Source organism: Mytilus californianus, unplaced genomic scaffold (genome assembly GCF_021869535.1).
Source record: "Mytilus californianus isolate M0D057914Y unplaced genomic scaffold, xbMytCali1.0.p SCAF_31, whole genome shotgun sequence".
In the NCBI taxonomy this organism is placed as follows: domain Eukaryota; kingdom Metazoa; phylum Mollusca; class Bivalvia; order Mytilida; family Mytilidae; genus Mytilus; species Mytilus californianus.
Genome location: NW_026262681.1, coordinates 112,576 through 173,523, shown reverse-complemented (window position 1 = coordinate 173,523; position 60,948 = coordinate 112,576). Strand labels below are relative to the sequence as shown.

At 32.3% G+C, this 60,948-nt stretch overlaps 2 long non-coding RNA genes across 2 annotated transcripts; both read left to right on the top strand.

Annotated features, from left to right (window-relative positions):
* Nucleotides 1-3,249: 3,249 nt before the first annotated feature.
* LOC127736451 (uncharacterized) lies at nucleotides 3,250-43,160 on the top strand. The gene is made up of 3 exons (XR_007998969.1): nucleotides 3,250-3,355; nucleotides 38,950-39,141; nucleotides 42,595-43,160. It is a non-coding gene; the product is annotated as an uncharacterized LOC127736451 (long non-coding RNA).
* LOC127736449 (uncharacterized) lies at nucleotides 12,117-21,158 on the top strand. Its single transcript, XR_007998967.1, has 3 exons — nucleotides 12,117-13,177; nucleotides 15,664-15,744; nucleotides 20,820-21,158. It is a non-coding gene; the product is annotated as an uncharacterized LOC127736449 (long non-coding RNA).
* Nucleotides 43,161-60,948: the final 17,788 nt, after the last annotated feature.

Below are 60,948 nucleotides of genomic sequence, written 5' to 3'. Positions count from 1 at the left end.
GTATAGTGTTTTTTTTTTTAATTTTCATACATGTTTGCTATTCATGTTCTCCATAAAATAAAAAAAAAAACGGAATTTCCGTTAGGAAATAGCTAGGGAAACCCTCCGAAACTAAATAAATAAATAAAGATGAAAAAAAAATATCAATGAGTGAGGGGTGGACAGCTTTTGAGGGAGGTTGGAGTTGGGGGGGGGGGGGGGCGGGGCGGGAGGTGGGAGACAAAAAATAGGTGGGAGAGAAAAAAGATTCTTAAAGTGGGAGGGGGGAGAAGGGTATCCCCCTGTCCACCCCCTCATGAGTGTTTGAAAATCTTAAGAAATAGGGGATAGTTTCATAGTCAAATAATAACTGATCTAGCTCATTATTCACTTTTCAACTTGAATACTGAAATACAAGCTATTTCACTATTCATTATTCATTACGTGTGTCATTTTCAAAAATGTCAAATTTTGAAATTGCAAAATTGAATAAAAGTTACTAATTTAAACCACCCTCTTCCTAAACAAATCAAAACAAACAATATGGAAAAACATATAGAAAGATGCAATCTTGATAATGTCATACAAAAATATATTGAAACATTTTTTGATAGGTGATGCAATATTTTGTCTTTCCTGTTACCATTTTCAAAAGAAATTTTGTGTTATTTAGATAAGATTTCAACGATAAAATTCTATGCTTGTTTTTCATGACCAATAAGAAGGTTTTCAACAGTAAACAATCTATATATTTTCATTTAGTGTAATGATAGATTATTTGTCAATGTTTCATGCTGTACTGAAAAATACCTCTACAAATTGGTTTTCAAAGGTTGTAATAAAGTCACCAGCAACGTAAGTGTAAGACAGCAATTCATAATGTTCAGCATCCTCCCCCCTTCTGATAAACCCAACATCAAGTACTTCCCTCACATGTTGGTTTCCTTTTGTCTTTTTGTTTTTGGTAACCGATATATCACCATATTAAGTTCTATCCTGTTACCCTTTTTGTCTAACATATGACGTTGTAACCTTTAAATGAATTCAAGCAACCAAACATTCTATTATGTGTAAAATTATATGTAATTATATAATATACTTTTTAGAGACGTTTCAGTCAAATATTGTCTTTTCTGTTACTGTAACCATAGTTATATCATAGTAACAGGATACTAAGACATAACAGGATAACAGGATAGACAAATTTCTTCATTGATGAATGCTGTTGTGAAATAGCTACTCCCTTTGATGTTGTGATAATGTTTTTCTGCGGGTGATTTTTAACAACAACATCATTGAACATGTTGAACACGTAATTGCACTTTTTACAAGTATAATATTGTTGTAAGTAATACATTTGTTGGTAACAGCATAGACATGATAAAAGGGTACTCACTAATTTTTTTCACTGAATTTGTTGAATTTTCTTTTTTCAATACGCTGTTATGCAAGAAACGTGCTGTGTTAAATATTATAATGCTTTGTGCTTATGAAATCATCACTGAATAGTTCCATATTCATAGGGAGAAACAATTTAACGGTTGATCTAGTATCGGTAACAGAATAGACATGTATTTCATGTACGCCGATTGAATTTAGTTTGTAGAAAAAATGATGCATAGAATAATAAAGAAGCTGTGGTTTTTCGTTAGAGTTATCATTTACATACTAAAATAGTTCTTTTTGCAGATATCAAGGCAATCAGAAAATATGAAAAAAAATTATTTGAAATGTGTTACCCTGACACTGTACGCACATAGATTATGCAAAAATCGGACTTAAATATATTTTAATCGTATAAAAGTATATCTAAACCGTGTTAATTATTGATGTTCCGAGTCATAAATCCAATGAAGGATAATCTACAACATATTAAAACGTTTCCGTTATATCTTATCTGTGGGAGCAAAAGCAATTTAGAGATAACTGAAGTTTTGCGGATGTCCATCTGTTGTTTTACTGTCGCAAATTGAGCTTACCTGGTGACGCGTAGCGGAGAAAGGTAAACGGATATTTGCGACAGTAAAACTACCGATTGACGTCGCAAAGCTTCAAATATAATACAGTTATCTCTATTCTAATGCAAAATAAATAAGTTATTCAATCTAACGTCACAGTACCCAAATTGCACCGAGTACCCAAATTGCACCTTTTCAACAAAAATAGCTGCGGAAATTTAAAAAGTTTTCTTTGAGACTAAACCATTTTTAATTTTAGGATTTGACACTAACGTTCTAAATATTTGGAGAAATAAAACAAAATATCTGTTATTCGATTTTTAAGGATGTGAATTTAAGCATGGATGCAATTTGGGTACTCCTCATTACAGAATCAAGGGTCGTTTGGAGGTCAGTTCAAACCCATTTTTCTATGATTCAATATGGATTCAAAATTAAATTGGTGTAACTAAATAGTAAATAAGGATACGTCTACAAAATAAACACAGAATGGAAACTTTTGTTTGGATCAAAAATAAACGTAGGTGAAAAAACTGTCAAAATAGGTGCAATTTGGGTACCCTCACGTTATACACGTCCTTCAACATATAGGCAAACATGTTTAGATATATATCAACTGATGAACCATTCACTGAACAAGTAAAATCTGCGGAAATGTCGTCATGCGACGTTCACAAAAAGTCATCTTTTAAAAATGAGCAAATAAAATAAGTTACAAGCATCCATTTCTAAAAAAAAATGAATATTAAGCATGGAATAATGTCAAATTTTTCTAAATATTTGAAGAAATAGAACAAAACATCTATTATTCAATTTTTAAGGATGTGAATTTAAGCTTAGATGCAATGTTGGGTACTCCTCATTACAGAATCAAGGGTCGTTTGGAGGTCAGTTCAAGTCCATTTTTCTATGATTGAATACGGATTCAAAATTATATTGGTGTAACTATATAGTAAATTAGGATAGGTCTACAAAATGAACACACAATGGAAACTTTTGTCTGGATCATAAAAAAACGTAGGTGGAAAAACTGTCAAAATAGGTGCAAGTTAGTCATTATTTCGGTGTATTTTTCATTAAATTTTCATTCCCCGAAATGATGTTATAAATCTTTTTTGGCACCTAAACTAGGTGAAGTCATAGTTCTAATTGCTTCTGGTGTCAAACGTAAATACCGGGCGTTTTCTGGCTTCTTGTTCGCATCAGAAACTGAATGAAATAAAATTGATAAAAAAAAAGATGAAAAATAACCCTGTGGCGGAAATGCACCCCTTTTGGCGTTACGTTACGTTGTGACGTTCTACACAATAAACAAGTTTTGTAAAGGGCCTTTGGCAGCAAGAGTGTAAACAGATAAAAACTGAACAAAATAAAAAGAATACTGCAACAAAAGGTGAATAAAAGAAAAAGTACAGTTGGTAAGAATTTATAAGCTGATAGTTAATATTCAAAGTAGTTTTCAATTTAACAAGCAAATGTAAAACTAAGTGAAGAGAAAATGATATGTAGAGTGGGGTGCTCATTTTTGCCATCATTTTCCATGTTTTCTGCAGTTAATGTTCAGACCTTTAAGTTTTTGAAGTATACTGATATTTCTATATGAAGATAACATCAAAAGCAAAATATTCTTAGCTTGAAAACATGTTTCTCTGAAAAAAATCATCTGAAAAGTTAGATTAACCCTTTCGCTGCCAAACAAATTGTAAACAAAACCCCTTCAATGTGCCAAGGCTTTTTTTTATTGTCTTTACGATTACGCAAATAACGTCGACGTCATAGTACAGGTTTGATAGCGCCAAAAGATTTTAACTGAAAATTGGCGGAAATTCAACCTTTTGATAGTTTATTTTCATATTACCGACTGTTGACTCCGGTATGTTTAGTATGACGTCCATTATCACTTAACTAGTATACTTATTTGTTAAGGGGCCAGCTGAAGGACGCCTCCGGGTGCGGGAGTTTCTCGCTGCATTGAAGACCCATTGGTGGCCTTCGGCTGTTGTCTGCTCTATGGTCGGGTTGTTGTCTCTTTGACACATTCCCCATTTCCATTCTCAATTTAATTAATAATATATAGACAGGTTACATACTCTGTTGTAAGATATTCTGGTCCCCGTTCGAGTAAGAGCAACTAGATAAAGTAAAAACTTTTTTTTTGGAGGGGGGGGGGGGGAATAAACTGATTTATGTTTTCTATACATGACAAACTAATTTCACTGATTGTAAGCTTGACCCTACTTCTTTCAGCAGTTGCTCTTACTTGAATAGAGACCAGAAATGTCCTACCACAGAGAAGGTAACCTGTCTAAAAATCATATACTTCAGAGTCAAAAGTCGGTAATATGAAAAAGAACTATTGCAAATTAAGTTATCTTAAGGGTGTACTTGGATACTTCAGGGTGTTCGCCTCAGGGTGTACTTGGATACTTCAGGGTGTTAAAATATCCATATCTACGGATATGAACGTAGATAACTTATAATCTCTTTCTTTTCGACCCGGCAATTTTCTCAAATGTTGGTTATTTCTTTCATCATTCAAGACCCCAAGAGAGGCACGATTTCTCGTCATGTGATCTTCGGAAAATGTCATCAATTAATAATTGTATAAAATGGAGGCGAGATCTAACATTGTGAGAGTTCTCTTAAGGGCATACGATACAGTTTCAGGGGGGGGGGGGGTAATGACGTTGCTAACGTAAAATGTTATTTTCGCGACGTTTACAGTTGGAAAGCAAGTCCTTGGAATCGTCCGTTGTCGTCAAGCTCTATCAGCAACAATAGCAGGGGGGATTAATTAGGTGGCGCTACAGTCGTCCGCGACGTCAAAAAGTCCGCCAAATCAATCGGCTAAAAGATTGACGTTTAAAGTATTTATTTCAACTTGTCATGCTTTTATTATAATTGAATTTTAAAATTTGTAGGTTTTGCGACCAATATAGTTTCAATACGTCATACAAAAATTATCAAAAATAGCTTGTTATTGCTATTTCTTTATCCTGTCCGTTCTAAAAAAAATTCAGCCATCTTTGTTGTTCGCCAAAAACATCGATTTTTCATAACTTGACGTTTGCGTATCCAAATACGGAAAAGAACGGTAATAATCTTAAATGAAACCGGGTAAACTATTTCATATTTCTACACAATTTTGAAGCCATCATTTCTTACTATTATACATCAATTTTGGTGACCACCAGTCATGTCAACTTGTACCTGGTTTTGGCTGCGTTTCTACTTCAAAACAGTAAAGTTCAACTTTTTTTCATTGTACCTGTTTCCAAAGTATTCTAAAATACTGATTTTATTATATATATGAATGAAATTGTGATTAAAAGTTGTTGTTTTTCACAGTTCCATACGATACCTCCATTTTAAAGTAATTAAAACCCTTTTTGATCCCCTACACAAATTGACGGTGACATTGTTTTCTTTTTCAACATACGTCATATAACGTTTACAAAATATGTGTCAGGGTCATGTGCATGGTGAAAATTTACACATTGGACAAGTGAAACAATAAACAAAGTTCTTCTTTATGGCGTTTGAAACTATAGAATAGCCACTATAGGTCTAAGAAAATTTCATTTATACTCGAAGCAAATATGACAAATTAATGATGGCCTATGGATAAACAAAAGCACAAAAATAGTAATAGAAAATGCATTGCAAAGAAAACTTCTGGAGGAAAAAACATATGAAAAAAGGAAATGAAGGTCAGTTAATTATATTTATATTTTATAAGTTAAAAACCTTACTTATTAATTATCTCTTTACTAAGTAAGCTACATTAATAAGAGCAAACACTAGCTTTTCAAGTCAAACAAGAAATTAATTCATAGAGATGTGTTCTCACAAAATGGAATTTATTCAAATGGCAAATTCTTGTCAAATTTAATCATCATTGTCATTATTAAAGTAAAATGCACAAGATTTGTCATACCAACTTTCATTTCTGAGATTAATATCCAATTATTCAGGTAAAATATACAATACTTTATTTATAAATACGTAAAGCAGCAGATACAGCAACCTGAAGAGAAGAAGCCCCATTTTTTTTCAAAAAGTTTACTTTCATAATCTATAAAATACCCTGAGAAATTGGACAAGGGCTACTGTGCTAGCTAATCTAATAGTTGAATTTTACAATAATAATGATTTTAAAATTCAAAATTATGTCACTTTCACTTATAATTTTAAGCATTATTTTTTTACAGAATTTTTGTCATTTTTTTGGTAAACTTTTCCTTTTTCTGTATGATATTTTCTAGGCATTACTGTACTGTTCAACTAAGAAACATAGGCTTGAGTTAAAAGGCTTTTTTACTTTGAAGAAATTGAATTGTGACTCTTGGTCCCACTTTATTAAAATATGAAATATAAATGGTCAGTACTATTTTTTTTTCAGAAAGATTATTTAAATTGTATACAGTATGTTTTATTGCATTAAACATTGTTAGAAGTAGTTAAAAGAAAATCCATTAGGAGTGATCCCATATCCCATTATAAAAACTACAAACTGAAAGTAAATTTCATCAGCCAGAGGCTAATTCATATCAATTCAGCTAGGTTTCTAGATCTTATTTTTACCAATTTTTTGTGTTTAAATTTTTACCTGTAATCCTTCTCTGAAAAGTAGGGAAGTATCTCTTCTTAATATTATAATAACATAGTTGTTAATCGACTTTCCTTTATTTTCTTCTTGATTTTTGTAAAATAAACTCCTTTTTATTCATTTTGGTGGGTTTTTATTTTTGACTGGTGATATCAAGGGGAGATAACCACTTGCACAAATCGGCAAAAAAACCACCGCTTCGTGTTGAACATAACTTTATACGTTATGACGTTTGCGTATCCAAAACTGTATTGCCTAGATATTCATATCGAGTGTTTGTCTTAATGAGATGCTTTATTAAATTTAAATTCAGCCCATCATTTTTAGTTTCCTCGAAAATATTTTGATTTTTCGATCAGGAGCCTTGACAATTTTCACACAAACTTCAAGTTTGAAGATAAAATAAAGAATAAAGGACTTTGAGTTGATGTGTAAGTTTTGACGAGTTAAAACTATGTATATTCAAGATTATTTTGATCAATTAGTTTTTACCACGACAGTAGTATTTTAGCGAGTAAAAGTGAGGTTTGTCTCATCCGTAGTTTTACTGAATTTTCACGGTCACGTGACTCTATTGTAGCTGATAGACTTGGGGTCAAACCGTGACCTGCTTTCCAACTGTTAACTGTGACATATCAGGAAAAGATGTATTTTTCGACTGATTTTTATCATTCAAACTGATTTAACTTTTAAACGAGTTCATGGACCCCTCTTTTTAAAAATGACATTCGGTTTGATTACGTATAAAGATTATTGGTACCCATTTTCATGAAAAAGTCAATAATGCATTTTTTTTTTAATTTGATAAATATACAGCAAAAAATGACGTTTTTTTCTACATTCATGAACATTTGATAAATTTTAGTAATTGCTAAACAAAAAATTTCATAAATTTATAGGATACTTATATAAAAGAGAAATTATAAATAATTTAACAAAAAACAGCTTGTGTTTATCTTCTAAAACAAAAAAGTTATGCATTTCCGTCGGAAGGAAAAATATGTCCACAAATCCGAATTTTGAGCAAATATCTGAAATTTCGACCTCATTTTACTCAAAAAGTAGCACATGAAGGTATATTTTTTTATTACATATTTGATTTAAGAAGGTAAAAAATAGCCTATTTGCAAATTTTCATCAAAATTTCATTATGGGATCAAAACTGTATCGTATGCCCTTAATATAAAACTTCTATCGTACCTTAATATGAAAAATAATGTGTTCTTAAGCAGTGGCGGATCCAGAGGGGGGCGTAGAGGGCGTACGCCCCCCCCCTTTGCTTGCACTTTTTTTTTTTTTTTTTTGTAAAATGATTAATCAGACTAGACTTCGTGAACTTTGCCATTTCCCGTGTATTTAATTTTTATGCGACAATTCTTTACTTATAAAGATATTTTTCGCTCGTATTAGAGGTTTCTCAACATCTTACGAACGGACGAAACTCGACGAACGTATCGTAAGGGAGCTGTAATTTTATGCAGTAAAAATTTCTACCGATATTGCAGCGTGTTCAAAGACAACAGTAAAGAATTTAATATTCATTTTGCAACCTTGTAATTTATTGTTTTGGTTAAACATTAGTGTTCCAATTGGTTTTGTGTTGTTGAATGTTGCGTAACCTTACGTTGAGTTTCGTTTATTTACGTGTCGAAATGCGTTCGATTTATCTGCCTTATCCATTTAAAAAGAACATCGTTGTTAAAAAAACAAATCTGCGCATTTGGTTTGCATTTGCCTGAGTGATTGTTGGATGTTTTTTTTTAATAAACGTTCAGTGGCAATTATTCCATGCATTTCACGACGATATTAACATTTGATAAAGGATTGAAAAGTGATTGAGAGGACACATTGTGTCCTCAACTTTAATATTTAAATCTCCAACTCTGAACAAAACATCTCTAGCGCTCGACTTTATATCTACAGCGCTAGACGTTACACACCAGCGCGCTGGACTTTAAAAACCACAACACTATATCTGCGTGAGACCAGCAGATCACTGTATTATAGAGATGTTTTGCGTGTATTTATAGGCTACACAGACGAATATATCAGCAGTGCATATGGCCTTAGCTAGTTCTTATAGTTCAAACAAAGAAGACTAATCTGTTCCTATACTTATTTGTAGACAAATAATAAAGATTGAATTTTGAAAGTCACAGAGAAATGAAATTTGGTCACTTCATAAACAAAAGTGGCAAAAAAGGTCTAACACAAAAACTCGTTAACCATAATTTTCATATATTCTGATTAATGTTAATACATGTATAAGTGTAAAGCAACTTCGATATATATATATTGAATAAAATTCGTAAGAACCCAGTGTCTCGCCTACTTTTGCTGTTAATCGCAGGCTTAATAAAAATGAGATGAGGAAAAAATTTAATAAAAATATTCCTCTCGATAAATTCTTTTATTGTAAAAAGCTTCTGTCCAAGTTTAGTAAAAATCCAGGATAGTTTATGAATCTGATAAATGTTTTAAAAAATTTAACTGCAGACTGTATGTAATGTTAACTCGAAGAAAAAGTAAGTCCATTTATAAGTTAAATATGGACAAACAAGTACAAAATTTTAATAAAAATTTCCTTCTAGATACTAGTTTTTGATCCTAAACAAACTTCTGTCCATATTTGGTAAAAATCCAGGATAGTTTAAGAAAGTTATTAAAATTTAAAAAATGTTAACCACAGAGTGATTGTAATGTTTCCTTGCAGAAAAACTAAGTCCATTTATAAGTAAAATACGGAAAAACAGGATTTTTTTTTTAATTTACTTCTGGATACTATCTTATGATCATAAACAAGCTTCTGTCCAAGTTTGGTAGAAATCCAGGATAGTTTGAGAAAGTTATTAAAATTTTTAAAAACTTTAACCACAGAGTGAATGTAATGTTTCCTGGCAGAAAAACTAAGTCCATTTATAAGTAAAATACGGAAAAACAGGATTTTTTTTTTAAATTTACCTCTGGATACTATCTTATGATCATAAACAAGCTTCTGTCCAAGTTTGGTAGAAATCCAGGATAGTTTGAGAAAGTTATTAAAATTTTTAAAAACTTTAACCACAGAGTGAATGTAATGTTTCCTGGCAGAAAAACTAAGTCCATTTATAAGTAAAATACGGGAAAACAGGAATTTGTTTTTTACAAAATTTACTTCTGGGTACTATCTTATGATCATAAACAAGCTTCTATCCAAGTTTGGTAGAAATCCAGGACAGTTTAAGAAAGTTATTAAAATTTCAAAAGCTTTAACCACAGAGTGAATATTTGTGGACGCCGCCGCCGACGACGACGACGACGCCGACGCCGACGGAATGTAGGATCGCTATGTCTCGCTTTTTAGACAAACGTCGAAGGCTCGACCAAAAACGGATTAAGAGAAAAAAATGTCGTTTAAGACAGTTTGATTTCTTCATTTATCTCCTCATTTATTCGATAGTATTCAATAATAAATATTAGGAACCACTCCTAACAGCAAGAAAAGGCTGCATTTTTTATGCATCTTCGATATATATGTCGTTAAAACCGCTATTTATTTATGTTTTTAAATGTTGGTTTTTTTGGGGGGGATCAGTTATGTCGTAAGTAAGAGTAGTGTGTATTCTAATGGAAAGTATGAGTGCTACAGCACCAACAAAACTGATTGTAATATAGTTATAAAAATGTACATTAAATATTTTTAAATTATACTAATATACTAATATGTGTACGATAATAAAAACACAGACAAAAAGGATAAGAAAGGCCTTGAAAATAAAACAAAAATCAACAATACATTACAGAATATCTTTTCAAGTGAACTTTTTTTTCTCAAATATCTATTTCAGTTTTTCACTTTATTCATTTTCTTGCCAATTTAGGTTGAAAATAGTTCAATAATTATGTAATTTGAAGAACTGATCTTTTGGATTTTAGAGCTTTGAGGCTTCAAAGTTATCTCGGACCCAAGGATTTTTTTTTTCAAATTAAAAACCAATTTTTTCTAGAGTCGTTCACTCCTAGATTCAATTTACCTCTTTTTTGGCGCAGGACTTTTTACCTTTGATCTGAGCCTAGATTAATTTCAAAAATATTCATTGCCCCTCCAATCTCAACAAAAAAGGACACTAAGTCACTAAGTACACATCAGAAAGAACTCGCATTCACTATAATCATATGTCCACAACTCAAAATGGTTTAAAAGAACCCTGCATGCATATCTTAATGAAAAGAAGTGCACATCCGATAGTACAAAATCATTCAATAAATGAGTGCTCCCTCTTTTCTCGTTACGGCAAGTTACGTCAAGTCAAGGCGATTTTCGTCCGTTCGTAAGATGTTGAGAAACCTCTATTTAGTGTAATATATTATTGATTATGTCAAAGTCATGTGATTCTCTACGGTGGAGCTGACCAGTTCGTCGAAAAAAACGTCACTCAGTAATTTTGAAATTCAAATCACAGTAACACATTGCTTAGGCTGAGGATGACAAGCACGACGCCTTCAAAGCGACAAAGTATTGAGCAAGAACGTATTGAATTCTATTTCACAATTCCACCCAACAGAAAGTAATACTCTATTACACTCTCATGAAAAAAAAAGTTCCACAGCAATATTATTTACCTACGAAAACATGTTTAACCCCACACGCCCCAGCCCATTAATAACATTGCTGAATAGTGATCCCCAGTCAGTAAGCTATAGATATAGATTTAAAGTCTAAGGTACGGACCATTTGATCTGAGGGACAGTCTGAGATTTTTAAGAGAAAAAATTCTGACCCTGATTTTTGCCTTAAACAAAGATTCTGGCCGTATCTGGATTGAAAACAATAATCTTGTCCACTTTTTTGCTATTAGAAAAATATATTTTCAACAGAATCATTTAGCATTAAATGAACATGATGAATAAAAAACGGGCGTAATTTTTTTTTGGGGGGGCGGGGGGGGGGGGGGGGGGTTGCATGTGAATCCCATATCTGACCGGAATGTCTGTTTCGCCGAACTGATATACTGAATACTTTGTCAAGGCCCGACTGCAACCTGCCTGCTGGGTGTGGCCTATATGTCTCCATGTGTCGACCGTCATTCACAACTTCATTGTCATTTCCGACTAATTCGTAGCCTTTGGTTGATTTGGAACCCCTCACTTCCCTTGTTGGGTAAAACATTTCAACCAAACATTTGGATGAAAATTGCTTGTTTGTCTTTCTTCGTGTCGGTCGTATTGTAAATTTCATTGAATAGCCGTATATCTTGTTTACAACAAGAAATCTGTGAGGTTATGCTAACTAACCATACAACAAACGATAATTTTCCATGTCCATTTTTTACTGACAAATCCCACATCAAATATATTAATTAGTACATAGCTTTGGATCCATCCAATCATTTCATAATAGACAATTGGTGGAGAGAATACGGCACCAAAAATGTCCAACCCCTACACTTTAACTATAAAATGCATTTTACACTTATTTTATGTTTTTTAGCCAAAAAAAGGTCCAAAAAATTGTTTCGCATCGCTCCGCTCGGCGAACTTTATTACTACGCCCCCCCTTTCCAAAATCCTGGATCCGCCCCTGCTTAAGTATAGCTCCACCTAAGAATCATGCAATATGAAGAAAAAGTGATTTACCGTATGTTACCAATGTGCTTAATATTTGGTTATGTGACACATTTTGAGTAAAAATTGAAATATATTCAACCATAATTGTTGATGCCTACTATTAATGTCATTTATACCCTAATAAAAATTCAGATGGGCATGTTTTCCTCACTATATAAGCATTGGAAATATGATGGATGTTATAACATATATCTGCTGTGAACAGGCTATTTTTAGTAAACCATTTAGCATTACAGAAAATATGGAATCTTCCAAACAATATATCAAATTTTTTTATTTGTAGCCTTGCACCTATCTCAAGTTATTTTCATTTTAAATTAACCGCTTTTTCTTACTATTCCAAGAAAGACAACTCATGTTGAACTTCAAAACAAGTAAAAAAAAAAATTTCATATTGTATGCTGCATCTTTTGAAAAAAAAAACTAACAGTTTGAGAAATTGTTAATTTAGTAAAGATTCATTTGTTTATGGTGTTAGATTGGATAGATTAATAATTTTTACTAATCATTTTTGTCAAGTGCATCTTGTATATTGTTTACAATTCATCACTTCCGGTTCTGCTTCACAACATGTGGAGGCAAATTTACGATGTTGTTTATGCAGCTTTCTGCAAAGTAATTCTAGTTGTGGTCTTTACTAACGTTACTCAAAAGACACAACTCTTATTAAGCTAAGTTTGTGTCACACAGAGATGTAAAATATCACTTGAATTAGCTGTTGGACTGAAATTCTGAATGTAGAAGTATCGCTGCGTACAACTACAAATTACTACAATCATGAACGAACAACTGAAGAAAGCAGACCTGTTTAAAGTGTTATCCCACAGAGAATGGATTTTTGCTACTAATATTTCACTCAGAGTTTATCCATCACTCTGTATCAAACTTGGTATAAAGTATTGACAGGGTGAAGGTTACTTAAACTTGTTCACATCCTGACCATGAAGGCAAAAGACAGACATTCAGAGGCCTTTCAAGTTTCCATAGAGAAAGGATCCTGGAGGAATACAAATATTTGGAAGTGGTAGGTTTAACATGATTACTTTTTTATTAAATGTGAAGTACAAGTACATTAATAATAGGATTATTATTTTAATTCTTTTTTTTTTCTTTTTTTTTTTTTGGGGGGGGGGGGGGGGTCTCTATCTATACATGTAGTATTTGTTCAAATGTTCACTGTGTTTCATGTATGTGACCAATAGCTTTCATGTTGGTCTGGGCCCAGCGGGATCTGTCCCTATGGCCAATTAAAAAAATATGTATGTTTCCTATTTTCTTACCTACAAATGTACCCTATAATTTTAAGCTTAGGCATACAAAGTAACATGTACATGTGCATGATATACGGTACAGGTACATGTACAGTACCTTAAAGTTTTTTTGGTCAATTTTCAAAAAGCACTGTTCAAGTCAGAATTTCTCTCACATAGACTCAATATAAAAAAAAAATTGTAAAATAATAAAAAAATTCCTACCTTAGTAACCTACATGTACTTGTACATACCCCATTTTTTCAAAGATGTAATCATGGTACATGTAAAAGGAAACACACATACATACATATTATTTTATTTAGCCTAACCCATCCATCCCTAAAACTTAAATCTACCAGTCCCCATACATATTATAATTATAATGTTGCAATTGAAATGGAATGCTACCCATGTAGTCATGACAGTTGACTTGTTTAGTTAAATTATTTATTATTACTAAAATAAACCCTTAATATTTGAAATATCAAAATAGGAAGATGTGGAATGATTGCCAATGAAAAATGTTTTACTAGACATGCTAGAGATCAATTAACAGTCACATATAAACAACTTTCTAGGTTACTATCATTAACACTGTACAACCTTCAACAATGAGTAAACCCATTTATATTGTATAGTAAGCTATAACTAGCCCAGAAATGACAAATGTAAAGCATTTCTAACAGAAAACTATCAGTCTGATTTATATACAATTTAATTTTTTAATAAAAAATAAATATGATATATACAAAGTACATGTACAGAAACAACATGAACAAAGGACATCTGAATTACATGCATTACAGGCTTTTAAGGCTTCTTTTTATGGATTTACCATTGTGTGCTTCCTTGTTATCTTTTATGTTATATTTTTTTAGCCATTTACTTGAATATTGGGGATTTATGGATGCAATATATCTCCAATATGCAACTCCATATGTACAAAGACCAGTCCTTGGATTGCATGAAACTTCAGAAATCTTCATTATCATGATTACATGATGCCTATGTGAAACTATTATTCTTAATATGAGTGAGGAACTGAAATACATACATGTACATGTACATTGTATTTACTGTATTTTTTTTTGGTTATATATCATGGTGGACATCACTGACTTCATATCACTCTTTACTGTTGCCAGACTCACTTTAAGGAACCTTGGAATTGCATTTGTATTTCACTTTTCTTCCTATTCCTAATAAAGCCTTATACAAACAAAAATATTTTTTGAGAAAAGGTATGAATATAAAAAAGAAGATGTAGTATGCAGTCAGGGATATAACTCTATAGGGTTATTACAGAAAAATAACATGCATTTGTTATTGTGGACTAAAACATCAAAGAACTGTGATAACTTATGTATGTATGTTATATGTTTCAAAGAGACAATATACATCATTAGTTTAGTTAAAATGTATAAAAGTTCTATTGATACTACTTTTGTCTATTTGTATACTTAACTATTGAAAGATATAACAGTTCATAGTTTGCCAATTTTGCATAATACACCTATATGTTATTACAGAAAAAATATGCCTGTAATAACTAAAGGGTGTTATCACAGCTTCTCTATATCACTTAAAAGCATTTGCTCAGACATACATCATGCTTAATTACAATGTATTTTAATATATTGTAAGAAATAATGACCAGAGCATGTAATGAGGTTCTGCGCAAGTTTCTCAGTAATTCCCAAGTGTCTTATATAATAAGTTAAATTCCTTTAATAACTAAGCCTTGTTATCACAGCTAAGTTTATCCCTTAATAGCCTTGTCTCATTGATTTACCATGGTTAATCAAAAATGTATTAATTTAATTAAAAAATTAGTTATCAAGGCTATGCATTTAGTTTCTGCGCAAAGTCTCAAGAGATCCCTAGAGGCCACTATAAATGAAATAATTTTACAAATAACAAACATATGTTATTACAGATTTAGAAAATATAAGGAATAAAGAGTAGACAACTCATGAACGTATCTGTAATAACACACACAAGTTATTTTCTGTAATAACCCTATAGAGTTATATCTCTGACTGGTATGATTGCCAATGAGACAACTATCCACAAGAGACCAAATGACACAGAAATTAACAACTATAGGTCAACATACGGCCTTCAACAATGAGCAAAGCCCATACCACATAGTCAGATATTACAGGCTTACAATGAATGAAGATTATTCCCTTACCGGTATGCAATTTTTTTGTTTTGCTTTATTCAAAAATCTTATGAATATTAACTTGTTTTTAAGGTATCTAAAATGTAGCTGCTACCAGTGCCATTTAAAGTTACCAGAGCAGAAATTTAAGTTAAGGAGAAAGTGATACACAAGGTAATTTACCAATAGAAAAATATTTTTTTTAAAGGTATTCATAATTCTTATATCAGAGAATTTACTTGTCAAAACAAATAAGAGAAATGTTAGTAGATTGCACCACTTTTGTTCTCCTGTGTACACTTTTTCAATGCCTTTATTTTACTGCACTGATACTTTTGATTTCTATACACACATTATGTAAAGTACATTAGATTACAACTGGGCTTAAAAAGTTCAATTTCATTGATATGAAACTTTGACCAATTTCATTTGTAACTCTATATCATATATGGTGAATCAATGTGCTTGTAACTTTCAGTTAGAGTCTGATTATATGGTTACAATGTACCTTGGTACGCAGGGTTGTCAATACATTCAAACGGTTACACGCCATTATTCCGACAGCCCATTAGTCCGACGGCCCATTGTTCCGATAACCCATTACTCTGACAACCTAATAATCCGACAGCCCAATAATCCAACAACCCATTGCTCCAACAGCCCAATAATCCGACAACCCATTAGTCCGACACTTAGAAATAATTATATTCCCCGGTATCGGGGTTAAAAAAAATATGTCTGTCTTTACTGTAATGTATATGTTATTACATATATAGTTCTAATACTTTTTATATAGTTACTTAGTTCATAATATGTATAATTATACATAATTACAATTTGTGTATAGAGGTACAATGTATATCATTCAATTATGTATTTTCGTGCCTTTTTGTATATACAGAAATCGCTTATTATTTACAGAATCAAAAAAACAGATATACAGAACTATGTCCGTATGGATAGACTTGTATATACAGAATTATGATGTAAAATTCTTAGCTAACGCAAATACAGACTATACAGAATTTTAATTACGTACTATATATATGCAGAATTCAAATTACAAAACAAAATGTACGTTATACAGGGAATTATTTATTCAGATTCTGATCAAACAATTTTCAACAAATTAGGTGGGGTCAGAATATGATTTGCTGATATTGTGTGGCTCCAATATCACCAAATCCGACCCGCCACCTTAGGGATTAGGTGGGCATCTCATTCAAAACAACCTACGACTTTTAAAAAAAATCTAAAATATGTGTGTCTTTTTATGTTGTAATGTTATACCACCGTTTCAGGCTAGGGTGAAGGTTGGTGCCTGTTAAAACGTTTAATCCTGATGCATTTTTAGGCACCTGTCCTACCAGTAAGTCAGGAGCCTGTTGTTCAGTGGTTGTCGTTTGTTGGTGTGGTTCATAAAGTGTTTCTCGTCTTTTATATAGATTAGACCGTTTGTTTTCCTGTTTGAATTGTTTTACACTTGTCTTTTTTGGGCCCTTTATAGCTTGCTGTTTGGTGTGAGCCAAGGCTCCGTGTTGAAGGACGTACTTTGACCTATAATTGTTTACTTTTTACACATTGTGACTTGGATGGATAGTTGTCTCATTGGCAAGCATTTTGCATCTCCTTATTTTTATATTACACAAGAACAAACAATAGACACTTAAAACTAGTTAATCTAAAACCAACGTATATATATTGACCTCCATTGGATTTTGTTTTGTTGTGATTGTTTTTCACCAAAATTTATGTAAAAATGAAAAAGAACCCCATTGTGATACATACAGCCAAGCGTTAAGAATAATGACCCGTGATTTTTCTGACCTAAGTGGTTGTGGTGGCTCCGTTTTCGTGTTTTCAATAAAAGAATATACGCTGAGTCTAGGAAAAATCACCCTGTTTCTCACATTTTCTTGCCTTTCATGAAAAATATAACATTTTTGCTACGGATCCCAGTACAATTTCTGCATAAAACTATATATATTGATGGGAGTAGGGGTGGGGGGTGGGGGGCATAGTTTTTTCAAGAATCTATTTTTTCCAATGAAAATACAAAGCAAAACAAAATTTAAAATAGTTTGCAGAAGCAAACTTTTTTCAAACTATTTCAAGAAAATAAAATATTTTAGAAACCGTGTTTAGTCAACGGGTACACAGCGTTCAAATAAAACACTTTTTGGGGGGTTTATTTATGAATCAAATATTTTTTATACAAATCAAACAATTAAGACAAACAACCCCCCCTCACAAACAGATATGGTCGTACCTTAAAGTATGTACATTTTCGGTTTAATTGAAATATACAACTCAAAAAGGCAAAATACCAAATGCTCACAATCAAAGTTAAATTATTTCCCATTTTCAGAATGCACAACATAGATTTCTCTCTTACATATATTCGGGAGTTAAACTGAGTAACAACACATATTGTTAAAAATACTAATTTCATTAATTTAAACAGCACAGAATGATAATGGACACACAAACGCCGAAATGTAAAGACAAATGAAATACCCGGACCCGTAAAAAAAGGGGGACGAAAATTAGGACTCAGCAGTTGCAATAAGCATGTATATATATCAGCTCCAAGGCACTGAGACAAATATCCCGCATGAAGAATAATCGGAATGTAAAATGACAACTACAAATATTATCGAGAACAGAGTTGGTCTTTTGGAGAAAATTTACCCATGCACTTATGACAGATGCATTGTCAGAATAATGAGCTGTCTGAATAAGGAGCTGTCGGAATAATGGGATGTTGGAATAATGGGCTGTCGGAATAATGGGATGTCGGAATAATGGTTGTCGGACTAACGGGATGTCACCATTCAAACTATTGTATTACAGAACTTAAAATACTAATGCATATGACAACAACACTTCATAGAGCCCACAATTTTTATACGACCACAAAAATTAAAAATTTTTTGGTCGTATATTGGTATGACGTTGGTGTCGTCGTCGTCTGAAGACTCATTGGTTTTCGCACTCTAACTTTAGTTTAAGTGAATGGATCTCCATGAAATTTTACCATAAGGTTCAATAACACAAAAGGAAGGTTGGGATTGATTTTGGGGGTTATGGTACCAACAGTTAAGGAATTAGGGACCAAAAAGGGGCCAAAAATAAGCATTTTTGTAACTTCCAGACATAACTTGTGTGTTAGTGTATGGATCTCTCTGACATTGTACCACAAGGTTCCATATCACAAAAGGAATGCTGGGATTGATTTTGGGGGTAATTGCCTCAAAATTTTAGGAATTAGGGGCCAAAAAAGGGGCAAAAAACAAGCATTTTTCTAGTTTCATGATAATAACATGTGTGTTAGTGTATGGATCTCTCTGAAATTGAACTACAAGGTTCCATATCACAAAGGGAAAGCTGGAATTGAGTTTGGGGGTTATTGCCCTAAACGTTTAGGAATAAGGGGCCAAAAAGGGACCAAAATAGCATTTTTCTAGTTTCCAGACAATAACTTGTGTTCAAGTGTATGGATCTCTCTGAAATTGTACTGCAAGGTACCATACCACAAAGGGAAGGCTGGGATTAATTTTGGGGGTAATTGCCTCAAAATTTTAGGAGAAGGGGCCAAAAAGGGGCAAAAAACAAGCATTTTTCTAGTTTCAGGACAATAACTTGTGTGTAAGTGTATGGATCTTTATGAAATTGTACTACAAGGTTCCATATCTCAAAAGGAAAGCTGGGTTTGAGTTTGGGGGTAATTGCCCTAAACGTTTAGGAATTTGGGGCCAAAAAGGGGCCTAAAAACAAGCATTTTTCTAGTTTCCAGACAATAACTTGTGTTCAAGTGTATGGATCTCTCTGAAATTGTACTGCAAGGTACCATACCACAAAGGGAAGGCTGGGATTGTTTTTGGGGGTAATTGCCTCAAAAGTTTAGGAATTAGGGGCCAAAAAGGGAAAAAAACAAGCATTTTTCTAGTTTCAGGACAATAACTTGTGTGTAAGTGTATGGATCTTTATGAAATTGTACTACAAGGTTCCATATCTCAAAAGGAAAGCTGGGTTTGAGTTTGGGGGTAATTGCCCTAAACGTTTAGGAATTTGGGGCCAAAAAGGGGCCTAAAAACAAGCATTTTTCTAGTTTCCAGACAATAACTTGTGTTCAAGTGTATGGATCTCTCTGAAATTGTAATGCAAGGTACCATACAACAAAGGGAAGGCTGGGATTGAGTTTGGGGGTGATGAATCATAAGTGGGTTCAAAAAATTTAGGGGAGGTATTTTTTTTTTCTTTAAAATTTTCCATTTTAAATTTGTTATTTCTGATTTATATATAAAAGCAAACGAAATGATATGGCTTGAATAGGTAAATCAAAAATTTTTAAGTTCTTAGACCACATTCATTCTGTGTCAGAAACCTATGCTGTGTCAAATATTTAATCACAATCCAAATTCAGTGCTGTATCAAGCTTGAATGTTGTGTCCATACTTGCCCCAACTGTTCAGGGTTTGACCACTGCGGTCGTATCAGGCTGTGCCCAGCGGAGCATTTTATTTAAAACTTGGATCAGATATATAATATAGAAAAATAAATTTACTCTTTATTTTTCTATATTTATCAAATCTATTTATAACTTTCTACTTTCACTTTTCAATTATTTCCTCTGCCAGAGCGATATTCATTTTGATACAAAAAAATAATGTAGGAAGATATGTACTACAATTTTGAAAAAACAAAATTTAACAGTTGTTTCGAGTTTTTGACATCACATGCTTGTTGAATTAAACAGGCGATTTTATTTGAATTGAATTTTGTTGTACACACTTCATCAGATTTTGTTTTCTATCATGAAGAAATAAACTACTCACTGTTCCAAGTTACTCAATGTGCACTACAAGTATAACAGTGAGTAGTTTATTTCTCCACGATAGAAAACAAAATCTGATCATTCCATAATCATCTTTTAAAATCAGTTGGCAGTCTGGCCAAAATGAATTCTTGAAAATACAATTTTCATGAACATGATAAATGTAGTAGAGATAATAAAATTGAGAATGGAAATGGGGAATGTGTCAAAGAGACAACAACCCGACCATAGAACAGACAACAGCAGAAGGTCACCAACAGGTCTATAAACTACACTTTGTATGAATTAACTTCAGTTGGACTTGATTTTATCTTTTATGATATATGATTTTCATGCTTACAATTTTTTTTTAAACATGATCATACATGTACAATTAATTGGCACTAATACATTTGTATTTCAATATTTGCAGATTTTCCAGAAGAACTACATAATCATTAATGAGCTACATAACAGACATAAAGCTATCAGAGTCACATATAAAGTCTTGGCGGCAGCATGTTATAAGATGTTTGAACCAAGACCGTTGACATACTACCCTTTTGGATGAATCAAAGCCTGAAGAAGTTTTGATCATTATGGACTGGGCCATGAATTTTTTGCCCTAATCCGTCAAGGAAAAGGAATCAAAGTGGTTTGGTTAGAAGGGACTGGATTGGCTTGTGTGTGTCTGCACCTTCAAAGATAATGACTTGATTGATTATTTGTGAAAATTTTTTTCATAGAATTATAAAGAAAATAATGCTTTTAACTGGTTTTTGTCTTGCCTGTAAAAAAAAAGGAGCACTATGCGAGACTTAGGGATTACTTTCTGACTGCATCAGTGTGAACTATTTGTATAAATCTTTATATTTTAGAAGGGAGAAGACCTGGATGCTTCACACCTTGTATGCAGATACATGTACCTTATGCTAAGAAGTTTCCTTCTGTCATGTGTCCCTTTTCCTTGACCTCATTTTCATGGTTCAGCAAAACCATAAAATATATATCTACCAGGTGGTTAGTGTTGAAAAACTTTAAAAACAAATCAGTTTTTTGGTCATGTGAATTTCTCACTTATTATGAATAATAAGATTTTTTATGCCCTCCTTAGGGCATTATGTTTTTTGGTCTGTACGCGTTAGTTTGTTCGTCTGTCTATTCATTCGTCCATAGCCCACTTCAGGTTAAATTTATTGGTCAAGTTAGTTTATGATGAAGTTGAAGTCCAATCAACTTGAAACTTATTACACATTTTCCCTATGATATGATCTTTCTAATTTTAATGCCAAATTAGAGTTTTGACCTCTAATTTCACAGTCCACAGAACACAGTATTAGAAAATGGTAGTGTGAGTGGGACATCTGTGTACTTTGGATACATTCTTGTTGTATATATGGGTTCCTTGTAATGCCTACATATCTGTCAGAGAGGGTTCACATGACCTTGACCTCATTTCATGGATCAGTGATCAAGGTTTAAGTTAGGTGATTAGGTCCTTTTCTCAGATACTATAAACAGTAGGTCAACTGTATGTGTGTATGGTATGATTGTAAAGGGACAAAATAACTACTAAATTGAAAGGGGTTCATACCCCCTCCCTTTTTTCCAAAGTTCACATGGAATTCCTCTAAAATTTTAAAGAATAAGTACATTTTTCAATAATTTAAAGGGTATTATTCCTGCATTATAAACATATCTTAACAGCTCTCATGTATTTATTATAGAGCTGATACTGTCAGAGTTAACGTCCAGAAAAGGGGTGACAAATACATTTATTACATTGGTAGCATTGAATTACATTGATTTCCCAGTCAAATAAAAACCGATAATTTCACATGTGAAATAAACGTGGTTATTTCACTCTCTGACGTCATACAACAATAGGCGTTGTCAAGACGTCGATAACGTCGGATCAAAACAAATTGTGAATGCGTAGAAAAAAGATATAGTTCCTTACATTTTCTACATTAATTTCATAAAAAAAGGCCATTTGCCAATGTAATAAAAAGAATAACTAATCAAAGAATTCAAATATCGAAAAATATTCAACTTGTGACCGAACAACACTGATAATTAACTCATGCGCTACGCGCATTCGTGAATTAATGTGTTGTTCAGTCACTCGTTGAATATTTTTCTCTATTTGAATTCTTCGATTAGTTATTCTTTAAGTATTTTTAAAGGGTTGTTTAAAAGTATAGAGTCAATATTTAATATTTATGCTCCTAACAATGATTATGTTCAGAAAATTATAGTTTGAACAAATATTGTTTAGGTGATTTGAAATACAAATTTGTCAATCTAGTCATTAGTCTCCATGGCAACCAAATTTACTTTTGAAACTAATTTCCTTATTTTGAATAATTTGATGATACTTGATGGAAAAAAATACAGAAATAAAATGTGTGATTAAATATTTTATCATTATAAAGCATACATTTATTAAAAATGTGTATTTCTCAAAATCGTTGTGTTCTGTTTCCATGGAAACTGGTAGTTTGATTTGAGGATAATTATAAATAAATAACTGTCTTCTTTACTTTGTTATAATGTTTAGGTATAATAGAAGTTAAAAAGACATAATCATATGAATTGTGCTATGAATACATGAAAAAAATTTGCCTACTGTAAAAAAAAAAAATGACCAAAAAAAAAGGCGTACAATAATTATTCACTGTAATTGTAATTTAATATTTTATAAATGTTCACAAAGTTCTGAGGATTGTGTGCGGTTTTTTTTTTTTCTTTCTTTTTTTTAATAAAGACTAGTATGGAGGGATAATACGTTGAGAGAAGGGACAAAATAATAAATGAGTAAACACATGAACCGATCGAAGTTAGATTATTTGTATCTCTTGTATCCAACTCCTTGATTTATTATTTCTGTTTAACTGTTAGGCCTTTCCTATCGTATGCCTTATATATAAATATAGTCTCAAAAATTTGAACGCAGTAAAGTTTTTTCATTAAAATTTATTCCATGCATAAAAATTCACTGGTGTTTTTTTTAAAGGAACATGGGCTTAAAACTACCTGTTTGTTTTCAAGACAAACTTCTTCATTGAATGAATTGTTGAAAATCAGCATGAAATAGGCAAATGCCGCAATGGGTCTTGCATTTCTCGGCAGCATTCTTTTATGTCCTACATTTCTAAAATTGTGTGTGATCCCTAACTTCGGCTGGAGGATAAACTCGAAAGCGAGGGTTAGGATAAGCCATAATAATCCGATGGATGCATTAATGGATGACGTCATTAGCTCAATTACGTCATAATGTGTACTGCACTTTTTTGCGTACTTTTCATCTTTTCACGTTATTGAGGTTTTTTTTTTAATTTTTTAACTTGCGTTTTTTCTCACCCGTTCTTTGTAAAGGTATTTTGTTCATATTTGAATAATCTCTATCTTCTATATTTTATGTATTTACATTTTTACTTATATTCTTTTAACTATGATACATTTTTTAAAGTAAACACTTGAAAATTTCAGGAAAGTAAGCCTAAAATGCATATATAAAATATACTGCAAAAGCGCCGAAAAAAGAGAGTAAATTTGAGACTCTATACTTCTAAATATAATAAAATTATTATATCTATTATTCTATAATATTTATAAAAGAATCCTTACATAATTTTATTTTCATAAATTTCATAATCCATATTTTTTGATATTGGTAAAAAAAACGCGCGAAAATTACAAGATGGAGGAATTATATTTAGCGCAAAAACGGCGACGTCATAGTACATTACGTAGTTCATAACATTATTTGAATTGGCCGATGAATCGGCCCTTTGGCACTGACAGGAGTATGTCTTTGGGTCGATAATCGGCCCTGTGGCACAGAACTCGTTAAAGGCTATTTGAAATTTCCTGATGTTTTGTCATAGGGGGACACATATTCGCCGTTTTTACACATCTATTTAAAACCAAATAACTGCAGCTGGGATTTAAAAAACACCTCCCATTCATATATTGTCGTGAAACCCCTACCTATACATATATTTCACAGCGAAATCATAACCCATTCATATATTTATCAGCCCTAACTGTCGAAATAATCACATCTCAAATTTCCAATAAATTCGTCAAATTCGTGACAATTTAGACATTTCCCTCTATCAATGCCACGTATGTCTTTCATTTCTTACAACACGGCAGTCAAATTCTTTCGGCAAATTTAAAATTAAGCAAGACACACAATGAGAATAAACGCAACAAAATTAGTGCAAATAGATCGATGTGTTACGCAATAAGTGCAAAAGGTTCGATATGTGACCTTTTTATTTACTAGTGGGTAAAGATTATTATTTGTGACAGTGTAATAAAATTTGATTAATAACAAAACTTGTGTCAATAAGTTTCACCAGATGTGGAAATTTTAATGACAATGAGTTTGGGAAATTCAGTGACGATCGTTGCACAACAAACTGAAAAAATTATGACCCATTGATATTTCACAATTGGTCAGTTACTACCTATTGATATATTTCCTCGGTAAAATTGCACCCGATTGATATATTTGACGTATCAAAAAAGGGACCCATTCCAGCGGCACATATGTATATACCTTCATATAGGAAGAGACCCCCCCATGATCTAGAGCTTGAAGTGGGGGAAGTTGTTTGTGAATTCAAGAAACTTTATTTAGATATATATATAAATGATGAGATCTAATATCATTGTCAATGAGACAGCTATCCACGTGCAGTTATCCAACTGAATCAGCTAAAATGAAGTGGTTGTAATTAAGCAATTTATATAGGCCATCGTACGGCATTCAACAATGAGGAAAACTCATACTGTATAGTCAGTTATAAAAGGACTGATATGAAAAATGTTAAACAATTCAAAGGAGAAAACAGTCGGAAAGCTGACCCCGGTTTGACCCCATTTCTTAAAGCAACAATGGAAGTCATGTGACTACCATATTTGGGCATTTTTTGGGTCATTTTTTCTTCAACTGAAACGACTCTGTTTCCTCCAAAAAGTCATATCAAATGAAACCAAAGTATGCTGTTCGTTACAATTGCCAATAATTGTGTATACTTTTTAGAAGTTCTCACATAAAAATTGTTTTGATTAAGCGTACTGAATTAGAATACGAAGCCTTCAAACCAAAGGTCGTCACTCGTCGCGTCAAGTTTTTTCAACACATCAGTTGAAATTTCTTTCTTAACTTCTGGGGAACCTATGCTGAATTTAAAATATGTGATGAGGCTTTTTATAAACTGGCCCGTGTCAAACTTGTGCCACTTAATACGCTGTAATACGCAAATGTGCCACTTCGATGTGTCGATATTTCTGACGAAGCGGTGCCGATAGTAATTTACGAGTAACGTCCCATTGTTGACACTTTTTATTAACAAACTTATAGGTACTATCAAGCACCATATGCTGTTATTTACAAGTGGATGCTATTAGAATAATTTATTATCTTTTTTACTAAATATATTTTGTTTTTAAAAACATATGTAAAAGAATTAGGTAAACACATTTTATCATTTTTACAACAATTTCAGAACTGAAATAAATGTCACTCTGTGCCATAATATATTATTCCAAGAGTAACTTTAATATCTATATTTTGGTAATTATTTTTACTGCTTTAACCAAATTATATAAACACAGAAATAAATTTCTACTATATAAAGACAAGGGGTAGCCAATATATGCTTGAATACTTGACCTACACTGTAAAAGTCGTGCTTAGAAATTAAACACTTGTATTACATGTTTACATCTAAACGTGTTTAGGATTGTGTTTAATTTCTAAACACATTTCTCAGTAAACACATAATATCTAAACATGTCTTGAATTTAAACACTTTTAATGTGTTTAAAAATGAAAGTGTTTAGAAATTAAACACTTTTTTCTAAGCTAAACACGATTCTAAACACAATACTAAACACATTGTACTGAGACACGTTTAGATTTAAACATGTAAAAAAAAGTGCACAAAAGATGTGCTTAGAAATGTGTTTAGGACCTAAACACCATTTTTACAGTGTAGACAGGGTTAAAATGATCACAAACAGGAATTCCTTTTCATACTGATGCCTGATCCTACCTTTTTCTTATAGGATATACATTTAAAAGAGATAATAATCAAAGTATTCTCAATGTAAATTCTTCATAATTTGATATAAAGGAAATTGGTTTGCAATCCTTGTATGATTAAAGTAAATATAACAATAAATGTTGTCTCATTGATTCCATGCAAGTTCTACTGAATGGACTCAAATTGTAAAAAAAACCTAAACCAATGGATTTAAATGGTTTATAAATAAATTTGGTGTATTTACTGTCTTCTGATTGGTTAAAAGTATTACTTTTATTTTCAATGTTGTCAATTTTTATGGCGACACGCCCACTCTGACGGTTGTATATTCATACGCCAACATGTGTGTACGTTTTTATTGTTAATATAAATAATATAAAAAGTTCTTTGAGCCTTATTTTTGATAGAAAATTATTTATAATGAATGGCAATAATTTATTTTGAATTTATTGAACCATAAAATTAATTTTTGACTCTTCACATTTTACATAATCCGCTTCGCGGATTATTCAATGTGAAGAGTCAAAAATTAATTTTATGGTTCAATAAATTCAAAATAAATAAAAGCCATTCATTAAATAATCATGAACTTGCGAAAAAAATAAGAACGAGAAAGATTCGATTTCATATTTTCCTTTTTCTATTTAAATTAAATTGTAAATAACACTCAACCCTTGTTCACCCCGGGATAAATAAAATTTTGCCAAAAAATATAAAATTTTTTAAAAAAATGCCAAAATAAAGAAAAAAATAAAAATAAAAAAAAAAACAAAAATATAAAACAAAAATAAAAAAAATTGTCAAAAAAAAAAAAAAAAATGTAAAAAAAAATAAAATGTCAAAGAAAAAATAAAATATAAAAAATGAGAAATAAATAAATTTGAGGACAAAAATTAAAAAAAAATTTTTTTTTTAAATTTAAAATAAATTTTCCCCGAAAATTCAAAAGAACAATTTTTTTTTCTGAATCCCCAAAATAGAGAAAAAAGTATTTGACAATGCGCAGCAACATCGACGTTGAAAAAATGTACCACTGGAAATTTTTCATTTGCATTTTTCAATTTTACATCCCGGTTTAAAAATGAGTAAAGGAATTGTTCATAAGAAATAAATTCGTTATCTTGGTGTAATCAGGGGTGTACGGAATTTTACACCGTTGTTGAAAATTCATACACCCATTCGGCTGCGCCTCAGGGTGTATGAATTTTCAACAACGGTGTAAAATTCTGTACACCCCTGATTACACCAAGATAACTAATAATGCATATTAAAAGTACTTCATAGCAGTTTCTGAGTGCTAAGTCAACATTGAACAATTATGTTTTAGATCACAAGTCATGAGTAAGTCACACTTCATGTAAGTATGAAAATGCTTTGAATAAGAGTGATTAAAATGCAAGCCTGAAAGAGATTGTTTTAAGTTCAAAGGACAACCCTTTTGCAGGATTCCTTGATTCATCACCAAAAAATATTTCCCAACATTGGCAACAATGAATGAGTTTTTTTTAGTCATCTTAAGGTGGTGCACATGTAGCAGAGTGATTTTTATGATCATTTTATATAATGTAAAAATCATCTATTTATTAAATTACTATATTTATGATAAAAGCTTAATTACATATTTTGAATATTGTATTTTTAGTGTAAATTATTACTTGAAAACCTTACTTATATGTATAGTAATATTCACGTTATTTTCTATGAATATTCAGTAGGGATTTACTTGAATCATTGTATTTGATTGGCTGTTAGTATTTCGCGGTCAAGTTTAATTTCCTTTGTTTGGTACCTGTATATTTCCACGGGACGATAGCCATGACAGTCGATTGTATTTATGTCCCGATTATATTGACCACATAGTTACCTGTAAACCTTATATTTTGGACAACATATTATTGAATACTGTAAGTTTACTTCTTTATTAACATTATTTATATTTTTCACGTAAATGGTATTATAGCAAAGTTTCTATTTGTCTTGTAACGTTCTCCTCATATCGCATGCATGTAACATAAGTACACAAGATGTTCATGAGAGTATTTTATTAAGCTATAAGTATATGATTTTATAATCTACGGTTTATTTGCCACGGTAGAATTATATTGTTAATTTGCGTACATTACTATTTGATTATTGTCACGAATAGTCTATATTTTATAAATGGCGGCTTGTTAAACAAAAGACGTAAATAAGTGTTTCCATTTATATAAAGTAATAGTTTTGTATCGAATAGTTTTTATAAAGTACAAATATGAATGAGTAAAGAATATTTGTCACATTGTATATTTCTATAATTAGAGTCCGAGTATTTATGTTCGTATTTTGGTTTCAGGACTCCATGTAATGTGTAATTATATAGGACACATGATTGTGTGATGTTTATTTGATGTGCCGTTAACCTTACTAGTTCAACTCTATCCATAAGTGGTAAGAGTATATTTATTTATAGTTTGGCATTGTTTATATTGTATTGTAAACATGAGTTACCTCCCCTTTATTTGGAGCTTTTAACGAATCAATAATATTGACATCATAAGTCTTTATGATTATTATATTTGCAACTTTATGATTGTTGTATGATATTATGTAGTTAATTATTATACGTATTATATATTTTAATGAAGTTATTATTAATAAATGTAGATATAACATTTATTATATACCGTTTGTAAGGTAAACCAGTAGTGATTACATATACACAGATACACATATTTATCGTACATCACATTGCACTATATAGTGTAACTAAAAGTGAATCTTGTTGTTAAAGTACACGTGACACCGACGTCAATTTCACTGACTGTAAACATTGAACATCTTCTACTTGTAAAACATTTTACTTGCTACTTATTTAATAACAGATAAATGTATTATTTATTATTATATTTCTGTATTACATAAACTGTGATATTTCGTAAAAGTATTTATGTTATATGAAATAGCTTGTTATTTATATATGTTGTATTGCTATTTCAGACTTGTTTTATCTACTGGTAATAAAACATCAGAACCCTACATCCTATTCGTTAGTTGTTATTCACAGCCATAGAAAACAACCTACTACACACAGACAGTATAAAATTTCCTTACCTTATTGTTTTAGTTAACGTCAAACATTTTACTTAAAGAGAATAATTAATCCAGCTGAACTCGCCATTGCCTTTTTAAACAAACACAGTAAATGACACTAAATGTGTGTACATTCTGTTCAGATGCACGTTGACATCGATGTGTAAGACCAAAAAACTACAATGTCAAAAAATTCTCTTTTGGAATGTAGTTCAAACGTGCCTTTGTAAGGGGTGACAGAACGTTTATCTTTGAGATACGTATTATTAATTTGTTTTATAGTATAGATCTATATAATCTTTGTTTATCTGTGACAAAAGAAGAAAAAATAACAGACAATTTCGAATAATTTATTAACGTAATTGTTAAAGGACGGCCAATTTAGGTATTATTTTCTTAAATAATAGGACACATGCTTAAATTATAGAAAGAAATCTATTTCTGACCCCAATGGCATTTTAGAAATAGAAAATAAAAAAATTTCCAAATTGCCGCCAAAATATTTTTTCCGCGAAATTAACGCAATTTCAAAATGGCGGGCTTTAATATCAGTCCCATTGTTGTCTTAAAGTAGCAACAACGGTCGTTTCTAAGGGCTTGCTTTCCGACTGAAACTAACGGCATAATTTATAACAAAACACTTTACGAAAAACAAATGCATGCCTGACCATGCTGACAACCACTGTACTACAGACTCCTAACTTGGGAAAGGTGTAACATAAAATATTGTCCCCCATGAATTATTGTCCGTCGGACAAAATTTCATATAAAATATTGTCTGGAATATTAATTTGTTTATTTGTTAATAATTTAATTTTGGATGTAACGCGTCTTCTGATTGGCTGACGTTGTTTTGTTTATCAGCTCATAGACATAATTTTGTCATGTGACCGTGACGTCATTAACGTTTTTTCATGGTTTACTCCGGTTTAAAATGGAATTTAGAATTAAATTATAATAAATGACTGTAAATTTTTTTCTGTCTATTCGAAATAACATAAAAAATGTGGTGCACACTTTAAAATAACCCGCTACGCGGGTTATTCACTAATTCAGTGTGCACCACATTTTTGATGTTATTTCTTCATAGACAGAAAAAAAATTACAGTCATTCCTTAATTATCAGTCAAATAAAACACTTTAATACACCTTATCGCTATTTGTCCGCCATTACTGGACATCACAAAAATTCCCGTAAAATTTTGACGTCATAATAGAAAATATCTGACGCCACAATGGAAAAGTGATTGTTGTATGACGTCAAACGTTCAAGCGGGACAGATTTCCAAATAGCGATAAGGTGTATGATATCATAATCCAACATGATGATTTCTGTTGATAACCTCCCCTTCATGAGAAAATATTTCATGACAATCTATGAAATATTGTCATAATACACACAAATTATAACCTCCCTTTAACCCTCTTGCTGCCGAGTTTATTTCTTGCTTTGTCGCGCCAAAATCATCTTGACGTTTCATATTTGTGACGTTGCAAAAGTTGTGCTTCTCTGTAGAACAGCGTAATTAGAAAAAGCGATGTAATAGTAATTTTATCAAAATTGTTGCTCTAAGATTGTTATAAACGATGTTTTAAATACAACATTATTTAAGAATACAACTTTTAACCACGAAATATAATAGTTTTTTTTTTATATATATTTCTTATCTTTAAAAAAATAAAGATAATATACTCATTGCTAATAAATTTACATGCGCTTTAGTTTTATATTTGTCAAGTGAAATGCATAACTGTTTCTAAACCACCCCTAAAACACTAAAATATATGTATCCGTCTTATCCGATTAGCATGATAGTAAACCTTGTTATAATTGATAAATACCGTAAAGAATCTCTCAGACTCAAATGATTATATAAACAAAACATCGGCAGCCAATAAAAATAAAAAATTAAAACAATGCATGTACAAATAAAAATAAATAAAACTCCGAACAGCCGATTCTATGAACGACTTCGTGTTGTAAAGTATTATATGTCACGGCCGTCACTCGGCTAACCGAGAGATTGGTCTGTTAATCTATATTGAGTATGCGGCTATATCGGCGGTTGGTCTGTTAATTGGGTTGGCTAAAGTCTGTTAATCAGGTGTTATCGAGAAAATACTTGCAAGTTCAGTATGTTTCATTGTATAACTTTTTAAATATATTTTTTATCATAAAAATTAATCATGTCTGACAAAACAATTCAATGTACTGAATCCAGTGGTGTAATTATTTTTTTTCTAGCTTCGATAAACAATCAATAAAATGAAAAAGCGGGTTACTCATCAATAAATTTATACACATTTTACACACACAAAATGTACACAAAATGACAACTTGGCTGAATTTACTGTATTTTGGTGAAATTAATCAATTTTTATTAAAAACCTGCATGGTCTGTTAATGGGTCGGATGTATAAAACCCGGTCTGTTATTTGGTCTGTTAAGAGTTATGAATGGCAATGAAAATATAATTTGATTGCTTTATGGGGAGTTATCGGATCAAATGGATAGGCTCAAAACGAGTGGCTAAAATATACAGAAACAACACATGAACAATGAAACATAAATTTAGACAATGGAAATTGGAAATTGATAAAAATGGTTTCAAAAAGTGTAATATTAAAGTAATATTAATTTCATTCAAGAATGGTCGCATATATCATGTGAATTCTGTTTCGTTGTTATGAATGACACCAATTTGTCATCTACATTGGTAACCAGTATATACATCATTTTTATAGTTCGTTCTTATTTTGTACTTTTATACCACTGTCCCAGGTTAGGGGAGGGTTGGGATCCCGCTAACATGTTTAACCCCGCCACATTATGTATGTATGTGCCTGTCCCAAGTCAGGAGCCTGTAAATCAGTGGTTGTCGTTTGTTTATGTGTTACATATTTGTTTTTCGTTCATTTTTTTTTTATATATGAATAAGTCCGTTAGTTTTAATTCTCGTTTGAATTGTTTTACATTATCATTTCGGGGCCTTTTATAGCTGACTATGCGGCATGGGCTTTGCTCATTGTTGAAGGCCGTACGGTGACCTATAGTTGTTAATTTCTGTGTCATTTTGGTCTCTTGTGGAGAGTTGTCTCATTGGCAATCATACCACATCTGCTTTTTTATATCAGAGATAAACGTCGTAATGTAACTAAACATCAGTAAGTAAAATATATTGGGATGCTAAAATATAAAGAATAGAGAAAGAATAATGAGAAAAATAAATAAAATGTAGAGAAAAGTGACATAACAATTTAAAGAATACAGAAATAAACAACACCCCAATCCGGACCCTCATGGTATACACGAGAATCTGGATGGAGACGCAGAATATAGAATAATAGATAAGGACAGTAGAGAGTGATGCATTGCTAAAAAAGAGAGAAAAATAGGAATTGTTTAAGAATACAGACATGAAACACCCCTTTTTACTATTTAGACCCTCCAAGATGATTGTTAAAACAATTTTGGCATTTATTCCACATCTCCTTATTTTTAAATTAATAGTATAGACAACGATATCTATATAGATGCTTTGCAATTTTTTTACTGTATATCACTTTATGTTATTTGAGACTGGAGTCCGATAAACATTGGCCTCCTGTCAACCGCTGAATCTGATAGCTCAGTAAATATTGTAAAGTGCAAACAAAACAAAATTTCAGGGGGAGGGGGTGGTTGAAACAGTAACGGATTGCGATGTACTCAAATTGGTGACAAATGCTAGAATTTTACAAGCGCACAACTACAGTTCTCCTCTGCACTTATGTAGAAAGGATCTAAACGGAATAAAATGAATTAAAACTTTAGATAATCAATTGTAGCTGCATTCGCTTCTTTCCATTTACTTCTTTAGAATGTTTTGTAAACAACATATGATTAAGTAATAGAACAAAAGAACCAAATGGATGATGCTGACGAATTAGGGTTTAACGTCCAGTGGCAAATATCATGTCCATATGATATGAGAACGACAACACGTTATATGTACCCGGTGTTGTATAAGACAGACACTTTCAGTCGGATTTTTGAACGTGCTTCTTTGAACAGACACAAAAATCAAGGCTGATTGAAAACGTTAAAAATAAATTCATGCATATTCCAGCGGCCAATCCATATCACGCTATATTGCAGTGACACACCTTTCAATAAAATGCAAAGAAAGTCAAAATAAAAATGCTCTTACTACAAGGATGCTGTTGCACCGTATTGTCATTTTTTTTTACTCAAGTACTTCTCATTCTTAACTTTTTTAATGGGAAATTATAAAGGTAGCAAAACTATTGTCGTGGCTAAAAAGCTCTTAACTGACACAATTTTAATTGTTCAACCCATTAACAGACTTTATTCCCCTAATAGTCACTAAAACTTGGTATTACTCACGTTATATTACAATTATGAAATATTTACTAATGTCAATTTATTTTTTAGAACCAAAGTACTATTTTGTGTCCTTTAAATGATATCTAAAATTGTTTGTTTCGCCTTTTATTAAAACAATTGCTATGCGTATAAGCATAAATACCACATACTTGCGCGACACCTTTTAGTTTTACTGAAGTTTGCGCAGACTATGAAATGTTTTTACAGGTGGAAAATGTTCTATGATAGATATCATTTTGTCAGACACTTTTCTTTTTTTATTTGGTTCTTATAATATGCCAAAAATCTGTATATTTAACCGAGTTGAACATTTAAATAGTGCGTTTTACTCTTAACAGACGTATAACCGACCCGATTAACAGACCAACCGCCCATATAGCCGCATACTCAATATAGATTAACCGACCAATCTCTCGGTTAGCCGAGTGTCGGCCGTGTATGTGTCAGATTAAATTTTTCATTCCAAGCATTGTTTCGGTAGGCGAGGATTAAGAATTTTTAAACGTTATCATCCATATTCCTTTTGTTTATTTCGTAATCATGTTTATTATTATTTTATTGCCCAAAATTTTAGGGAAATGTTTGAAATAAAAATTTGAAAAACAGCAAAACGAGGGAAGAAATTCTAAAATGAATTTCTGTTGTCTACATGTGAGGTGAATCAATTATAATCAATGACTTAAAATTGAAAATATTATAATTTTATTTTCATTTTCTATGATGAAATACACATTGTATTTGGCATACATGATGATGAAATATCTTTCAAAATTCGTTGATTGATAGATTGTTGTTTGCTCAACTTCAGCGGCAGGTGTTTTGTGCAATATTAAGGACAACTGAGATCTAATGAACATTAAATATGTTGATCAGTAACTCCTACAAAGTAAAAGATCTGAGATGAATAGCTGAAAATTGAGATTGCCACTGGGAAAGGATGATATGTTGGATAGGAAGAGAAATCATTGGGTCACCTTCTTATTTAGCATCCCAATTTCGAATAAAAAATATATTTTTAGATTATTGCTTCCATGATGAAACAGGTATAAAATGTATTCAAATATCAAATCGTAATTCAAGTATATCGTGTTACAATTTTGTGTACCGTCTTTACAACAAAAAAAAACAAAAAAAACAAAAAAAACTTAAAGAAATCAATCGCGGCTTTTGAGCCCAACAAATATTTTCCAGTTCTCTTAAATAAAGCGTGTATTGTGAATATTAATATTTCGCATAATAAAAAATAACTGTTTCCTTTTCTGTGATTATTGATAAGGAATGCGATTATTCTTTAAGATATTATGATTAAAAGAAAAATGAAAAAAGTTTTTATAAGTGTCTTCTTCAGTCGATTCAATCAGTTTATGTAAAAGATTTGAACTGATTTTGTCATTAAAGACGCCTTAATTCAAGCTTAAATATGAAAAATCTATCAAATATGCCACAAAACGGCACTTTTCAGATGGTTTTTGTCTAAAATGGAAGTGGCCGCATTCGTGTTCAGTCTCAACCTTTATATATGTTATGTATCATCATCAAATACAACACATATTTAAATATTAAGACTGAACACAAGTGCGGACACTTCCATTTTAGACAAAAACCGCCTAAAAATAAGCACAAATGCTGAAATTGTGACGATTTCAGTAATTTTGCATGAATTAATGATGCTAGTACCTGATGCATGTGCATTGTATTGTCAAAAACAGCCCATATTTATGTAACATAAGTATTCTTCTTTCCAATAAATAGCTTACAGTTTACATCTTTAACAATTTTTTGAAATGCTATATTTTGGGGCCAAAAAGGGGTCTTACCGGGCCTACTCCTCTAACAAAGACTAATAGGGGAAAATCAATGGTGATATTACACCTAAAGGAAAATTTTCGAGCAGTAGATTTGTAATTTTTCCTTAGCGTATTTTCATGCTTGAAACTCATTATTTACAATGTTCATTTCAAATTGACTAAAGAGTTGACCGGGTAAACTTTTTTTTTATAATTTTTCGTTCATTTTTAAAGACCATTTTACTTCCCGTTTGTCCGTGCACAAGGTCCCATCCCCATTTCGATTCGCATTCAATTTTCTTTTCCTTTTCTCTTGCTAACCCTTCTGATGTAATTCCGCAAATTTCATGTCACGCAGCAATTTAAAACTCTTGTTTAATATTTTTATTAAAAATTATTTTCTTTAATCCCCTTTATTTTTCACACTCGGTACTAGCACATTCCACTTCTATTTATAGACCATATTGCGGACGTGAATAAAATCAGTATTTTAGAGTACTTTGTTAACATCTACAATGTAAAGAAGCCGAACCTTCACTGTTTTAAAGTAGAAGCGAGGCCAAAAAAAACTACAAAATGACATGCCTGGTGGTCACTGAAATCATTGTATAAGAGTAAAAAAATGGCTTCATAATTATGTAGAATAGGTTACCCGGTTTTCCGTCTTTGGATACGTATTGGTAAACGTCAAGTTATTCAAATTCGAGTTTTTTGGCGAACAAAAAAGATGGCTGCTTATTTTAAGAACGGACAGGATGAAGTTATAGCAAATAAAAGTCATTTTCGACAATGTTTCTATGTCGTATTCACAAAACCTACAAACTTTAAAAATCAATTATAATAAAAGCATGACAAGTTAAAAAAAATAGATTTCTTAGCCGGTTGATTACGCGGACATTTAGTCGTCGCCGACGTTTGTAGCGCCACCTAATTAAGTCCCCTGTTATTGTTGCTGATAGAGCTTGACGAAAACGGACGTCTCCTAGGACTTGCTCTCCAAGTTTTTTTTAAGGAGTTAATCACGAAACAACGTTGATGACGTCACGGTCACGTGACAAAATTATGTCTATGAACTGATAGACAAAAAACTTTCAGCCAATCAAAAGACGTGTTTACTGTTACATCCAAAATTAAATTATTCTCTAAAATTGACAATATTTTTTTCCCCTTTACCTATTGTAATGCTTCAAGTCGTTTTTCTAGTTGCTTAATGTGATTTTTATCAAATTAGCAATTTAGTGTTTTACTTACATCAATTGTCAGAAATTTCATTTTAAATCCCATCATTCTTGTAATTCATTAAATTTGTCGTTACTTTTTTCCCACCCTTCCTAAAAGATTGTAAAAGCATTTGAAAACTGTTCAGATTTAATTGTGTTTAAATTCACAATCCACATACCCGGTCCTCTTTCGATATCATCTGGCTTAATATTTGATGTAACGATTTCGTGATTACTAAACGGGAAATGGTATATACGAGTGTTAAATATTTTACTATTCAAAGTTTTGTTGCAGAAAATAAAATCAATACGTGACTTCAAAGTTTGGTATCTGGAAAGTGAGATCTGCATACATTATCCAATTCATATCTCAATAAAAGATATTTTAATTCTGTTGTGCCGACTTCATTATTTTGATGTGATGGTTACATATCTATTTTTTTTTTCTTTTATCTAAAGTACAATTGAAGTCTCCTAATAAGACAGTGTAGTATTCAACACTGCATAATCATCGTCATACATCTTACTTGAATTATGCATATTTTCGTAAAAAGTCTTTCTATCGGAACCGTTATTTGGTATATATACATTATGGCGCGGGACGTTTGCGCTTTTTCATAGGACATTTGCGCTTTTTTTAATGGACATTTGCGCTTCAATTCATAGGACATTTGCGCTTTTTAAATATGGACAGTTGCGCTTTTTGTATAGGACATTTGCACTTTTACAATATTTTCTTTATGGTTAAAAGTTTAATAGTCATTTCATAGCACATTCGTGTTTAAAAGTAATTTCATTGCACATTGATATACTAGTAGTTATATATAGGCTAAAAGTAAACATTATAAAGACATCAAAGACACGCATTATAAGTTATCGCAGTACCCTCAGTTTTCGCTTGATATCTGAAACCCAAAGGAATGAACAATTTTGCTCTTGTAATCTGTCCTGTCTGGTAGACACGCCCGGATGTACTGGCAAGGACAGTCATGCTTTTTTTTGCTTCTGCAAAAACTCCAATTTTTAAGATTTAGGCCAGCATATAAACTTATCAAATGGACTGGAGTCACAGATTTTAACTGACACTAGATGCAAATGATAGTTAAGATCAGTTAAAGGTCTATAGTTTAATGGGCCAAAAGGCCCAGGTGGGACAACTCATGGTTTGTCTTCACCATAGGTCCAAAGTTAATAGGTTTAAAGAGTCTTAAATGCCTACCCCTCACTCCACCCCCATCTTTCAAAGTCTGTCAAAAATTCCCAACGTCAATAATGAGACGTTCTATTTATAACCCGTACAATGAGCAACACAATTGGACAATTCGGTTATCCCGTAGTTATCATTATACCTCGATGAGGCATGCACATGTATACCTTTGTTTTCACTTTTGAAAAGGCAATTAAAATATATAATTCCTCATTTAACATACATGTAGATCTTCTTCTTAATTTAACAATTGCATAGTTTGATATATTTTAAAAACAATTCTGTTGAGTTTGAACCTTATGCATCTTTTGTTTTTTTAGATTTATCTTTAAAGTGGCTGCTAGCTTGAGCCTGGTCACACACTATAGAAGGTGTGTCGCGTAAAAGAAAAGCATATGTTCAAAAATCGTGTCCGCTCTTTAACTTTTTAAACCCGCCTTGAAGTTGGTAAATGAATTTTTACATGCTAATTAATTTACCACTACTGACAGTCTGCTCCAAGAAAGAAAACTGTATACAGCGAAAATCTTGGTTTTAAACTTAGTTCAGCTTAGTCTCCCCTGTGCCTAAATTGTACAAAAACCATCGTTTCCGCTCTTTTCCTTTGATACCCCTTGGGGTTTGGTAAAGTAAACTTTGCATGGTTATTCGCCTCTACTAAAATGTGTGTCGAATACAAGAAAAAAAAAACTGTACAATGAAAGTCCAGGTCATAAACTTGAATAACCTTGGATTAATTTTGATAAAAATTATATCACAATTTACTTAATTATCATACCTCTCTGTGATGACTCCCATTCTATTCATCTAGTTTGTTGGTTTTTTTTTCAGATTTCCTACACTGAAAGAAGATCGTCCTTACATTGCTAGTCAGAATGAATACTCTTCCGATGATCTTTGTTTTAATGGTCACGTATCTACCCTTAATAGCATGCCTCAAGGATAAAACCAAGACAGAGTTATGTGTTCTGGACATTTTAGATGATTTTAACAAAATGAAAAAGAGCATAGCAAAACCTAAAGGTTTGTTGAATATATTGTTTGTAAATTAATCTTTATAAGTGCTATTGATTTTTTTGTGTGTTGGTACATACTATGAATGGCATTAAACAACGTGTTAATGATGGTCTGTAATTTGTCCGGCGGACTGGACAATGTAGCGCATTGATAGGACATTTAAGCGGAAAAACGGCATTTTTCGCGCCAAAGTATATAACTCATTTTAGCGAAAAGAGTAATTATTAATGTTCATTTCAGCGACAGAAATCAATAAGTAACAGAATAATAAATTTTAATAAAACCAAGACAGCACAATATAAAATATAGCATGTCCATTAAAATACAGCACTTAAACTATAAAGTCTAAAAGGTTATCTCAAAATTCCGTTCTATCCTTGAATTTATATCCTAGAGAATGTAAGTAATTGGACTCATGATATACCTCCTATACAATACTGTTTATGAAATTGCAATAGGAACTGTGTCTTCTCTTTATCTCGTCTAGATTGAGGTGCACATACATCTTTACTTCTTATTTTGATATATGTTGTTTGCAATTTGATGATAGTATCCTGATAAACGTAAATGGCTGGGTGACAGCTAAAATGCTCATTATAATGGTAATGGAACGACTCTGGACCACCATTTGTTCGCTTTGATTTACCTGAAACTTCTGCCCAAAGCTTAATTGTGTGGAAACATACAATCTTCAGTTACATAGCATTTGGTCAGATAATCTGCGAATTCTGGCTCAACGGACACGAACTCTTCTACAAAACAATCAGATACATGTATCTTGATCATCTAGAAATGCTATGCCGAATAAAACAACTTTCACATTAAGCGAGCAATCAGGGGCGTAGCTACCCGGAGGCACGACAGCACGTGCATCCACGTCCCCCCCCCTCCCTTTCCAAAAAGAGAGAGAGAGGGACAAAGTTAACATATAAGAATTGGTCTTTGTATGCATTTTAAAAACTACACAAAGAAGAAAAGCAAGAGGAAAACACATGCAGCCAAATTTTAAATTCTGTAAGACATGTATGTGTACGATAAATACATGTATACAACTGGTGTAAACTTAGCGGAACTTTTTATATTACGGGCATTGTTTCTCGTTTCTCGTTTTTTATATAGATTAGACCGTTGGTTTTCCCGTTTGAATGGTTTTACACTAGTAATTTTGGGGCCCTTTATGGCTTGCCGTTCGGTGTGAGCCAAGGCTCCGGTTTGAAGACCGTACTTGGACCTATAATGGTTTACTTTTATAAATTTTGACTTGGATGGAGAGTTGTCTCATTGGCACTCATACCACATCTTCACTGTTATCATCTAGATATTTCCATACAACTGGTCGAATGCATATTTATTTGTTTATCAGCTGGATAATTAACAAGCGCAGATCATAAAAAAGATCATGAAAAAAAATCAAGATCAAAGTACCATTCACTCTGAAAAAGTTCATTAATTTCAACCTCGAGAATTCCTAACTGCGTAAAATTAGAAATTCCTATCTCTCTCTAGCTTGTAGAGTTTACCCACAAATTTGTTCAACATCTAAATGCATATGTTAAGCAAAATATTAATGAATGTATCCACCAAGTATTTGGTATCCAATGATGTTTATGCTAACAGAAACTCCACATATAGTATTGTGTTTATGTTTATTATTTGTTTTTTATATATCTACTTTGCTCAATACAAATACTAGCATATAGAACAAATCTCCGTGATTTGAAAAGCTCTAACGGCCTACAAAAATACGCAAACGACAATGTTTATTCTTCATTCGACTCGAAGTTAAACAAATAGTTGACCAAAAAACCACAACAAAAATGTACAAGTTTAATTACGGTTATGATTGTTTTGAAACGCTATATATGCGGAGCTTCCGGGAGCTTCGCCCCCTGGCCCCCAACCTTTGGCGGCTCCCAGACCCCTCGCCCTTTAGTTTGTGATTCCGCTTTACTAAGAAGGTAGCTACGCCCCTACCATGGTTTTAGTATGGTGAGTATTATTCAACTAGGTAAGTTTTTGCTAAAAATTGGCTATCAATAATACAGGTAAACGGATTAATTCTGCATGCGCAAAATTGGCTATAATGTCTGCAAAAATGTTCCCTAGTAGTTCAAAAGTTTTTCGCTAAAATGTCCTGCGCTCAATTTGTCTACCTTTTAAGTTTTGTATTGTGTAATCAAAACTGATACCTGGCCTTCCGGTCATAAAACTTTACTCAGTTCTCGGAGTGCACAATTCGGTCATAAAACTTTACTCAGTACTTGGAGTGCACAATTAGTGCTAGAAACAACAAATCAACTAATTTGATTGGTTGATTTTTTTTACTCCAATTACGATAATCATACTCAAATTTTTTTACTGTATGTCTGAATGTCACGCATTTTGATATTTGAAGACCCAGAGTCTTCAGATGGGTTTTGTAGAGGATTTTGATATTAAAATGATTCTAAAATCAATTTCTGATTCGGTATGTCGTCAAATGGTCTTCAACATTTTCAACCGTTTGTCTTTGTACATCGATATTATATTTGATATATCATTAGTTTGAAATGTTCTCATAAAATTGAGAATGGAAATGGGGAATGTGTCAAAGAGACAACAACCCGACCAAAGAGCAGAAAACAACCGAAGGCCACCAATGGGTCTTCAACACAGCGAGATAATCCCGCACCTGGAGACGGGCTTCAGCTGGCCCCTAAACAAAAATGTGTACTAGTTCAGTGAAAATGGACGTCATACAAAACTCTAAAACATATAAATGAACTAAAATTAAAAGTCATACAAGACTAACAAAGGCCCGAGGCTCCTGACTTGGGACAGGCGCAAAAATGCTTTACCATCGATTTTGTATAAAATAATTGCCACTAGGCGTTCAGCATCCAACAGTCAACCCATCAGTTTCATTATAGCACAATTTAATATAAATAGATAAATAATGCACATTTTTTGAGATGTTTATACTTATTTTTGGAATTTTAAATCAATGGTTCTATACTCAAAATTTTAACAAGGAACAAAAAATAAAAAAGTACAATATTTTGCTTTCAGAAACTGAAATCTATTTAAAAAAAACCCTGGCAAGTCAATTTCAAATTCTCAGTTCCGTGTTAAGTAGGTTTCGTGGGACCTTCCGCCAAGTTAAATATCTATATCATTGATTTGTGTCAAATAAGCTTACTCAGAAGTTAATCAGAACAAGGTTAATATACATCATAATAATTTATTTATTTATTTTCGTTGATTTTGAATGAGTATGATTTCGTCAAAAAACCATTCATATAATCCTTGAGATTTGGTCGTACTTGAATAACAAGATTCACTGATTTGACATAGAATAATATTTTTTTTAAATATTTTCTGTTTGTTTGTATGCGAATGAAATTCACCAACTGTACTTTCTGTGAAAGTCATTTAATTGTAATCTTTTATTAATAATTATATAATTGTTCAATTATACAGCTAAGACGAAGAAGACCCCAGCGTTTTTTGCAGTGTCTCGAAAGGTGAATGCAGCTAAAGGAGGACAAACCGTCAGATTTGATCAAGTCAAACTGAATACAGGAGGAAAAGCTATCCCATTTAATCCTAAAACAGGCATTTTTACAGCGACGAGAAAAGGTCTTTACTATTTTTCCGCCATGATATTGGGGAATAGGAGAAATGCAGTACATTATCAACTGAACAAGAATAAGGAAATATATCTTCTAGGTTACTCACACAGAGGAAGAGGTGCAGACTCCAGCACAATTTCTGCCATCATGGAGTTAAAAGTCGGAGATAAAGTATACGTCAGGCATAGAGGTACCAGGAGGGAATATTTTCATGCGAATGGCCACTCGACCTTTACTGGACATTTGATAGGAGATTAAACCAATAAAAACATGGTTTTATAAATAAATAAGCCAATAGAAACATGGTTTTATAGATGAATAAGTCACTAGAAACATGGTTTTATACACGAATAAACAAAATCAAAACATGATTTGATACATGAATTAACCAATAAAAACATCTGGATTTTTTGTTCGCTGCTATTAAACTGAGTTATGATTTATAGGTTTTCTAACGAGTGAGTAATGTATCTTGCTTGATAAAAAATCCAATTATTTGATCTCAGTGTTAAATTAAACGAGCCTTGGCGAGTTTATTATGATAGAAATTAAATATCGAGAGATGATATCAACCAATATCAAAATCTCACTCTGTTGTGGTATCCATATTTACATCACACACTGTTCAGCGTAGTACACAAAAATGTAGATAGCATGCAGGTGACAATTATTATGGGAAATATATTCTGCTTACTATCATTTGAAGTTTGTACATCTGAAGCCTAACAATACTTTTATTGGCTTCTTGTTGCACCCAAAACTTTCACAAAGACATGTATTGCATGTAATAAGTGATAACATAATAAAGCACTAACTGACCCCCAGGGAAACAAAAGGAGCGAAAACATTTACTCTGGAACTCAGAGCTCCAAAGATAATCATATTGCTTGATATAAAAATAAGGAGATGTGGTAAGAAAACTATCCACAAGTGTTCAAATGACGTCGAACTAACTAAGTAATTATAGGTCACCGTACGGCCTTCAACAATGAGAAACACCCATTCTGTATAGTCAACTACATAAGCCCCGACTTTAAAAATGTGAAACCATTCAAACGAGAAAACCAACGGCCTAATTCAGAACAATTCAATTTACGAAAAAAAGAAATATGAGAGACACGAACCAACAACAGCCACTTATTTACAGGTTCCTGACATAGGACAGGCACATACAGATATCGATATAATGAATTTCTTAGAAGGTAAATTATTAGTGGTAATTCAGAATTGCACTTTAGGAAAAACATTCCCCCCCCCCCCCCCCAAAAAAAAAAAAAAAAAACATATAACAATAATTATAGTTTATTTATTTTTTGCGTTGTATGTTCTGAAAAGACAAATTACAGAACATTCATACCAGGAGTTAACATCTCGATATTATGCTGCTTTAATGGCGATCATTTGGGAGGTTTGAGAGAAAGTAAATAGACAAAATTTAAAATTGAAAATGGAAACGGGGAATGTGTCAAAGAGACAACCTGCCATTAGTTGGTTAGTTATATGAAATTTTGACTGTAACCCAGCCTGATATGTGGTATTATCGCCAATTAGACAACTGTTCATTAAAGACCATATGACAGATGTGATTAATTACTGGTCACTATTCGGCCTTCAATAATAAGAATTCTATCATAACGTATAGTATCTTATAAAAGACCTTTACATAAGGTTTAAAAATACCGTTGAGAGTACATAATTATAGGATTAGGATCAACTTATGTTGATCCTGTTCACTCGATGGGGATTCTGATTGAATCAGGATCCAATGCTTACTCGGTCCCAATGACTAAACAAATTGTTAATGTCCATAAATATTGACGTGTGATCTATCGTGGCTAAAAAACAAATCTGTCAAATTCAAAATGGTTTTGAGTTCAATGTAAATATGATAATCTCTCATCAATGATTTTTTTCAGCAGTTTCTTTTGTCTTACTCCTTATGAATTTTTCTTTTGTCTTTCTCCTTATAAATTTCCTTATTTCTTTTGTCTTTCTCCTTATGAATTTCCATACTTTCTCTAATTTTTGTGCTTTTTTGTGAGAAAAATATTTCTCCTCACTAGTGAAATATCTGTTCTCGGCAAATGATTGGTCGAAATTTAATTATGACGTCAAAGTTTCTTGGTTTCTTCTGAATATCCTATTGTGACGTCATGAAAAAAGGCGACCATGCCTGATGACGTCACATATAAAGAACACAACTTTCTGCAAATCTTTGAAAAGGAAGGATAAAAATCATTAGAGAAACATTTTCCACCACTATAACTCGTGTATTACGATATTTCAATCCACCATTTTCTACATAAGAAAATGTCTGTACCAAGTCAGGAATATGACAGTTGTTATCCATTCGTTTGATGTGTTTGAGCTTTTGATTTTGCCATTTGATTAGGGAATTCCTTTTTGAATTTTCCTCGGAGTTCAGTATTTTTGTGATTTTACTTTTTTCTCCACTCTCAACAGTTAAATTTTAATTATTTAAAAAGCTCGACAAGCCTCGCGCTTTAAATATTAAAATTTAAATGTCTCGAGTGGAGAAATATCGTAATACACTTGTTGCAGTGGTGGAATCTATATTTTTTTGTCTTTCTCCTTATGCATTTCCATACTTTCTTTTGTCTTGCTCCTTATGAATTTCCTTATTTCTTTTGTCTTGCTCCTTATGAATTTCTTTATTTCGTTTGTCTTGCTACTTATGAAATTCCTTATAAGTATTCTAAATAATCAATAATCATGATGATGTTTATGCGAAAGCGATGAACAAAAAAACAAAGTAAATTGCCTCCTCAAACGTATGAATTTAATGTTTGTCATTTTTCTGTACTCTCATTGTCCTTCCTCCGTATGTCACTATAAGTTATCTACGTTCATATCCATTTCAACGGATATGAACGTAGATAACGAATTTATCCCCGGTCTTAGTCCAAATCTGGCGATTTTAAGAGAAATTCGACCACAAAAAGTAACGTGAAAGCAACGTTTTTTTAATTATTTAAAAAAGTTTTATTGAAATTGGGGAATTTGGCATATTTGTAACGGGGTGTTTGGTAGAAACCTACAGGTAGTCAAATATAAGACGTTTTTAATCCAGAGACAGAGAAACTGGAATGAGTCAAATTTGGCGCTCAATGTTGTGAGAGTTACGTCATAGACGGTGTGACGTCAACGTGGGTCATTTGCATAGCTAGGTCAGTAGTCTCATTCATTGACAATGTGGCAGACAAGTGATGCATTTACTTAAATGAGTGCAAATGATCGGCATAATAGGATACAATCGTTAGTGGATTAAATATTTAATTACAGACAACATGGATAATCTTCAGAATTCAATATTTCACAAGGAACAACCATGGAACTAAGGAAAATGCGCGTGAAGTTCCCCGGTGTAATGGGTAGCAACGTCCGGGTATATGGGTTAGCAACACCCGGGCTATGGGTTTTGTAACGACGTGCGTTAATCAATCAAAATACTAGAAATATACTAACCCGGGGATAATATTGAAATATTGTAGGCCTTCATAAATTGGTCGTTTAGTTTACAAACATCATAAAAACAAAATTGAAAGTTTACAGAGATACTTGTATTTTATGTAAATCGTTCTCGCGATAGAAATCAAAAACTTCAGGGTGTTTCATTTCCATATCTACGGATATGAACGTAGATAACATATTTATCCCCGATCTTAGTCTGAATCTGGCGGTTTTAAAGGAAATTTGGACACAAAGTGTAACATGAAAGAAACGTTTTTATATTGTTAAAAATTGTAAATTAGACATTTTTTTTACGGAGTGTAGGGTAGGTAGTCAAGTATAAGACGTTTTCAATCTAGAGACAAAGAAACAAGAATAAATCAAATTTGGCGCTCTGTGTCATAGACGGCGTGACGTCAACGTGGGTCATTTGCATATCTAGGTCAGTAATCCCGTTCATAGACCTTACCACTATTTGTCCGCCATTACTGGACATCATAAAGCCGAGTTCCCTTCAAATTTTGACGTCACAATAGAATTGTCTGACGCCACAAAGGAAAAGTGATTGTTCTATGACGTCAATAGTTCAAGTGTCGCAGATATCCAAAAAGCGATAAGGTCTATTGACAATGCGTTAGCCAAGTGATGCATTTACTAAAACGAATGCCAGTGATTGTCATAATAGGATACAATCGTTAGTGGATTACATATTTGATTACAGAAATCATGGATGATCTACAGAATTTAATTTTTCACTAATAACAACAACGGAACTTTAGAAAACGCGCATGAAGTTCCCGGTGTAATGAATAGCTACGCCCGGGTATCGGAAATTAAGGATGTACTTAGGTCAGGTTTAGGAATTTGTGTCAGATGTTCGGACTCCTTGGTTTTTTCCTACGATACAGGGTAAAATATTTTGCCCCGTAACACCCATTTTTCTTTTCATATAAGACTTCAATAGCTCATAAAAGGTCATTTACCAAAATTTAAGCAGATTCAAGATTTCTTTTCTTTCGATTTGAGACCCAAATAATACCAATGTTAATATAAGGTAAAAGTCAGAGTCCGCCTTTTCCCGCCATTTAAAAAAAATAAATATCTCGAAAAGGAGCTCCATAACCTATCAACAGCTTTAGCTTATTTTGTTTCTTAACTAATGCTCTTCCGATTTATAGTATCAATTTTAAATTCTACATTTTTACAACTTCACCTAAGTACATCCTTAAGGGCACCCGATACAGTTTCAAGGGAGTTTTAAACTCTTGGCACGACGTTTAGCGTTCGAATTCGCCAGAAACGTCACTTTCGACGAGACGGCATGGGTGTAATTTTACCGCAATGAAAAAAAAAACCCCACTTTAAAGATATTTAGTATAAACGATGCTCCAATTTATGTTTCTCACACACATAAGCCCTTATGATAAGTGCATTTGATTCTAACATTTTAGGTACTGATATATATACACGGGATAGAAGTCTAGTGAAAACATAAGAAATTAAACACATATTACTGTTCCTCGTCTTGAAGCTTCTTTGAGGTCTTCAACAGTGAAGTCAATAAAGTATCGTACAGTGAGAAATCTCAAGGCGACGGATCCCTTTGGCGTTGCATGCTAATTATCATTTTGTACTGGCATGAAATTACGGATATTGTGTTGTTTAAAATTTACTGTTTTATAATTTTAGAAATCAATTCAAATTAAGGAATATATCTCCCTCATGCAAAGCTCTGATTCCTTGTCCGATTTTGGCTATACTTTAAGTCTTTTGGTTGATCAGCTCTTCAACGTCTGTATTAGGTTTTGGATTTTTTGGCCTCGAGCATCACTGAAGAGACATTAATTGTCGAAATGCGCATCTGGTGCAGTAAAATTTGTACCGTTTATACTTTTATTATCATTAAAATCTCATATCGAAATTTCAGATAGCGCAAAAATCCATTTTTAATTATTGTAATACTTTGTATAAAAACATCACCACTTCAAAAGAATTTCCTCACGGAATATTTTATTCCATTTATTTATGTCAAATATGACAGGACACGGTAATAATGGTATATCGCCATTATTAACGATGGTACAACTCTTAAAAATATATATAGTTATTACGGGTAGTAACGTCGTCATATCGATGAGCGTATAGTACAGTGATTTTGTCATATTTTGGTTAAGTTGGACATGACTGTGTTAAGTGTTTTTTAATGACAAACAATGACACAATATAACGATTCCGATTTTTTGCTAAAAGAACTTCTGAACATAAATTCAAGTTGGTAAGTATTTTTGTTTATGGCTAATATGTTTGTACATTAAAATTTGTATCATATAGTTAATAATTTGACACAGAATAATGCTTGAGTATGTCAAAACTTAAAAGTTGTGATTCGTTTCTTATGCATAAATAGAAGTGATTTGTTTACTGTCTGTTACATCACATATTTCATTATGATATAAACCTGTCGTCAATTATTCCAAAAATAGCTATATTTGCACAAAGTGCAGGGTTACTGAAAATTCAGTGTCATGGTTTGGTTCAGTATTGTCATGGTTAAGTTCATGTTCGACATGATTCAGTTATGTGATTCGTGTCGTGTATGATGGAAGAGTAACGATCAAAATATACAGACATTATACAACTATTGAAATACTGTTAAAGAAATAATTTTGCCGATACTTTTTTTCCTCGTTTAACCCGTTCTATCATATTTTGAGGCAATATATCGCGCCATTTCCTAATGTTGTTGTTTTGTTCCCATACGAGTAGATCTGAGCTTCATTTGTTAACGTTAATAATATAGGATAATATATTAATGCATTGCAATTGCAATTTTCTTTAAAAGTAGTTTAATTTGAAATACAAAAGGACCTAAGAAAGCACATAGTAAAAAGTAATTCAAATGAGAAAACCAACAGCCTAATTTATGTTAAAAACAAAAAGCGAAAAACAAATATGATATACAGGAACAAACGGCAGCCACTGCATTACACACTCTTGACTTATGATAGGCACATATAGAATATGGCGGCGTTTAACTTGTTTGCGGACTCCTAACCCTCTCCTCCCCTTAACCTGGGCAGTGGTGTAATAGCACAACAAAGAAGAACAAACTATAAAATTCAGTTGAAAAGGACTTGACTCATCAGATCGATACAAAGCAAAATAATCAAGTCACATAAACACCAAAGACACAAAGAAACGATCTGTGAGTTTGCATTTATTGGAAGTTCCAAGCCAATATCAACTTATAAAAAAATCATGAAACCAAGACAAAACGTTACTTTTTTTTATTTCAGAATAATTTAATTTTGGATGTAACACGTCTTCTGATTGGCTGAAAGTGTTTTGTCTATCAGCTCATAGACATAATTTTGTCATGTGATCGCGACGTCACCAACGTTTTTTTTCAAAATTTACTCCTTAAAAATGGAATATTAGAATTAAATTATAAGGAATGACTGTAATATGTTTTCTGTCTATTCGAAATAACATAAAAAATGTGGTGCACACTTTTAAATAACCCGCGTACGGGTTATTCAGTGTGCACACATTTTTGACGTTATTTCTTCATAGACAGAAAAAATATTACAGTCATTCCTTAAATGGAATTCTGTTCCCAATATTCATCTTCATCCATCTTATTCTCTGCTATTAAGAACGATGATTTCTCGTCTAGTCGTACAGAGTTTAAATGTACTTGTACTAAACAAAATAACAGGTGTATCTTGGAATTCGAATTATTTTTTACAATCACATTTAATAATGTACATTTTAATTAGCATATTAAATACTAAACCGACAGAGCTTTTTCTGATATTATCATAACTTTATTTCATAAAAGAAAAAAAAGCTTAAACGGGTTAAGTGATGACAAAAACACAATAATTTTTAGCTCACCTGACCTGAAAGGCCAAGTGAGCTTTTCTCATCACTTGGCGTCCGTCGTCGTCCGTTAACTTTTACAAAAATCTTATCCTCTGAAACTACTGGACCAATTTAACCAAACTTGGCCACAATCATCATTGGGGTATCTAGTTTGGAAAATGTGTCCGATGACCCGGCCCGCCAACCAAGATGGCCGCCATGGCTAAAAATAGAACATAGAGGTAAAATGTAGATTTTGGCTTATAGCTTTGAAACCAAAGCATTTAGAGTAAATCTGACTTGGGTAAAATTGTTCATCAGGTCAAGATCTATCTGCCCTGAAATTTTTAGACAAATCAGACAACCCGTTGTTGGGTTGCTGCCACTGAATTGGTGATTTCAAGAAAATTTTGCAGTTTTTTGGTTATTATCTTCAATATTATTATAGATAGTGATAAACTGTAAACAGCAATAATGTAAAGCAAAGTAAGATCTACAAATAAGTCAACATGACCAAAATGGTCAATTGACCCATTAAGGAGTTATTGCCCTTTATAGTCAATTTTTAACAATTTTTTGTAAATTTTTGTCATGAATCTTTTACAAAAATCTTCTCCTCTGTAACTAATGAGACAAATTTAACCAAAAATTTCCACAATCATCATGAGGGTTTCTAGTTTAAATAAACAGCTGCGCCATGAGCGCATGATACGCCCGTCCTCTTGTGTGTGAATTTGTATGCAATAAGCATAAATAGTTTCTGACATACGGCGTGACATGCGAAAACCCCCCCTTTTTTTTTACAAAAAACTCAATATCTCTAAAATTAAATTTTGAATCAAAACCAAAAAGTATACAGATCTTTAGATTAATATAACTAAGAAGTGTGTAAAATTTTAAGCAATAATCATAAATCATTTTTGAGATACGGCGCGACATGTGAAAACCCCCCCCCCCCTTTAAAAAAAAAAAATCAATATCTCAAAAATAAAATTTTGAATCAAAACCAAAGAGTATACAGATCTTTAGATTAATATAACTAAGAAGTGTGTAAAATTTTAAGCAATAATCATAAATCGTTTTTGAGATACGGCGCGACATGTGAAAAACCCCTCCCCCTTTTTTAACAAAATACTCAATATCTCTAAAATAAAATTTTGAATCATCACCAAAAAGTATACAGATCTTAAGATTAATATAACTAAGAAGTGTGTAAAGTTTTAAGCAATAATAATAAATTGTTTTTGAGATACGGCGCGACATGTGAAAAAAAACACACGCCTGTTTTAGTTACTAAGTCCCGTAACTCAAAAAGTTTTAATCTTATTTTCACCAAAAAGTATACAGATCGTTTGACCATCATAAGAAACAACTATGTTAAGTTTCATGAAATTTGGATAAGTCATTCTCAAGTTACGGTGCGACATGTTTACGCCGGACAGACAGACGGACAGACAGACTGACAGACTGACAGACGGACAGACGGACAGACAGACGGACGGACGCCGGACATTTGTATACCATAATATGTCCCGTCAAAAAATTGACGGGCATATAAAAATGTGTCTAATGACCCCGCCTACCAACCAACATGGCCAACATGCAAGTTTTGTCTATTATGTTTTCTTATTCTTATAAGAGTTATTGCCCATAAATGACAAATTTTACCATTTTTTTTTCATTTTTGCCTATTACCATGAAAACTATGATATTTAGAGAGAAAACATTTTTTTTTTTCCGTTATGCCTTATATGATTTAAATTATAATAGATAAATAAACACTTTAAATCACAAAAAGGATCAGCAAGGCAAGATCTATTAAAAAGTCAAATTTTGCCGATATAGTTAGTAGACTGTCACTCTTCATAGACCTTACCTGAGATGTTTCTCACTTGGAACATGAACAGATTAAAAAGAGAGATGTATTTATGAAACACATGTTTTTATTTTCTAAACAATATTTTTATTTAAAGGTAGCAATATATATAAATCTGGAAAATGTCGTCGATAACAATGCAGGGATAACCAGGATTGGCGGAGTGGCGTCGTGTATTTTCGCGCTTAAAGGGGCACTAGCTACGAGATATATGAAAAATATAAAATATGATGTTATTTGTTTAATTATTAATGAAAGTAAAATAGTGAAATAATATATCGCTTTTAGCAGCCAGTATGGTTCAATTTTGTCAAAATAAGCTAAGAAACATTGATTATGAATTATTCACTTGCAAGTGAATAATTCGACCTCATTGAATCCATATTCATGTGAACTGTGCGTGCTGAGTTATTTAAAGGAAAAGAATGTCAACATTGAAAGTGAAACAAAGGTAATTCATTTGATTGACTGATTCGATCCACAAAAAAATCATTCTTATACAGGTAAAAACGATGATTAATATATATTTTTAATCTATAATATGAAATTAAACAGACCTGGAAAAATCCAATTGCACGAGTCCGGTTACTATTTATATCTATATTTATGTTTGTATTGCTTATATGGCCATCAGAGGTATTCGGAGGTCAACTCGATAGTTAATTAGATGGCGTCTAGACTAAAATACACACGAAACGAAGCTACATATTATCGAGCCCATGCCCTGTAAATTGATTATTTTTTACTTTTTATAATTTGGATAAATGTTTTACATTGTTATAAATTAAATATGAGAATTTGAGTCAAATCGGTGAACATGAATTTGACAGCTAGTGCCCCTTTAAGGGCATATACAGAAGAGATCTCTCGTTGATTTTTTTCTTGAAATTTGATAGAAGGTCAATTTGAATGTGTTCTTTTGAAATATGCAAAGAAAAATATACCTTCATGACTTTCTTTTTGAGATATTTTAGTTCGAAATTTGCATATTTGAAGGAAAATCCTGAAATATCATAATTAAGGACTTTTAAGGAAAGTAGCAATACTTTTGAACGAACAGTCATAATTTAACCGGATTTTTTGTAAAATGTTCCTTTGATCCATGGCATTAACATGCTGTAACAAGTGCAAGGTTAAACACAATATTTTTTTCTGAATTTATATTACTATTTGTGAAATAGAGAAATTGACAATATTTTTGAGTCTACACAGAAGTGCAGAAAAAATTCTATCGTTGTATTTTTTTCTTAAAATTTTGGCGGAGCGTTCTTGAAACAGTACTTGATTGATTTCAAAAGAAAAAAAACTAAGGGTCCTGGCATGTGTTTGTTTTTTCAATAAAAGCCATAAACCTTGATTTTTTAATGGCAAACGTTCTCTTTGCCGATGTGGCGCTAAATAGACTATTTTCATATTACCGACTTTTGACTCCGGATTATATAAGTTGTCGACTGGTTACCTTGGACATCATGGTACCAAGTCAGGTAAGAGCAAGCTAAAGAAGTAAAATCAAGCTTTCAATCGGTACATTTCTTGGGGAAAATTACCTGGTTAATATTTTTTTTTTCACTACAAAATCATCGGAAAACAATAAACTTTCCCCTCAAATTACACCAATTATATGTTTGTTTTTACTTATTTTGGTTGCTCTTACTTGTCCGAGTACAATGATGTCCAAGGTAACCAGTCGACAAATTATATAATCCGGAGTCAAAAGTCGGTAATATGAAGATAGTCTATTACGTTGTTCAAAATAAGTTTTAATCGCAATAACGTCGTGAAATCATTCCCGCCGTCCACGACTACGCAGTCAAGTTCAGTTGTATAGCCAAGGGGTTTTTCCAAAGCAACGATATTAATCATCAAAATTTATAAAGAGGGTAAATCGTAAAATAGCATATATAAAATAAGATATTTGCCTTTATGAAATGTTACGAAACTTGGACAGACACTTTTTCATAATCAAGAAATAGCAACTTAAAAAGTAGTAAATTACTTTGAGAAATGTTCGGAAACAAAGATTAATCTGATAAAATAATGGATTTACACCTCTTTCCTACATTAGTCCTATAATTCATGAAGACAACACAGCTTGCACATTGTTTTAATTATTCAAAAGACCCCGACATGACAAAATGTGAAACAATTATAAAGTAAGTGGGATAATATAAAAATAAGGTCATTTGGTATGATTGCCAATGAGACAACTATCCACCATAGTTTAAATGACGAAGATAAAAGCAATAAAAAGTCACAGTACGGCTTTCTATGGAAGCGCATATGGTACACCCCTTGTAAAGTTATTTTGTTGCAAATAAGTCGGAATTATTAGTTATGTTGTGTGTAATAAGCTGGAATCAAATCATCATGTAGAGTCAACTTGTCGGAATGATGAAGAAAAAATTGCATTACAATGCCGACTTGCTAGAATAAATGTAATGACAAAGTAATAAGAAGTCGACATGTTGAATTCAACTTTTTAACTGATTATGTCGACAACTTGCTCATTTGATGATAAGGTAAAACCACGTGACCATTTCATTCCGACAAGTTGACTCCTCATGATGATTTGATTCCAGCTTATAACACACAACATAACTAATAATTCCGACTTATTTGCAACAAAATAACTTTACAAGGGGTGTACCATATGCGCTTCCATAGATTTCGACAATAAAAAAAACCCCAACGTTTATAGTCAGCTATAAGAGGCCCCGACATGAAAAATGTGAAACAATTTAAACGAGAAAACTAACAGCCTACTCTTTAGGCATTAAAAATTATGTACGCGCAACTATACCCACATTAACTCGGGTAAGCTTAGAAACTACTCTGAGCATGTTAAAAAAGTGAATATTTAGAGCTGTTTCGTGCAAATTCTAGTCACAATTGTCTCAATAGTCCATTACGGTGTAGTATAACAATTCATAGAAAGTACAGCAGTCGATATTAGAGCATGACATTGCATGATTCTATATCAATAGATAAGCTTGTCTTTATGGTATTCTTTATTACAGTACATATGATCATTGACTTACTTGTCTGTATTATACCTCCACTCTAAGAGGGGTAATATTGCAACCACCTTGTTAGTCCGTCCGTCCGTCCGGTGGTCCAACAAATATTTCGTTACTTTTCCGAGAAACTACCTTACAGAACTACTTCATATTTGGTCAGCAGTTTGACATCAATGAGTTGTAACGTGTGAACACTTTTCTGGTCTGTCTGATTCCTAATTTCCGTCTGCCGATACTTCGAATTTTGTTTTCTTTCAATATGTACAAGAGGAGATATGCTTAGCACGTCAACGGTTGCGTTCTTGTTTTGGTCTATCATACCAGGTTTTTTATAACTCTGTCTTTTTAACTGACAGTTTTTCTTCATACACATATATATTTCACTGGGTTAAATTAAATAACGTCGTTAAACTACGCAACTTTTTAATGTACCTATGCAAAGTCAGGAAAAGTATAATTAAGGCGTTGGCCTCATTTATTATGTTATTTTGTTATTTTGCTAATAGTCTCTATTAAATTTATCCGTACAATGACAGTTCTCCATAATATTTAGAGTTTGTCAGATGGTATGGATACTATATATTGATGAAGACAGTACGTTTACATCTAAACTACTTATTGGGCTTTTTGTGTAGTTGGGTTTCTGCCTCATTGACGTAATATTATTTACATATCTTTTCATTCATGTCCTATATGAAATAAAAAAAAAAACATACAAAATTTTATATGTGAATTTGATTTGTTTACATATCTAGATAATATTTCATTATTAATGAATAAATATAACAATTCTCGTGATACAGTTGGAAAGCAAGTCCTCGGAAACGTCCGTTGTCGTCAAGCTCTATCAGCAACAATAGCAGGGGGAATTAATTAGATGGCGCTACAGTCGTCCGTGACGTCAAAAAGTCCGCGAAATCAATCGGCTAAAAGATTGACGTTTAAAGTATTTATTTCAACTTGTCATGCTTTTATTATAATTGAATTTTAAAATTTGTAGGTTTTGCGACCAATATAGATTCAATAAGTCATACAAACATTATCAAAAATAGCTTGTTATTGCTATTTCTTTATCCTGTCTGTTCTAAAAAATTTCAGCCATCTTTTTTGTTCGCCAAAAACATCGATTTTTCATAACTTGACGTTTGCGTATCCAAATACGGAAGAGAACGGTAATAATCTTAAATGAAACCGGGTAAACTATTTCAACTTTCTACACAATTTTGAAGCCATAATTTTTTACTATTATACATCAGTTTTGGTGACCACGAGTCATGTCAATTTGTACCTGGTTCTGGCTGCGTTTCTACTTCAAAACAGTAAAGTTCAACTTCTTTTCATTGTATCTGTTTCCAAAGTACTCTAAAATACTGATTTTATTATAGATATGAATGAAATTGTGACTAAAAATTGACAAGTGAAACAACAAACAAAGTTCTTCTTTATGGCGTTTGAAACTATAGTATAGGTCTAAGAAAATTTCATTTATACTGGAAGCAAATATGACAAATTAATGATGGCCTATGGATAAACAAAAGCACAAAAATAGCAATAGAAAATGCATTGCAAAGAAAATTTCTGGAGGAAAAAACATATGAAAATAGGAAATGAAGGTCAGTTAATTATATTTATATTTTATAAGTTAAAACCCTTGCTTATTAATTATCTCTTTACTAAGTAAGCTACATTAATAAGAGCAAACACTAGCTTTTCAAGTCAAACAAGAAATTAATTCATAGAGATGTGTTCTTACAAAATTGAATTTATTCAAATGGCAAATTCTTGTCAAATTTAATCATCATTGATCATTATTAAAGTAAAATGCACAAGATTTGTCATACCAACTTTCATTTCTGAGATTAATATCCAATTATTCAGATAAAATATACAATACTATGTTAATAAATATGTAAAGCAGCAGATACAGCAACCTGAAGAGAAGAAGCCCCATTTTTTTTCAAAGAGTTTACTTTCATAATCTATAAAATACCCTGAGAAATTGGACAAAGGCTACTGTGCTAGCTAATCTAATAGTTGAATTTTACAATAATAATGATTTTAAAATTCAAAATTATGTCACTTTCACTTATAATTTTAAGCATTTTTTTTTTTACAGAATTTTTGTCATTTTTTTGGTAAACTTTTCCTTTTTCTGTAGGATATTTTCTAGGCTGTACTGTACTGTTCAACTAAGAAACATAGGCTTGAGGTAAAAGGCTTTTTTACTTTGAAGAAACTTAATTTTGACTCTTGGTCCCACTTTATTAAAATATAAAATATAAATGGTCAGTACTAATTTTTTTCAGAAAGATTATCTAAATTGTATACAGTATGTTTTATTGCATTAAACATTGTTAGAAGTAGTTAAAAAAAATCCACTAGGAGTGATCCCATATCCCATTATAAAAATTGCAAACTGAAAGTAAATTTCATCAGCCAGAGCTAATTTATATCAGTTCAGCTAGGTTTCTAGATCTAATTTTTACCATTTTTTTGTCTTTTAATTTTTACCTGTAATCCTTCTCTAGGGAAGTATCTCTTCTTAATATTATAATAACATAGTTGTTAATCGAATTTCTTTTATTTTCTTCTTAATTTTTGTAAAATAAACTCCTTTTTATTCATTTTGGTGGTTTTTTTATTTTTGACTGGTGGTATCAAGGGGAGATAACCACTTGCACAAATCGGCAAAAAACCACCGCTTCGTGTTGAACATAACTTGACGTTTGCGTATCCAAAACTGTATTGCCTAGATATTCATATCGAGTGTTTGTCTTAATGAGATGCTTTATAAAATTTAAATTCAGCCCATCATTTTTAGTTTCCTCGAAAATATTTAGATTTTTCGATCAGGAGCATTGACAATTTTCACACAAACTTCAAGTTTGAAGATAAAATAAAGACTGAAGGACTTTGGGTTGATGTGTAAGTTTTGACGAGTTAAAACTATGTATATTCAAGATTATTTTAATCAATAAGTTTTTACTATGACAGTGGTATTTTAGTGAGTAAAAGTGAGGTTTGTCTCATCCGTAGTTTTACTGAATTTTCACGGTCACGTGACTCTATTGTTGCTGATAGACTTGGGGTCAAACCGTGACCTGCTTTCCAACTGGATATGGCCGCTTTTCTTAGCAGGTTTTTTTTTAAAATTCGTGCAATCGGGTTTATGACGTCAATGGATTTTCCGCAAATGTTACTACATCTAAAGCGACGTCGCGAAATGTGATCGTTCTTATTAGAAACATCGCGAAATGAACGTTCTGATTAACAACGTCGCGAAAAATTACGAAAAGTTTTGAAAACGTTATTATCTGCCCCTGCTACTTATGCCCTTAACGTTGAGGCTACCAAGGGGGATGCAACTTTTAGGATAAATCGCGATTTACCTTCGAATCCAGCAAAGTGACATATATTTTTTTTATTTTTTATTTGGAGAAAGCATGACAAAAAAACAGTTCATGTAGAAAAATGAGAAAAATGACACTTTAAAAACCTGTCGATTTCTACGCTTTAAGGTAAAAAATTTATCCCACTTTGAGCATCTTATCCCTAATTTTAAGGATGGCTTGAATAATTAACAAGTCATTCTTGTATGGATTTATTTTCCCTTATTTTCACTTATCACAGCTTCAGATTGAATCCAATCTTATTAATTTATGACAAAGGATATATACTTTTTTTACAAGCCTCAATTTTCTCGAAAACAAGCACGGTGACCAATGTTTTATTTGGTGATTTCTTTTATAACTCATCCAGGGCTACAACATATTTCAAAATTATAGAAATGACAATGTAACGTGATTCCCTTAAGTATCGGAGAGTAAAGTGACAAAAAAAAAGAGTTAAGATTTTCTTCATTTAAACAATTTCCATTTATTTGATGAGGTTATCAACGCTTATGAATTGATTTTCTTATCTATGATGCTTTAATTTTTATACAAAAAAGTACAAAACAAGGACAAAATTTTGTGTTATACTGTTATATAGTAGGAAATGTGCACCTAGTACCTAAAAATGTCGAGGTCAATCGTTTTCCGTCGCCTCGCATGTCCACTATAAAATGTTTTCACTCTTTTTCCCGATGAATTTTATAGATATGACAGTATGACTTCATGAATTTATTTTTAACAAAAAGGTGTTTTTGAAAGAAAATACCGATGAAATAGTGTCAATAGACTGACTCGCGAACTTGCTCGACTTGACAAATTTTTTCCAAATGTACTTGGTACTAATATAAAATTTTATATCGCGTCACTTCTAGAATCAGTCCTATGGGTCTAAATACCTTATAAAACATATGGCGATAATATGTACTAACCGCTTGACGGCCATTGTAGATACCTAATAAGCCGTCTATTCCTATTTTATCTCTAACAAATACACACAAAAAAATCCCAGATGTAAGCAGTACTGTACGGTCGTCAATTGGCGATTTCATGTTTTTAACTTATACCCATGAGCAGATTACACATCCGTCCGTTCATTTTCATTGGCTAAAATTACCATCAAATCCACGGTTGACATGTCGTAACTAAGGAGAGTCGCCATATTGAATTGCTTGGGTCAACAAATGTTTGATTACTACAATATAATCGAAAATAATACAAAACTTGCCCCCAAACCAATGTGATTTAATCCGAATTGATCCGTAGAAGTAACGTTAAAACCTTCAGTTTGAACGTTGTCATTTGTATGACGCCACGTTTAGCCATGACGTTTATTCCGACGTAGTCGGGATAGTTTCGGTTTGTGCCCTTTGAACTTAAGGACGCTTAACTATGGCAACAGAATACGCATGCTCGAAAATCCTTTCTGTGATTGGACAAAATGCTGTCATGGTGGGTGATTTGGTTGTGTTTGAAAAACGTCTCGTTGATTATATCGTGATGGAAAGCAAGTGAAAAACTAAATATTTGAACTAGATCTTACAAAGATTTAACCTTTTAAAATAATTGTTTCTCCAATAGCTTTTTGCATCCATGAAAGCTGTTTATTCGGGACAATTATATAATTTTTAATGTAAACTTTGTTGTACGAACGTACATGACTTTTAGAACGCACCTACGCATGTGAGATTTTCGCGGGGTTTTGGTGAATGTAAACAGAAAGATACGAGGACTGAGAATACTGAACACAAACAGAGAAAACGTTATTTAAATGGTAAATCACTTATTTAAAAATAATCGGAATATTCACAAAACAATTTGTAACGTTCTTTTGTTGGTAATTCATTGATTTTTAGATAGTTAGAGCATCGTGTTCACAAGATGAAGGTAGTGAACGGGCGTTGCCACCAAGAACAAATTTTGTCAAACTATGCAGGTTTTCAGTGCACTGCAATCGCCCTTTATGCACTCATTACCGTATGTTCAGTAAATCCTGCGTTTTTTACACCAGATACTATTGATTACATTGTACAAAATGGTCACCAAATGTATCAGCAGCTAATATCACAATCAAACAACCCAACACCAAGATTTTTGGGACATTGGGAATTGCCCCCTAATGTACAGCAAAACAATGAAAGCATTGAAATTCATAGATATGAAAATATTCTGAATGGAGTTGTTGGCATGGATTCTAATTTCCCTTTTGCTACAGTTAGTATTGAAGAAGCTTTACCTATGGCCTTCTCAATATCTAACTACTTTATATGTACATTTGGCAATCTTTCGTTTAGAGAGGTCTGAGCAGTGGTTTATATTTGATTCTCGTTCACGTAATAGTACAGGCATAACAAATCCATTTGGATCTGCCACAATTATTGAGTTGTCTAATTATGAACAATGTGTACAATTTTAAAGACAAAACTATGAAGGGAAGCCTTTTGAAATCACACCAGTAGTTTTTGAACGATAAGATGTTCAATCGATTGATTATTCAGCTCCTGAAAATAATCTTATTGAATCAATGGATGTGCCAATTGAGACAAATGAAGAAAACAACAATGTAAAATATATAACAGAACCTC